Source organism: Bos mutus, chromosome 29, assembly GCF_027580195.1.
Source record: "Bos mutus isolate GX-2022 chromosome 29, NWIPB_WYAK_1.1, whole genome shotgun sequence".
NCBI classification, from domain to species: Eukaryota; Metazoa; Chordata; class Mammalia; order Artiodactyla; family Bovidae; genus Bos; species Bos mutus.
Genome location: NC_091645.1, coordinates 1,607,422 through 1,679,510, shown reverse-complemented (window position 1 = coordinate 1,679,510; position 72,089 = coordinate 1,607,422). Strand labels below are relative to the sequence as shown.

The following is a 72,089-nucleotide window of genomic DNA, read 5'->3' as shown; positions in this document are numbered from 1 at the left end:
GGCGTTTCCCTCCTTCCGCTCAACCTTCCAGCCCTTGAACCAGGGCATCTGCAGGGACAGGAATGCAGTGAAGGGGGAGATGAGGCAGGGGTGTGGCTCCCAGCATGCCCACCCCAGAACCAAGACCCGTCTGCCCCCCGACCCGGCCGCCCATGGACCCCGCCTGCACTCACGTTGGTGCTGGGCTCCAGCATGTTGTCCCCGTGCCAGCCCGAGATGGGCACAAAGGCCATGGTCGCCAGGTTGTAGCCGATCTGCCTGATGTAGGCGCTCACTTCCTTGGTGATCTCCTGGAAGCGCGCAGCGCTGTAGGCAGGCTCGGGCGAGTCCATCTTGTTGACCGCCACGATCAGCTGCTTCACACCCAAGGTGTAGGCGAGCAGCGCGTGCTCGCAAGTCTGCCCGTTCTTAGAGATGCCTGCCTCGAACTCGCCCACACCGCCAGCCACAATGAGCACAGTGTAGTCAGCCTGCGGGAGGCAGACATCGTGGGGGCAAGAGATTGGTTAGGGGAGGGGGCGCCGGATGTGCTGGGAGGCTGGCTAGAGCTTCGGGCGGGCAATGCCTGGCCCCTTGCAAGCTGGACACTCCCCAGAAACTGACAAATGCCTTCATCCCCCGGATGCTGCTGTGCGCAGAGGTCCTGCCTCCCACTTAAACTGTTACTCAGTCCCATGCATGAGCTTTCGGTTCCTTTGTCAGGAGCCCCACAAGGTAATTTATTTGTCTGGGTGTCAGAAAACCTAGTCCCTGCCCCAGCCTGAAAGGAGGATGGTGTCTGGATCGCATTAGAGTCTATCTTCTGATTGGTCAGAACTGAAGGTCAGAGTGGATAAAGAAAACCTTCTAAGGCTTATGATGCACTTCGTCCCCAGGAAACAAAGCCTGAGTTTCCTCCCCTCCCTCTACCAGCCACCTCCCCTACAGTCTGCCTTGGTTCGAAAGGGAGGGACCTGGGAACAAGGGCTGCTTTACCTGGTGCCAGTGATCACGTTCTTGATGAAGTCCCTGTGGCCCGGGGCATCGATGATGGTGACGTAGTACTTGCTGGTCTCAAACTTCCACAAGGAGATGTCGATGGTGATGCCACGCTCTCTCTCTGCCTTCAGTTTGTCCAGCACCCAGGCGTACTTGAAGGAGCCCTTACCCATCTGGGGAGGGGTGAGGAGTGAGGAGCACGTTGATGGCGAGCAGCCGGATCTCTCCCGGGGGATTCAGCTGCCACTCCAAGACCTCACAGTGTGCCCTGCTTCCACACTGTGCCACCAGATCCTGCCAGAGCGGACTGCCATCCCCAGCCCCCGCCACTCCTAGAGCCAACCCCGCGGGTGGGTGCCTCACCTCAGCTGCCTCCTTCTCAAACTTCTCAATGGTCCTCTTGTCAATCCCCCCAACACTTGTAGATGAGGTGCCCGGTGGTGGTAGACTTGCCAGAGTCCACGTGGCCGATGACCACGATATTGATGTGTGTCTTCTCTTTGCCCATTGTGGTGGTTGCTTCCTTCAGTCACTGCTTCACTGGAGCACGGGAGGGGAGGGTGGGGAGAGAGTGAGGCCCAGACATCCTGGCAGGCAGGCTGCCTCTTGCTACTCCTCCTCTCCTCCTGCTCTGCCCCAGCACCCCCTCCCAACATCGTGGCCTAGCTCAAAGCCTGGGACATGGTGGCACCAGCTGAAAAGTAAAGGACTTGCCAGGCTTGCACCCTGGCAAGGGTCACCATCCCAGGGCTATAGCTGGGATTTCCAAGCGGTCCTGGCCCCTCCCTCCTTCCCCAGAACATGTGGGGACTCAGCCATTCCCCCACATATCTCCCATCCTTCCAATTCCCCACCCAACACCCCCCCCCAGCCCACTCCATATACAAGAAACCCTGCCATCCCATAGCCTGAAGGTGGTCCTCTGCCCCTTGCCAGCGCCTGCCTTCAGAGAAGAGGGACCAAAGACGATCCAGCAGGAGCTGCAGCAGCTGTGACAGTAGCGAATGGCTGTCTTACCTGCTGCTTTTATAAGCCCAGCCCTGGGCCTGCCTCTGGTTCCACCCAAATCTGACACCAGAGCTGGGTAGGGCATGCCACTCCCTACCCCCAAACCCAATTTTGCAGACTTTTTCTCTGACTGATTCGATATTCAGATGAAGAAAGCCTGGATAAGTGAGTGTGTGGGTGGAGTCGGGGAAGGGAAGATTTGGGAAATAAGAAAAAAATAAGAAGATAAGAATGAATTCTGCATGGCATCAGACTTTGCATGTGACTTCCCAAGACTAAGGTGCTTTAATAGCTGTGACCTTTCATTCATTCGTGCAATGCACTGGGAAGTATAGTGCTCGATACCGCCAGGGGCTGAGGACTCGGAATCAGGAAGCAGTCATGACGAGACTTTGTTGGGAAGAGCTCTCAGGCTCCCTGAGAGTCAGTGGTCATTCTGGGGCTCCTTCCAGTCAGCAGTCCAGGACTGCTGGGGGGTGGGGGAGGCACTTGCTTCGAGGCTGGACTGTGGCTACTTGGGGTTTTCCCTGAGGCTGAATATGTCCTCCTTCCTCCCCAGGAAGGCTCTTTGCAGCGCTCAGTCATTCAGCCAAGGCTCATGGCCTCCAGTTGCTCTCCACAGCCCTAGCCTGGGCCCAGGAGGCCAATACTCTAGACTTTGAGTTTCCCCATCCCATTGAGGCCCACCTCCTTGAGCGTTGCTTGTTTCTTGTTCTTTTTTTTTTTTTTTTAATATTTATTCTCTTTATTTATTTGGCTGTGCCAGGTCTTAGCTGTGGCATGCAGGATCTTTAGGTGTGTCATGTGGGATCTAGTCCCCCTACCAGGGATCGAACCCAGAACTTGCATTGGGAGTGTGGAGTCTTAGCCACTGGACCACCAAGACAATTCCCCACTTCTTGTTCTTAAATCACCATTTTCACCTTTGTGCCTAAGGAATCAAAAAGCTGGAATGTCAGAGAAGATCAGAAAACATCTGTCTCTTTTCTCTCCTGATTTTATAGAAGAATCAAGGTCTAAGATGGTTAAAGTGAAACTGAAAGGGTTAGTCACTCAGTCATGTCCAACTCTGTGACTCCATGAACTGCAACCCACCAGGATCCTCTGTCCATAGAATTCTCTGGGCAAGAATACTGGAGTGGTGGCCATTCCCTCCTCCAGGAGATCTTCCTGACCCATGGATTAAACCCATGTCTTCTGCATTGCAGGCAGATTCTTTACCATCTGAGCCACGAGGGAAGCCCAAGATGGTCAAAGGATTGTCCCAAGGTTCTGCGGTGTCTTGGTCCCCACAGTTAGTGTATTTCCCTCATCCGGTCACCTTTCAGAAGAGAAGAGGCAGAGCCACTTATTCCGCTAACATCTAGTGGAGCCCTGGGAGCTGTGACTGTTGTGGGAGTGGTGCAGTCCTGGTCTCTGAGGGAGACCAGGAGACTCTGGAAGGGAGACAAAGAAGCCATTTCAAAGTAACAAGTGAGTTGTGAGGGCTGTGAGTGAAGGTCTTTGGGGGGCTTCCCAAGTATGTGGGGAGAGGAGGACTGCTTCATAGAAATGTTTCAGCAAGATCACAGGCGTGGGCATCAGGCAGAGGGGCTTGTCAGGCAGAATAATCCGTTAAGGACAGTTCTGGACTCAGTTTGCCTGGAGGGAATGAGTGGAAGGAAACAATGGCTAAAGAGATAAAAGGGGAAGATCATCATGCATTAATTGCTCAGAGTTTAATTTTCCTAAACTGTAAGTCTAATTATGTAATCCCCTGGCTTGAATCTCTTGATTACTCTTTATTGTCCTCAGGGGGAAAATTACTGTTCCTTCAGTGAGGAAAGGCTCCAAGAGGCTGAGGCTGGAGACAGAAAACCCCTTAGGAGGCCACTGCAGGAGTCCCGGAAGAAGGGGATACGTCTCAGCCAGGGGGTGCAGCTGACGCGTGTTCCACATAAATACAAGGGGATTCAGAAGTGGGGGGAGGGGACCAGAAGTGCCAACAGAAGCACTTGCCATCCAGATGGGGAACACATGCCTTTGTCAGCATCTTCTCTCTCATCCCAAAGTCAAGCTCCTCAGGGCCTGTCGCTCCCTGCCCCTCGCAATGCCGCCCGAACCATCCCCCACGACACCCCCAGTTCCATCCGTAGAAAAACTGCCTTCCACCAGGCCAGTCCCTGGTGCCAAAAAGGTTGGGGACCACTGCAAGGGTCAGAGTCTAGACCCCTTCCTGAGTCTCCAGCCCTTCCATCCAGAGCAATTGAGCTCACTCCCTGATCTGGATCTGAAATTCCCGTCTTACTATCAGTCTTGCTATGAGCCTTACTAGTTATGATGAGATAATCTGTCTTGTTTGAGCCTCTTTGAAATAGCACAAAGGCAAATCAGGCGTGTAACGGAATTTCACCTCAGAATCAGGTAGACCTGAGTCTACATTCTGCCTCCTCTACTTCCTAGCTGTGGGAATTGACTGTCTCTGAGCCTCTGTCTCCTCATCTGTAACATGGGGGTAATTCTTACCTCCCGCTTTCTCGAGCAGTGAACTCAGTCGTCCTGCGCAGTGCCTGGCATGTGGCAAGTGATCCATAACCAGTGTCTCCTCTGGTCCTGTCTTCCTCTCCCTGCCTTGCATTGCCAGACTCCACTCGCTGAGAGCCAAGTGCTGCACAGACCCAACAATTTGCCCAAGGTCACAGAACACATTAGTGAAGAAATAGGAGGATACTCCTCCATCTCCAGGTTTCCAGGCTGCTGCTGAGCCAGACTGTCTCCTCATTAAGAATTATTATTGTTATACTTCTTCCATTTAAGCCCTTTACATAGTATCTCTGTAGTCTTGGCTGACTCCGAACTGAAGGAATAATCAGAATGAAGAGGTTTTCTGACATTGAAATCAGCTGAAGGGTAAGTGCTCCTGATAGACTGACTTTCCCAGCCAGTGTAATTGGCGGTTGCTAGAAAAATATTCCCATTATTTACAAATTTGAAGGGCCCTGGCCATTCATTATCATTTTATTAGAAATAGTATTTACAATGTATAAACATAAAGTCATCAGGGTTTATGGAATGAGATGGTTAAGAATTAGAATGAATCTATAGTGACTGTAATGCAGGCTTCAGATGAGTTAGGATGAAATAAAATCATTTAGAACGACAAGCTCAATGCAACGAGACAAATGAAGTTATATGGTCAAGATGTGCTTGTTGGGCAACTGCATAAATACAAGAAGGGGTGACTTTGTAGTGAAAAGTTACTCCAGGGAGGGTTGATTCCTAAAAAAAGCTAGACTATGTGGCCAGTGTTGGCATATGAACTAAATATGTCTATTAATTAATTTACCTATTAACCAAAACCCCTTGGTCTTTATAGTTAGTGAGCAGAGGTGTAGCTATGAGATCACCCCATTTTATTCAAGTTTCTAGAGACAGACTCCATCTCAAACATAAACTGAGTCTGCACAACAGTACCAGTATATATATATATATATTTTTTTTTCATTTGTTTTAGTGAAATTTAGTACTTTGGACACCTGATGCAAAGAGCCAACTCAATGGAAAGATCCTGATTCTGGGAAAGATTGAAGGCAAAAGGAGAAGGAGTTGGCCGAGGATGAGATGTTTAGATAGCATCACCAACTCAATGGACATGAATTTGAGCAAATTCTGGGAAATAGTGGAGAACAGAGGAGCCTGGCATGTTACAGTCCATGGGATTACAAAGAGTCAGACAGGACTTAGTGACTGAACAACAGCAAAGTTTATTTGCAATGTGTTAATTTCTACTGTACAGCAAAGTGATTCAGAAACGCCTGTAAAAACATTTTTTTCATGCTCTTTTCCATTATAGTTTATCACAGGATATTGAATATAATCCCCTGTGCTATACAGTAGGAACTTTTGTTTATCTGTTCTCTGTTATTATCAGTATACTTTAGAAGAAAGCCACAAAATGAAACGAACTGGAGCTAGTGATGGGGAACTTTGAAGGTAAAGTTTCAACACCTTAAATTTAGTCACACAGAGAAAGATGTGTATGACATCACTTAAATGTGGAGTCTGAGATATGACACAGATGCACTTATCTACAATACAAAAGCAGACACACAGATGGAGAGAACACACTTGAGGTTGCCGAGCTGGAGGAGAAGTGGGACGGGGATGAAGGGGGAGTTTGGGGTTAGCAGATGCAGACTAGCATATATAGAATGGATAAGCTACATGGTCCTTCTCTATAGCACAAGGAGCTATATACAATAGCCTGTGATAAACCACAGTGAAAAGGAAGATAAAAGAGAATGTACACATGTGTATAACTGAATCACTCTGCCATACAGCAGAAATTCACACAACATTGAAAGTCAAACTATACTTTGATTAAAAATTTTAAAAATTGAAAAAAGAATTGTTTTGACTTAGTTTAGTCCCATTTCAAGTGTGTACATGAGAAGCAGAGAAAGCTGAGTTTCCCAGCGTCTGATCACCTGAATAAGGAGATATCTGGTTTGCAGACCTGCAAACATAGGAAGTCAAATCCTAAGTAGGACGGAGTTATTTCTTGTGCAGATGCTTATAGAGCACCTTTTCTGCAGTGGTCTTGAAGCATGTGGCAGACTGGGGTGTCTGCTGTCCCCGCCTCAACAGCACAACGGGGAGGCAACACCAGACTCACCCACCCCACACCCCAGGAGCTGGAGTCCTGGCCTGGAGGAGACAAAGCACCGAATGTTGGAGAGACTCTAAGTTAGTGATTTTCCACTCAAATAATTCTTGCTTAAATGGGGAATGGAGACAAGGGGAGAAGGTCCTTTTATCTTCCAGAGCTTGATAACTTAAGGGGAAACGGACAGTGGAGGAAGCTCTGGTCATGTCTTATTAACATGGAAAGCCTTCCCTCAACTCTGAGCATCATTCATTCAACAAATATTTCTGGAGCATGTTGTGTTACTGCATCTCCACCTCAAAGCTGCTTTTGCCTAACTCCCATTTCACAGATGGCTGAGAGAGGTAAAATGAATTGTCCAAACCACACAACCAACGTGTAGGCAGGAGCAGGGGTGGAATTTTAATCCAGACATGTTCCTTTCTCTTTTTATAGGGCTTATTTCTTTTTATTCATTCAGTTTTCACCGCACTGGGTCTTCGCCGCCGCGGACCTTCTCCAGTTGCAGTAAGCGGCTTCTCCTCGTGGTGGCTCCCCTCGTTCAGAGCACACGTTCCAGCTGCACGGGCTTCAGTAATTGCAGCACACAGGCTCGGAAGTTGTGTCACGTGGGACTGGTTGCCCTGTGGCATGTGGGATCTTTCCAAACCAGGGATCAAACCTGTGTCCTCTACGTTGGCAGACGTACTGGAGCACCAAGGAAGCCCCCAAAATGAGTTCCTTTCTAAAAACAACATACTTAGGATAGCCAGGATATGTTACCTCCTGGAAGTCCCCTGGCTTCATTCTGGTGCTGTTCCTCATCTTAGATGTGGAAACTGAGACTCAGGCAAGTCCTTTTCTGTCTGATTTGAGTCCATAAACATTTACATGTCAGACATGGTTCAAGAAGGACCTGCACATCTAGGAATTCCCAGGCCAGCTGATTTGACACATTCCCGGTCTCAGGTAGCAAGAATGACACGCTCACCCACACACAGTTAGGCTCTCACAATACAGAGATCTGTGCACAAGCATTGGAAGCACAAGCCTTCAGTACACCTTGCTGATTAACTTGATCACAGGGGCCTCTCCTGAACATTTGCCCAACAAAGGAAAACCCCAGTAATATTTACTTATGTAATTGCTTTTCTTTCCCAGTGCTCTAGGGGTGACATCTCTCTGCCAAGACTGGAGTTAATTTGAAGGCTCCCAATCTCTCCTCACTTTGGATCATAAGCCAGATAGCAGTATAAATCCAAACACATGTGAACTCTAAACTTCGAGGCAGGACAGGGCACAGGACTGTTGCTGTTGTTCAGACACTCAGTCGTGTCCAACTCTATGTGACCCCATGGACTGCAGCACACCATGCTTCCCTGTCCACCACCAATGCTCAGAGCTTGCTCAAACTCTTGTACATTGAGTTGGTGATGCCATCCAACCATCTCATCCTCTGGTGCCCCCTTCTCCTCCTGTCTTCAATCTTGCCCAGCATCAGGGTCTTTTCAAATGAGTCAGCTCTTCACAACAGGTGGCCAAAGTATTGGAGCTTCAGCTTCAGCATCAGCCCTTCCAATGAATATTCAGGATTGATTTCTTTTAGGATGGACCGGTTTGATCTCTTTGCAGTCCAAGGGACTCTCAAGGGTCTTCTCTTTTGAACACCACAGTTCAAAAGCATCAATTCTTCAGTGCTCAGCTTTCTTTATACTCCAACTCTTACATCCATACATGACTACTGGAAAAACCATAGCTTTGACTAGACAGACCTTTATCAATGAAGTAACATCTCTGCTTTTTAATATGTTGTCTAGGTTTATCATAACTTTTCTTCCAAGTAGCAAGCATCTTTTAACTTCATGGCTGCAGTCACTGTCTGCAGTGATTTTGGAGCCCAAGAAAATAAAGTCTCTCACTGTTTCCACTGTTTCCCCGTCTATTTGCCATGAAGTCATGGGACTGGATTCCTTGATCTTAGTTTTCTGAATGTTGAGTTTTAAGCCAACTTTTTCACTCTCCTCTTTCACTTTCATCAAGAGGGTCTTTAGTTCTTCCTCACTTTCTGCCATAAGGGTGGTGTCATCTGCATATCTGAGGTTATTGATGTTTCTCCTGGCAATCTTGACTCCAGCTTGTGCTTCCTCCATCCCAGCGTTTCTCATGATGTACTCTGCATAGAAGTTAAATAAGCAGGGTGACAATATACGGCCTTGACGTACTCCTTTCCCAATTTTGAACCAGTCTGTTGCACCATGTTTGGTTCTAACTGTTGCTCTTGACCTGCATGCAGGTTTATCAGGAGGCAGGTCAGGTGGTCTGGTATCCCCATCTCTGTAAGAACTTAAAGAGCACAGGATGGAGAACAGTGTGGAGATTCCTTAAAAATCTGGAAGTGGAACTGCCATACGACCCAGCAATCCCACTGCTGAGCATACACACCAAGGAAACCAGAATTGAAAGAGACACGTGGACCCCAATGTTCATTGCAGCACTGTTTACAATAGCTAGGACATGGAAGCAACCTAGATGTCCATCAGCAGACGAATGGATAAGAAAGCTGTGGTACATACACACAATGGAGTTTTACTCAGCCATTAATAAGAATACATTTGAATAAGTTCTAATGAGGTGGATAAAACTGGAGTCTATTATACAGAGCGAAGTAAGCCAGAAAGAAAAACACCAATACAGTATACTAACACTATACTAACTATACTATATGGAATTTAGAAAGATGGTAACGACGACCCTATATGTGAGACAGCAAAAGAGACACAGATGTAAAGAACAGTCTTTTGGACTCTGTGGGAGAAGGCAAGGGTGGGATGATCTGAGAGAATAGCATTAAAACATGTGTATTATCATATGTATAAGAGATCGCCAGTCCAGGCTCGATGCATGAGACAGGGTACTCAGGGCCAGTGCACTGGGATGACCCTGAGGGATGGGATGGGGAGGGAGGCGGGAGGGAGGGTCAGGATGGGGAACACATGTACATCCATGGCTAATTCATGTCAAGTATGGCAAAACCATTACAATATTGTAAAGTAATTAGCCTCCAATTAAAATTAAAAATAAATAAATAAAAATAAAACCTTTTAAAAATAAAATAAAGAGCACAGGATGGAGACTGAAATTGTCAAGGGTGCTCCTTCTCCAGGCCCACATCCGGCTCAGAGAAGTGTCCCAGAGGAATAACTGGGGCACAGGAGGATTTTTCATCTGTGGTTCATCAGGGAGAGAGAAGGAAATAGGCTAATGTGAAATAGGTGGTGCTGGTGTGGTGGTTGGAAGAAGGATACAAAGGGCACAAAGTTAAATGTCCCAAAGGGTTTCTTTTTGAAGACAGCAAGTCTGAGATGTCAGCGCAGGAATCCAGCATAGAACTGCTAATTCACTCATGCATTCATGTAGCAATGCGAAAGTACGTATTTTCAATGGTCACTTTTTTCACTGTGAGTGTGTGTTGTTGTTATTTAGTCCCTAAATCATGTCTGACTCTTTTGCAGCTTCATGGACCTTCAGCCCACCAGGTTCCTCTGTCCATGGGATTTCCCAGGCAAGAATACTGGAGTGGGTTGCCATTTCCTTCTCCAGGGGATCTTCGCAACCCAGAGATCAAACCGCATCTCTGGAGTTGCAGGCAGGTTCCTTACGCTGAACCACCAGTGAAGCCCGTGAAGCATGTGCTACAGGGGACGCTGTTTTGTGGCTGTCCTGTATTTGTAGCACCCTCCCTCCCTTGATTTTAGAATCTAAGTTCAGGTTCTGTCTCTCATTTATCCCTGTGTGAATTTGCATAAACCACTGACACACTGAATCACAGTTTCTTCACCTGTGGAATAGGACTGATGACCATTCTGTCCTTTCCCTCCACTGGTCCTTAGGAGAATCAGATAATGGGTTGGAAATGAAACTGTAAGCTTCAGAAAGGACCCACAGAGTGACTATGCTCAGAGTGAGTAGAGACTGAGAACTTCAAACTTACTTCTGCACTGCTGGCAAAAATAAATGTTACCTTCAAAGCAGTGGAGGAAAAAAGTGACTATGTAAATATCATCAGGAGCTTCTGGTTTGTTTGGGTTTTTTTTTGGATGGGTGCTCAGGGATCTTGACGAACTTATTCATTGCTGTCTCCAAGATGTCATTCACAGTGACGTGCATTGAGTCCATTAATGAAGGATCCAAGGAAGTGTTCAGATGTCTATTGTATCCATTCATCAGTTATTATTTAAAACACCTTATATATCTGAACTCATGGTGTTAGCCCTTGAATATATACATGTTTTATGACTACCTTGGTTTGCTTTGGAAATCATTTCATGCGGTCCACTGAGGGTTAGTAAGATACAGAAAAAAAAAAAAAATTAGAGGGTAAAAGAAGGTTCTCCTTCCTTTGGGATGCTCCTAAGGCAAGTGCACACTCTTTCTTACTTCTCCAGATACACATCTAGCCTAATCCAGATGTTAATGCTCCAGAGTTGACAGTACATTAGGTGAGCAACTGAAATATTATCCTGAGAAATGTCAGATTCCACTGCATAGTGTTTATAATTTAACTGTTATTTAGCATTTATGGATAACACACATACTTGCAAATTGTTTTACAATCATTTTATAGTTGCTCTGTGAGAGATAATTAAAGCAAAACCACTTTAAGTGGAGCTACTCAGAGGGACAAATTTGTGCCAATAATGTGCTTATATAAATGCAAATTATCAGGAGTCTTAATACAGTGAAAACTGCTTAAATCATTTTTCATGGGACCAATATGTACATATTATAATAGTTCCCTGATTTATGGAGCACTTTTCTTCCTAAAAGATAAATATACCTACCTAGCCATGCATTACTTAACAGAGCTTCCCAAATCCCAGAGGAAATCCATTCATTTACCGATCCTTTCAACCAGATCCTACAACAACGCCCAGCCCATAGTAGGTCCTTAATTTTTAACAACTGAATGAATGAATGAGGAACTATTTTCACAAGGCCATAAGCATCTGTAGCCTTCACGCAGAGAATGAGAGTGTGGAGGGGGATGGTCATTAAAAGGTCAAGTTTACCACCTCTGATGAAGCACTGAAGTAGTCAAGAGACTTGGCAAGAACAGAAGGAATGAAAACTGAAGGAAGGAAGGTAAGGTTTAGGCAGGTGAGTGGAGGCTATTGTCTGAATGTGGAGGAAAGCTATTTTCCTAACCCTCAGAAAATGAAACTGAGAAAGAAGAAACAATGAGAAAATGCATTCGTAAATGGTGAAGTTAATGTCCTGGAGAAGTAGCCCCAGCTGAACAATAATCTGTACACTTTAAGTACCTGAGAAGCCGATAACATTGTAATCTCGGGAGAATGGTGTCCTCATTAGCATAGGATGAGGCAGCAGCCTCATTAAAGGTGAGAACAGAGCAGTCCATGCCTCAGATTCTATGGGAACCCTGTTTCCTATGAGGGCAAAAACTCGAGGCAGAGTTCACTGCAGGTATTTGATTGGGGAACCCTTTTTAAGAGGTACACTATTAACCACTCATGGAACTAATGTACTGAGGAATATAGTTTGGAAAATAATGGTTTAGAGCATAGAAAAATAGGGCAAAAGAGCAGTTCCCATGGAGGTCATATTACTTATAAAGAAACAAATCACATTCTTGTTTATCTTTGGCCCTTAACAATCACAAGAGATGACCCCAAACCTTAAATACTCAGACTTCTGAATACTCCATATAACATATGTACATATAGGACATATGCTTATTATCAAACTATGTACATATGGGATATAATATAGTATGACTATAACTGGGACGTTGAAATGACCCCTTCAAAGTGGTTCTGTGGACTGTAACTCACCAGACTCCTCTGTCCACAGAATTTCCCAGGCAAGAATATTGGAGTGGGTTACTATTTCCCACTCCAAGGGATCTTTCTGACCGAGGCATCAAACTTGCATCTCCTGAGTCTCTGAGCCACCTGGGAAGCCTAAGATCCCACGTTCATTCTGGCCAAAAAAACATAAAAAAAAAAAAATAAAAAGAGAGAGAGAGAGAGAGAGGGAAATGATGGTGATGATGGAAGAAAAAGGAATTCATAAAAGAATATGGAGTGACGTAACAATATAAAAATACCCTAAAGGAAGAAGAGGAGACTTAGCCAAAACTTTATACTGATGGTGGAAAATGATGAAATACACTTATGACTTTAACAATTCTGGGACAAAATTGTTAAAAGGAAGAGGCTCTGGAGTCAGATCACTTGGGCAAAACCTCACTCTCCTACTTCCTAGATAAATGACTTTCAACCAGTTAAACTTTCTTAAGCCTCGGTTTGCTACATAAAATTGAAATAACGATATTATCTGCCCTCTCACATTTGCTTTGATCCTTTCATGGGAGAATTTGTAGAATGGTACCTGGTGTGTGTTAAACTCTCAATAACTGATGGTTTTATTATACCTCCTTTCTCAACAAATCTTTTATGCTTCCAAAGCTGGTTGCTACCAACCTCCCTCGGTTAAACAGGTCTTGAAAGAGAAAGAAGCCCATGTTGGGGATGGAGACATCAATGTTACTTTCAGATCATTTTATAAATGAGGTAGACTTGAAAAGTCCCACAGCGCAGTGCTGACTGAGGACATAGTAACATGCTTCATGCCATGGGGTCCCACACGACTTAGTGACTCAACAACAACAACAAGGTGTTCAATGAACAAAAGGTGTTATAACATAAATCAGTGTAACTGCACAATGAACAAGAAAGGATAGAGGCAAATTCACCCCAATTCTTAACCAAATTGCATGTCCAAAGAATAACCCTTGATCTGCAGATGTGGGCAGAACTCTCATGTGACCCACTGCTGGGAAGATGACCTGTGTACTGAAAACCAGTCCAGGCACCCCAGGAGTAGGAGAGTCATAGATCATTTGAGGGGACAGAGTGAAGGGAAGGCAGCTGTTGAGACCTTCAGGTTGACAAGGCAGCAGGTGACAGGAGGAGCCTCCCTGCTGATGGTGGGGAGACACAGCCTAGTGTCACATACTTGGTGCATCTCAGTATCTATTCACGTGAAAGGAGAGGCACCCGTGGGCAGTCCCAGCATCACCTGTAAAAAAATCATATCTGCTATTGCTTTGGGCTTCCTGGTGGCCCAGGGTTACAGCTGCCTGCAATGCAGGATGCACAGGTTCAATCTCTGGGTCAGGAAGATCCCCTGGAGAAGGAATGGCAACCCACTCTAGTATTTTTGCCTGGGAAATCCCTTGGACAGAGGAGCTTGGCAGGCTGCAGTCCATAGGGTCACAAAGAGTGGGAAATGACTTAGCAACTGAGCACACACCCACTATAGCTTTAGAGCAGAGTCTGGCAAACTAGGGCCTGTGAGCCAAATCTGGCCTGCATCAACTTTCTGTGTGCCCGTGTGCAAAAAATGACTTTTATGTTTTAAAATGATTAATAAAAAATGATAATTCATGGTATGTGAAAATCAGATGACATTCAACTTCAGTGTCCATAATTAAAATTTAATTGGAACACAGCCACATCCATTCATTTACCTGTGTCAATGGCTGCTTTGGGACACACCAGCTGAGTGAGTGGTTGCAGTTCAGTCAGTTCAGTTCAGTCGCCCAGTTGTGTCTGACTCTGCGACCCCATGGACTGCAGCACGCCAGGCTTCCCTGTCCATTACCAACCCCTGGAGTTTACTCAAACTCACGTCCATTGAGTCGGTGATGCCATCCAACCATCTCATCCTCTGTCATCCCCTTCTCCTCCTGCCTTCAATCTTGCCCAGCATCAGGGTCTTTTCCATTGAGTCAGTTCTTTGCATCAGGTAGCCAAAGTATTGGAGTTTCAGCTTCAGCATCGGTCCTTCCAACGAATATTCAGGACTGATTCCCTTTAGGATGGACTGGTTTGATCTCCTTACTGTCCAAGGGACTCTCAAGAGTCTTCTCCAACACCACAGTTCAAAAGCATCAATTCTTTGGCCCTCAGCTTTCTTTATAGTCCAACTCTCACATCCATACATGACCACTGGAAAAACCAAAGCTCTGACTAGATGGACCTTTGTTGGCAAAGTAATGTCTCTGCTTTTTAATATGCTGTCTTTCTTCCAAGGAGCAAGCATCTTTTAATTTCATGGCTCCAGTCACCATCTGCAGTGATTTTGGAGCCCCCCCAAATAAAGTCTCTCACTGTTTCCATTGGACTTCCCTGATGTCTCAGAGGGTAAAGCATCTGCCTGCAATGCAGGAGACCTGGGTTCGATCCCTGGGTCAGGAAGATCCCCTGGAGAAGGAAATGGCAACCCACTGCAGTACTCTTGCCTGGAAAATCCCATGGACAGAGAAGCCTGGTAGACTACAGTCCATGGGATCGCAAAGAGTGAGACACGACTGAGCGACTTCACTTCTTCTGTTTCCACTGTTTCCCCTTCTATTTGCCATGAACTAATGGGACCAGATGCCATGATCTTAGTTTTCTAAATGTTGAGTTTAAAGCCAACTTTTTCACTCTCCTCTTCACTTTCATCAGGAGGCTTTTTAGTTCTTGTGCTTGCAACACGCCCACAGATCTTGAACTATTAACTATCTGGACTTTTATAAATAAGTTTGACTGCTTTCGAGCATCGCACTTTTTACTGTTTTCCCATTCATTCATTCATTCATCAGATATTCTTGAGCATCACTGGTAATAAGAACTGAAATCCAGGGATGCGGGAAGAAAAGATGAAACCAAGACATCCATAGTGCTTTAACAGAGAGATAACACACAACTCGGGTAATTCTAACTGGAGGTGAGGAAATAGGAGGGTTCAGTGAACATTTCAGGAAGGAGATTCTCAAACATAACAACCACACAATGACCAGACTATTACTGGTTTTTTTTTTTTTTGGCAGCACTGTGCAAGGCATGCGGCATGCAGGATCTTACTGCTCTGACCAGGGATCGAACCCATGCCCCATTGCAGTGGAAGAATGGAGTCTTAACCACTGGACGGCCAGGGAAACCCCAGATCCTTACTGTTTTGCAGATAGAGAGAGCACAGAGAGGCCAATGGCTTGCTGAGGGTCAGTTGCATAAGCTGGATAAGGACAAGGCCAGAATCTACTTTCAGGCTTCCCAAATCCAGGCCCATGTGACCTACCTACCAAAGAAGGCTGTGTGAGATCAAAGGAAAAGGCATCTGTGTGGTAGGGTGGGAGGGCAAGCAGAGGGGAAACACGAGGTGACTGTCTCAAGGAGCAGGTGAGATTCAGTCACAGGACAACCAGGGCTTGTGGTGCAGAACAAGGTGCCTTCTGAATGACCATTTGAGAAGGCAGCCAATTTCTGGTCCAGAAGTAACTCTCCTCTGAGAACTGGGTGGGCTTTATTTCAGGAATACTGATGCCAAAGCCTGGGTTTTGTTACCTGCTTTGAAATCACTGGGACTATCCCAAGTTTGCAGTCTGGTTTATCTCCATCACTGATTTGGGACACATCCATAGAAGCCTGGGAAGGGGGAGCATTGTCCTTTCATTTAGCCATGTTCCAACCATTTTTGTTTTGCTTAGCAAATGTGTTAAACTTATACCGTATGTTGGCAACTATTACATTACTTCATTTCAGTAAATCATGGTTACTGGTGAATGGCAGTTGGGTTGAGCAGAGAAGTGTTTATTTCATTTTATTCTAATAAGGACCCTGTGAAATACAGGTTTGTAAGTTTGGAAAGGAAGATCAGGATGAGAATGGAGGAGGAAAAGAGAATTGATATTCATTGAGCACCAGTTACAGAGTTCGAAAGGTATTTTCATTTTTTGCTGTTATGAATAATGCTGCAGAGAATAATACTAAAATAAAAATATTTTTGTCATGCAGAAATATTTTTTAATTGTTGGTTAATATTGACACTACCTGAACCCTTCCTACAGCAAGGGTTTCTGAATGTCTCCTGAGATAGGGCATATAGCAATTTGATACTGAGCATGACCTTAGTAATGGTATCCCTTTCACCCCGCCCACACACAACAGAGAACATGAGCATCTTTTGAAAATACGTAGCTGGGGAGTTAATACCACACTCTGCATCCACCTCCAGGCTTTCCTCCCTTCTGTCCCCCATCCTATTTCTCCCACTCCATCCCTGACGGTTAGACTGCCCCCTGGGGGTCCCTGGAGCTACGACCAGTGAGCCTACTGCCTGAGAACAGGAAAGGACTTCTCTGCTTTCACTTTGGGACTTGGGTTTTTCCATTCTAACAATAAAGCTCTACTCAGGCGGACTAGAGCATTTTCAGGCAGTCAATATATTTGCTAATTGAAGTTTACAGCATGTAAAAAATTCACCTTTAGGGAACTTTGATCCCCCCCCCAGTCTGGGTCCCTTGATGTCATTTATTATTTCTTTTTAAATTATTATTATTATTTTAATTTTTTTATTATTATTATTTTTTACTTTACAAAACTGTATTGGTTTTGCCATACATCAACATGCATCCACCACAGGTGTACACGTGTTCCCCATCCTGAACCCCCCTCCCACTTTCCTCCCCAATACCATCCCCTGGGTCATCCCAGTGCACCAGCCCCAAGCTTCCTGTATCCTGCATCGAACCTGGACTGGAGATTCATTTCTTATATGATATTATACATGTTTTAATGCCATTCTCCCAAATCATCTCCCCTGCCACCGCCCCGGAACAGAGTCCAAAAGACCGATGTCATTTATTATTAAGTGAGAATCCAATAACCTTCATTGTTGAAAATAAATGAGATGTTCTTTATCTTATCTCTGCCTTCCCATAAGGCTGCAGGAAGAGACTGAATGTAAAAATTAGATGGACTACTTCCCAGGGATGGGGGTATTAGTGGTATTAGTCATCTGGCTAACTAAACTCCAAACTTAATCCCCTATTATTTCTCACCCATTGCCAAGGCAACTCAGCATTAGGGAGTATGGCATTCAGACTTAAGACTCCAAGAGCTCCCAGAGATCGCTATTGCGGGGGGTGGTGGGGGGAGCACAGGAGGACTTGGACTTCTGCACAAATCACATTACAAAATATATAACCCAGAATGCTGGGAACTTAATTCTAGCTTTGCTGTTTTCTAGCTGTGTGACCTTAGGCAAGTCACTTAACTTCCCTGAATCTCATTTTTTTTCATCTTTGAAGTGAGGACTATAACAATACCTGTTTCATAGGATTGAGACTATTAAATGAATCAATCTGTGTAAAGGGATTAAAACAGTGCTTGAACATAAGGGCCCAATACATATTAGCTCTTGTGATTAATTGTACCTCTTATTGAATCATGGAAAGGACACATTCAAGTCAGAGCTGCCCTGAGAAAAATAGCTCACCCTCTGTAGGCAGATTACATTTGGCAGCTGGATCTTCCTTTTATTTAAATATTAAATAAATAAATAAAATGCATTTGCTATTAAGGGAATTGATTTGCATGAACCAGACATATATTTTTTTCATCCAATCACTCCATGTGGTAAATGCTGAGATCCAGGGATAAAATCTATTCATTTAACAAATCCTGTCATCAGCCTCTGGGCTAGAGTACAAATTGAGATCCACATTGTTGTTGCTCAGTGCTCAGTCCAATGCCTTGGGACCCCAGGGGCTGCAGCGTGCCAGTCCTCCCTGTCCTCCGCTATCCCCCAGAGTTTGCTCAAATTCATGTTCATTGAGTCAGTGATGCTGTCTAACCATCTCATCCTCTGCCGCCCTCTTCTCCTTTTACCTTCAACCTTTCCCAGCATCAGGGTCTTTTCCAATGGCCTGTGTCCATTTAACGATTATGAATCAAGTAACAAATCATTACATAAAATGGTTTATTTGCTTTCAAGTTAACCTAGAAATCCTGGTTTGAATTTATAATTCTTGGAATTATCAGAGTTCTGTGCCCAAATACGCGGTGACTGCTGAGCTTGACCCTGCCCCCGTGATCTGACCCCTTCTCTCCCCTCCCCGGATCACTTCTGCACCCTGCGCAGAAGCGCTAGCTTGCCTGTCCCAACTGCGTTGAGCAGTGTCACCCAGCCCAGGCCTAGGGGTGCTCACTTTGGCGGCATCATCCACACTCATAGCAGGTCAGCAAACATTAAACAGCTACTTAATGATTCCCTCCAATGAAAAATCCAAGATATTGTGAGGAGGTGGAGAGAGCGGTCTGCCATCACCTAGGGTCTATAGGTTTGTGGGAGGTTTTCCTGGGAAAGCTACACAAGCTGAGACCTAGACGATATATAGAAAGTGGAGGGCGACAGAGAATCTTCCAGGCAAAAGACACATCACATGGAAAGGCCCTGAGGTGGGAAGAATAGAAGAAGGTTAACATGTCTGGAGTGCAGAGAAAGATGGAGAGGGTGTGGGGAAAGACTGGAGATGTAGAAAAGGGTGAGATACTTCAGGGTATGATTGGAATTTTGCTTTGTGAAGATTTTGTTTCCTAAGGATTTATCTAGGAGTCATGGGAAGTCATTAAGGATTCTAAGCAAGGGTATGATCTGATGAGATCTGCATTTTTGAAACTTCTCTTTGCCTCAGCTTAGGGACCAGATGCGGTTGGGGCACACACCTAACGTGTGGACATATAATGGCTGAGCGGCTGCTGACAGCAGTAACGGAGGGCCGGGCATGTGCTTGGTGGAGCCCTGATGAGGACGGCTCTGGTTATGACGTAGATAGAGCACAATAGTCATAGGGGTGTGGGTCAGGGCTCCAAATTCCGCGGGCCTCAGTTTTCTTTTATATTAGGAGAAAACGATCTACCATCTGTTTTTGCTTTTACTTTTTGTAACTCTGTGGAGCCTGGGCAGGTATTAGGTGTCAGAACAGTGATGCTGGCTCCCTATCATAGCGTAAGACAACTGAGAGAAGTGCCTAGTCCCAGGGAGAAGTTCCACTGGACGGGGGCTTCTGTCCTTCCGCCAACCTCTCCAGGAAGCATTATTTCTTGAACCAGAAGTAATTAGCCTGAGAAGCTTTGCTGATTATATTTGGGAATACTGTGTGAGCCCTGATCCCTGTGGGCCCACCCCAGGGACTTGAGGAATTAATATAAAATGCACAGCCCCAATCCCAGGAGACCTTATTGGAGAACAGTGAAAATACAGCTGGATCTGGAATCATAATCCAGACTTAAATCCTGGATATCCCACTTGGGGAAAGGAAGGCAGGGGACCCTCTCTGAGCCTGTTTCCCTGTGGGCCGCCAACCACAAATGCCTGCAGGAAGCCTTCCTGTCCCAAGAATCAGCCACTGCTGTGTGTGCCGTTGTCCTTGTTTAGTCTCTAGGTCGTGTCCGGCTCTTTACGACCCCAGGGACTGTAGCCAGGCTGCTCTGTCAATGGGATTCTCCAGGCGAGAATGCTGGAGTGGGTTGCCGTGCCCTCCTCCAGGGGATCTTCCTGACCCAAGGATGGAACCCGCGTCTCTTCTGTCTCCTGCATTGGCAGGCAGGTTCTTTACCACTAGCACCACCTGGGAATCCCTCATGAAGGGGAGAGGGTAAGTTGCGCTTAGTTATCCCAATCACCTGCAATGTCATTATCCCGGGCCTTTCACTCATTACTTACCCCTTGGGAGCTCTTGGATGCTCTCAGGGCTTAAGTCGCTTGCCTATAAGCACAGAGCCCCTCCAGGCACAAACTGAGGTTTCCAGCTCTCTTCCACATCCAGCGGTCCAAGTTCCCACATAAAGTAACTCACGGGAATGTTTGGCAACTTGTAAAATACAGTGTAGACAATGCTTTCACCATTCTCGACAGGTCTGGCTCTCTCTCCAGAGCTCAGAGCTTCATGTTGCTTTTACAGATAAGAAAACTGGGTTTCAGAGCTGTGAGTTAATCTGCCAGTGTGAGATGGATGGAAAACAGGAGGGTTGGGGTTGGAACCAGAAGAGTCTGGCCCCATAGGTCACCATGACCTCTTTGCCCTTGACACTGGGGACCCTTGGGCCCAAAGGTCATGGGGGATAAGATGCTTTGCATAAAGATGGTGAATCCTTCTACAGAGTTCATTTTATTCAGAGATTTGAGGTAAATATCATTTTTGTGTTAAACACAGTGATATATTAGTGCATTAGAATGTAGCAGTCACATGTGTTTTTATAATAGATTATGAAACTTCAAAAAATTTTCTTTTTGCTACTGCAGCTTAGGACCACTCTCCCCCGGCCACCCCGGCAAGACGCCCCAGAGTTATAGATTAGTCCTCCTGGCCAGTAGGGTAACCGGGAAGTTTGAGACGATCCTCCAGCATTTTATTACAAACTACTGGTGACAAAGATGCAGATACAATAGGAGTGTTTTTTATCTTCTGGCTATTCTTGCACTAACAGAAGTGCTGACCGCTTAGAAGTGAACAAAGCTGTTTAACATGAGTGAGTGTGTACTCAGTCGCTCAGTTGTGTCCGACTCTTTGCACCCCTGGACCATTCCGGCCAGGCTCGTCTGTCCAGGAAACGTTCCAGGCAAGGACACTGGAGCTGGGGGCTATTTCCTTCTCTAGGGGATCTCCCCCACCCAGGGATCGAACCTGAGTCTCTCGCGTCTCTTGCGACAGGCAGGGTGTTTCATTACTGTGTGTGTGTTGCTCTCGTCCTTTGTGGACACCATTTCTCACAGAGTAGGTGTAGGCTCCAGGACATAGTGACAGGTATACGTTCCAATCTCCTAGACGCCACTGCTTGTATTTTTCCTCCTCTACCACCAGGGGGCACAAGAGCCCACAATAATGCTCCATCTCTTTCTAAGAAGGCAAGTTCAGTTCAGTTCAGTTGTTCAGTGATGTCCGACTCTCTGCTACCCCATGGATTGCAGCACACCGGGCTTCCTTGTCCATCACCAACTCTGGAATTTACTCAAACTCATGTCCAGCACGTCGGTGATGCCATCCAACCATCTCATCCTCTGTCGTCTCTTTCTTCTCCCACTTTCAATCTTTCCCGGCATTAGGCTCTTTTCCAATGACTGTTCTTCACACCATGTAGCCAAAGTATTGGAGTTTCAGCTGCAGCATCATGTTTCCAATGAATATTCAGGACTTATTTCCTTTAGGATGGACTGGTTGGATCTCTTTGCGGTCCAAAGGACTCTCAAAAGTCTCTCCAACACCACAGTTCAAAAGCATTAATTCTTTAGATCTCAGCTTTCTCTTTATAGACCAACTCTCACATCCACACATGACTACGGGAAAAACCATAGCTTTGACTAGACAGACCTTTGTTGGCAAAGTCATGTCTCTGATTTTTAATATGCTATCTATGTTGGTCATAGCCTTTCTTCCAAGGAGCAAGAGTCTTTTAATTTCATGGCTGCAGCCACCATTTTGGAGCCCCCCAAAATAAAGTCTGTCACTGTTTCCATTGTTTCCCCATCTATTTGCCATGAAGTGATGGGACCAGATGCCATGATCTTAGTTTTCTGAATGTTGGGCTTTAAGTCAACTTTTTCACTCTTCTCTTTCACTTTCATCAAGAGGTTCTTTAGTTCTTCACTTTCTGCCATAAGGGTGGTGTCATCTGCATATCTGAGGTTATTGATATTTCTCCCAGCAATCTTGATTCCAGCTTGTGCTTCATTCAGCCTGGCATTTCACATGATGTACTCTGCATATAAGTTAAATAAGCAGGGTGACAATATATAACCTTGAAGTACCCCTTTCCCCATTTGGAGCCAGTCTATTGTTCCACGTCCAGTTCTAACTGCTGCTTCTTAATCTGCATACAGGTTTCTCAGAAGGTGGGTCAGGTGGTCTGGTATTCCCATCTCTTTCAGAATTTTCCACAGTTTGATGTGATCTACATAGTCAAAGGTTTTACCATAGTCAATAAAGCATAAGTAGATATTTTTTCTGGAACTCTTGCTTTTTTGATGATCCAACAGATGTTGGCAATTTAATCCCTGGTTCCTCTGCCTCTTCTAAATCCAGCTTGAACATCTGGAAGTTCACGGTTCATGTACTGTTGAAGCCTGGCTTGGAGAATTTTGAGCATTACTTTGCTAGCATGTGAGATAAGTGCAATTGTGCGATAGTTTAAGCATTCTTTGGCATTGCCTTTCTTTGGGATTGGAATAAAAATGGATCCTTTCCAGTCCTGTGGCCTCTATTGAGTTTTCCAAATGTGCTGGGATATTGAGTGCAGCACTTTCACAGCATCATCTTTTAGGATTTGAAATAGCTCAACTGGAATTCCATTACCTCCACTAGCTTTGTTCGTTGTGATGCCTCCTAAGGCCCACTTGACTTTGCATTCCAGGATGTCTGGCTCTAGGTGAGTGATCACACCATGATGATTATGTGGGTCATGAAGATCTTTTTTGTATAGTTCTTCTGTGTATTCTTGCCACCTCTTCTTAACACCCATCTTCTGCTTCTGTTAGGTCCATACCATTTCTGTCCTTTATTGTGTCCATCTTTGCATGAAATGTTCCCTTGGTATTTCTGATTTTCTTGAAGAGATCTCTAAGAGATCTTTTCCCATTCTATTGTTTCCTCTATTTTTTACATTAATCATTAAGGTAGTCTTTCTTATCTCTCCTTGCTATTCTTTGGAACTCTGCATTAAAATGGATATATATTTTCTTTTCTCCTTTGTCTTTCACTTCTCTTCTCAACTATTTATAAGGCGTCCTCAGACAACCATTTTGCCTTTACGCATTTCTTTTTCTTGGGGATGGTCTTGGTCACTGCTTCCTATTCAATGTCATGAACCTACATCCATAGTTCTTCTAGAACTCTGTCTATCAGATCTAATCCCTTGAATCTATTTGTCACTTCCACTGTATAATCATAAGTGATTTGATTTAGGTCATACGTGAATGGTCTAGTGGTTTTCTCTGCTGCTGCTGCTGTTGCTGCTGCTGCTGCTAAGTCGCTTCAGTCATGTCCGACTCTTCAATTTAAGTCTGAATTTGGCAATAAGGAGTTCATGATCTGAGCCACAGTCAGCTCCCGGTCTTGTTTTTGTTGACTGTATAGAGCTTCTACACCTTTGGCTGCAATGAATATAATCAATTTGATTTAGGTATTGACCATCTGGTGATGTCCATGTGTAGAGACTTCTCTTATGTTGTTGGAAGAGGGTGTTTAAGTATGACCAGTGCGTTCTCTTGGCAAAATTCTGTTAGCCTTTGACCTGCTTCATTTTGTACTCCAAGGCTGAGTTTGCCTGTTACTCCAGGTATCTCTTGGCTTCCTACTTTTCTATTCCAGTCCCCTATAATGAAAAGGACATCTTTTTTGGCTGTTAGTTCTAGAACGTCTTGTAGGTCTTCATAGAACCATTCAACTTCAGCTTCTTCAGCATTACTGGTCAGGGCATAGGCTTGGATTACTGTGATATTGAATGGTTTTCCTTGGAAACGAACAGAGATCATTCTGTTGTTTTTGAGGTTGCATCTAAGTACTGCATTTCAGACTCTTTTGTTAACTATGATGGCTACTCCATTTCTTCTATGGGATTCTTGCCCACAGTAGTAGATCTAATGGTCATCTGAGTTAAATTCACCCATTCCAGTCCATTTCAGTTCACTGATTCCTAAAATGTCATTGTTTACTTTTACCATTTCCTGTTTGACCACTTCCAATTTTCCTTGATTCATGGACCTAACATTCCAGGTTCCTATGCAATATTGCTCTTTACAGCATCAGACTTTACTTCCATCACCCATCACATCCACAAGTGGGTGTTGTTTTTGCTTTGGCTCCATCTCTTCATTCTTCCTGGAGTTATTTCTCCACTCTTCTTCAGTAACATATTGGACACCTACTGACCTGGGGAGTTCATCTTTTGGTGTCATATCTTTTTGCCTTTTCATACTGTTCATGGGGTTTTCAAGACAAAAATACTGAAGTGGTTTGCCATTCCCTTCTATAGTGGACCACATTTTGTCAGAACTCTCCACCATGACCCGTCCATCTTGAGTGGCTCTACATGGCATGGGTCATAGTTTCACTGACTTAGACAAGGCCTGTGGTCCATGTGATCAGAGTGGTTAGTTTTATGTGATTGTGGTTTTCAGTGTGTCTTACCTCTGATGGAGGATAAGCAGCTTATGGAAGCTTCTGATGGGAGAGACTGACTGAAGGGGAAACTGGGTCTTGTTCTGATGGGCAGGGCCATGCTTAGTAAATCTTTAACTCAATTTTCTGTTGATGCGTGGGGCTATGTTCCCTCTTTATTGTTTGACTGAGACCAAACTATGGTGGAGGTGATGAAGAAAATGGTGACTTCCTTCAAAAGGTCCCCAGCAGCCACTGCTACACACAGTGCCACCAACCCTGCAGCAGGCCACTGATGACCCACGCCTCCACCAGAGACTCCTGGACACTCACGGGCAAGTCTGGGTCAGTCTCTTGTAGGGTCACTGCCCCTGGATCCCGGGTCCTCATGCACACAAGGTATTCTTTGTGCCCTCCAAGAGTCTGTTTCCCCAATCCTGTGTAAGTTTTGGCGGCTCTATGGTGAGGTTCGGAGAAGGCAATGGCACCCCCCACTCCAGTACTCTTGCCTGGAAAATCCATGGACAGAGGAGCCTGGTAGGCTACAGTCCATGGGGTCACTAAGAGTCAGGAACGACTGAGTGACTTCACTTTCACTTTTCACTTTCCTGTATTGGAGAAGAAAATGGCAACCCACTCCAGTGTTCTTGCCTGGAGAATCCCAGGGACGGGGAAGCCTGGTGGGCTGCCGTCTATAGGGTTGCACAGAGTCGGACACGACTAAAGCGACTTAGCAGCAACAGCAGCAGCATGGTGAGGTTAATGGTGACCTCCTCCAAGAGGGCTTATGCCACACCCAGGTCTACTGCACCCAGAGCCCCTGCCCCTGCAGAAGTCTACTGCTGACCCGTACCTCCACGGGAGACACTCAAACACGGTTCTGGCTCAGTCTCTGTGGGGTTTCTGGGTCCTGGTGCACACAAGGTTTTTTTTTTTTGAGCTCTCTGAGAGCCTCTAGTGTGTATGGGTTTGATTCTAAATGCAATTTTACCCCTCCTGCTGTCTTGCTGGGGCTTCTTCTTTGCCCTTGATGTGGGGTATCTTTTTTTGGTGGGATCCAACATTCTCCTGTTGATGCTTGTTTGACATTATGAAAATATAGATGCTGCTAAGATGCAATACGTGAACCATGAACTTCCTGTTGTTCAAGATGGTTTTAGAAAAGGCAGAGGAAGCAGAGATCAAATGGCCAACATCTGCTGGATCATGGAAAAAGCAAGAGAATTCCAGAAAAACATCTATTTCTGCTTTATTGACTATGCCAAAGCCTTTGACTGTGTGGATCACAATAAACTGTGGACAATTCTGAAAGAGATGGGAATACCAGACCACCTGACCTGCCTCTTGAGAAATCTGTATGCAGGTCAGGAAGCAACAGTTAGAACTGGACATGGAACAACAGACTGGTTCCAAATAGGAAAAGGTGTACTTCAAGGCTGTATATTGTCACCCTGCTTATTTAACTTCTATGCAGAGTACATCATGAGAAACGCTGGGCTGGAAGAAGCACAAGCTGGAATCAAGATTGCTGGGAGAAATATCAATAACCTCAGATATGCAGATGACACCACCCTATGGCAGAAAGTGAAGAGGAACTCAAAAGCCTCTTGATGAAAGTGAAAGTGGAGAGTGAAAAAGTTGGCTTAAAACTCAACATTCAGAAAACAAAGATCATGGCATCTGGTCCCATCACTTCATGGGAAATAGATGGAGAAACAGTGGAAACAGTGTCAGACTTAATTTTGGGGGGCTCCAAAATCACTGCAGATGGTGACTGCAGCCATGAAATTAAAAGATGCTTACTCCTTGGAAGGAAAGTTATGACCAACCTAGATAGCATATTGAAAAGCAGAGACATTACTTTGCCAACAAAGGTCCATCTAGTCAAGGCTATGGTTTTTCCTGTGGTCATGTATGGATGTGAGAGGTGGACTGTGAAGAAGGCTGAGCACCGAAGAATTGATGCTTTTGAACTGTGGTGTTGGAGAAGACTCTTGAGAGTCCCTTGGACTGCAAGGAGATCCAACCAGTTCATTCTGAAGGAGATCAGCCCTGGGATTTCTTTGGAAGGAATGATGCTAAAGCTGAAACTCCAGTACTTTGGCCACCTCATGTGAAGAGTTGACTCATTGGAAAAGACCCTGATGCTGGGAGGGATTGGGGGCAGGAGGAGAAGGGGACGACAGAGGATGAGATGGCTGGATGGCATCACTGACTCGATGGATGTGAGTCTCAGTGAACTCCAGGAGTTGGTGATGGACAGGGAGGCCTGGCGTGCTGCGATTCATGGGGTCGCAAAGAGTCGGACACAACTGAGCGACTGAACTGACTGAACTGAAGTCACTTCAGTTATTTCCAACTCTGTGCAACCCTCATAGACAGCAGCCCACCAGGCTCCCCATTCCTGGAATTCTCCAGGCAAGAACACTGGAGTGGGTTGCCATTTCTTTCTCCAATGCCTGAAAGTGAATTCACTCAGTCGTGTCCAACTCTTCGAAACCCCATGGTCCTTCACAGCCTACAGGGCTCCTTCATCCATGGGATTTTCCAGGCAAGAGTACTGGAGTGGGTTGCCATTGCCTTCTCTGGAAAATATAGATAAGCTTTTACTAATAAGGGGCCAGATTGGGGAACCATTGACTCTTTCCAAGTAGATTTTTCAACTTGCTTCTGAAAAAACTCTCTGGTAACATTTAAAAAGTGTGTTCCACCACAATATTTAAGGCAAATGCTAACAAGTATGAAAGGGGAAATTAACAGTAACACAATAATAGTGGGAGACTTTAATACCCCATTCACATCTATGGATAGATAAACTAAACAGAAAGTTAGCAAGGAAACACAAACTTTAAATGATACAGTGGACCAGTTAGACCTAATTGATATCTATAGGACATTTCACCCCAAAACAATGAATTTCACCTTTTTCTCAAGCACACACAGAACCTTTTTCAGGATAGATCACATCCTGGGCCATAAATATAGCCTTGGTAAATTTTTAAAAAAAAATTGAAATCATTCCAAGCATCTTTCCTGATCACAATGCGGTAAGATTAGATGTCAACTAAAGGGAAAAAAAAATTATTAAGAATACAAGCATATGGAGGATAAACAACACACTTCTGAATAACCAACAAATCACAGAAGAAATCAAAATAGGCATAGGAATGAATGAACATGAAAACAGAACAACCTAAAACTTACAGGACTCAGTAAAAGCAGTGTTAAGGGGAAGGTTCATAATAATACAAGCTTACCTCAAGAAACAAGAGAAAAATCACATAAATAACCTAACTCTACACCTAAAGCAACTAGAAAATGAAGAAATGAAAAACCCCAGGGTTAGTAGAAGGAAAGAAATCATAAAAATTAGGGCAGAAACAAATGCAAAAGAAACAAAGGAGACAATAGCAAAAATCAACAAAACTAAAAGCTGATTCTTTGAGAAGATAAATAAAATAGACAAACCATTAGCCAGACTCATCAAGAAAAAAAAGGAGAAGAACTAAATCAACAAATTAGAAATGAAAATGGAGAAATCACAACAGGTAACAGAAATACAAAGGATCATAAGAGACTACTACCAGCAACTATATGCCAATAAAACGGACAACTTGGAAGAAATGGACAAATTCTTAGAAAAGTATAACTTTTCAAAACTGAACCAGGAAGAAATAGAAAATCTTTACAGACCCATCACGAGCATGGAAATCGAAACTGTAATCAGAAATCTTCCAGCAAACAAAAGCCCAGATCCAGACGGCTTCACAGCTGAATTCTACCAAAAATTTAGAGAAGAGCTAACACCTATCCTACTCAAACTCTTCCAGAAAATTGCAGAGGAAGGTAGACTTCCAAACTCATTCTATGAGGCCACCATCACTTTAAAGCAAAGCCAGACAAAGATGCCACAAAAAAAGAAAACTATAGACCAATATCACCGATGAACATAGATGCAAAAATCCTTAACAAAATTCCAGCAAACAGAATCCAGCAACATATTTAAAAGATCATACATCATGACCAAGTGGGCTTTATCCCAGGGATGCAAGGATTCTTCAATATTCACAAATCAGTCAATGTGATACACCACATTAACAAACTGAAAGATAAAAACCATATGATTATCTCAGTAGATGCAGAGAAAGCCTTTGACAAAATTCAACATACATTTATGATAAAAAAAAAAAAAAACCTCCAGAAAGCAGGAATAGAAGGAACATACCTCAACATAATAAAAGCCATATATGATAAACCCACAGCAAACATTATCCTCAATGGGGAAAAATTGAAAGCATTTCCCCTAAAGTCAGGAACAAGACAAGGGTGCCCACTCTCACCACTACTATTCAACATAGTTTTGGAAGTTTTAGCCACATCAATCAGAGAAGAAAAAGAAATAAAAGGAATCCAGATTGGAAAAGAAAAAGTAAAACTCTCACTGTTTGCAGATGACATGATCCTCTGCATAGAAAACCCTAAAGACACCACCAGAAAACCACTAGAGCTAATCAATGAATACAGTTAAGTTTCAGGATATAAAATTAACACACAGAAATCCCTTGCATTCCTATACACTAGCAATGAGAAAACAGAAAGAGAAATTAAGGAAACAATTTCATTCACCATTGCAACAAAAAGAATAAAATACTTAGGAGTAAATCTACCTAAAGAAACAAAAGACCTATATATAGAAAACTATAAAACACTGATGAAAAAAATGAAAGATGGCACAAATAGATGGAGAAATATACTATGTTCATGGATTGGAAGAATCCATGGACGAATCCATGGAAGAATATAGTGAAAATCATTATACTACCCAAAGCAATCTATAGATTCAATGCAATCCCTATCAAGCTACCAATGGTATTTTTCAGAGAACTAGGACAAATAATTTCACACTTTGTATGGAAATACAAAAAACCTGGAATAGCCAAAGCAATCTTAAGAAAGAAGAATGGAACTGGAGGAATCAACCTGCCTGGCTTAAGACTATACTACAAAGCTACAGTCATCAAGACAGTATGGTATTGGCACAAAGACAGAAATATAGATCAGTGGAATAAAACAGAAAGCCCAGAGATAAATCCACACACCTATGGACACCTTATTTTGACAAAAGAAACAAGAATATATAATGGAGAAAAGACAATCTCTTTAGCAAGTGGTTCTGGGAAAACTGGTCAACCACTTGTAAATAATGAAACTAGAACACTTTCTAACACCATACACAAAAATAAACTCAAAATGGATTAAAGATCTAAACGTAAGACCAGAAACTATAAAACTCCTAGAGGAAAACATAGATAAAACACTCTCTGACATAAATCACAGCAGGATCCTCTATGACCCACCTCCCAGACTAATTGAAATTAAACAAAAATAAACAAATGGGACCTAATTAAACGTAAAAGCTTTTTCACAATGAAAGAAACTATAAGCAAGGTGAAAAGACAGCCTTCAGAATGGGAGAAAATAATAGCAAATGAAGCAACTGGCAAAGAATTAATCTCAAAAGTATATAAGCAGCTCAGGCAGCTCAATTCCAGAAAAATAAATGACCCAATCAAAAAATGGGCCAAAGAACTAAACAGACATTTCTCCAACGAAGACATAGAGATGGCTAACAAACACATTAAAAGATGCTCAACATCACTCATTATCAGAGAAGTGCAAATTAAAACCACAATGAGGTACCATCTCATGCTGGTCAGAATGAAAAAGTCTACAAGCAATAAATGCTGGAGAGGGTGTGGAGAAAAGAGAACCCTCTTACACTGTTGGTGGGAATGCAAACTAGCACAACCACTATGGAGAACAGCGTGGAGATTCCTTAAAAAACTGGAAATAAAACTGCCATACGATCCAGTAATTCCACTGCTGGCATACACACCAAAGCATCCAGAATTGAAAGAGACACATGGACCCCAATGTTCATTGCAGCACTGTTTACAATAGCCGGGACATGGACGCAACCTAGATGTCCATTGGCAGATGAATAGATAAGAAAGCTGTGGTACATATACACAATGGGATATTACTCAGCTATTAAAAAGAATGCATTTGAGTCAGTTCTAATGAGGTGGATGAAACTGGAGCCTATTATACAGAGTGAAGTAAGTCAGAAAGAAAACTACCAATGCAGTATATTAATGCATATATATGGAATTTAGAAAGATGGTAACGATGACCCTATATGTGAGACAGAAACAGAGACACAGATGTAAAGAACAGTCTTTTGGACTCTGTGGGAGAAGGCAAGGGTGGGATGATTTGAGAGAATAACATTGAAGCATGTATATTATCATATGTGAAACAGATCAGCAGTCCAGGCTCAATGCATGAGACAGGGTGCTCAGGGCTGGTGCACTGGGATGACCCTGAGGGATGCGATGGGGAGGGAGGTGGGAGGGGGTTTCAGGATGAGGGGCACATGTACACCCATGGCTGATTCATGTCAATGTATGGCAAAAACCACTACAATATTGTAAAGTAATTAGCCTCCAATTAAAATAAATAAATTAATTTTAAAAGAATAAATAAAGTATGCTCCAGGGAAGAGAAGGGCTAGAATAAAGAAACCAGTTTGTGTTGTTCCAACGGTGGACATGAGCAGTAATAAAGGACACTGACACTGGGAATGGAGTAAAAGGCCCCCTGTGAGAGATGGGGTGTAGAAAAGGAGGGCACTGGTGACCTTGAAGTTGCAGTCTGAGTGACTGGGAAGATAAGGATGACATGATCTGAAATAGGTACTTTATATATTTAATAATGTTTAGTGAGTATGTGTTTTTCCCCGGGAATGGGTCTGGAGGCTTGGAGTACTTTCAGGAGCACCACATAAGTTCTCTGTGCTCATGGCTTTCATCCTGGAAAGGCACTGTGGATCTCTGCCAGCTGCTAAAATGAGATAGGCATAGCCCAATCCAAGGGCGAGCTTGAGTTGGCATGACCTGAAAGGCAGACAGTGTGCCTCTGTCTTAATAAAAGAGATTTTATGTCTAAAACAGGTCTCTGAAAATGTTGTAAGAATTTTTTTCTTTTGCTACCTTTTATTATGAAAAATTCTAAACATACAGAAGAATAGAAAGACTAGTATAATGAATACCCATGCATGCATTATTCATAATTATCAACTTATGCCAAATTCATCACTTGTATGCTGAGCTGTGTCTGACTCTTTGAGGCACCCTGGACTGTAGCCCACCAGGCTCCTATGTCCATGGCATTTTCCAGGTAAGAATACTGGAGTGATGTGCCATTCCCTTCTCCAAGGGATCTGCCCAACACAGGGATCAAACCTGCATCTCTTATGTATTTCTAAAAGATCAAGGCCTTTTAGATATATAACCACAATACCATTGTGATTCATTTAAAAAGTGAGCAATAATTCTTTAATCTTTTTGCTTACTAAAATGAACTATTCTGAGGTTGCTGATTTCATCATTAAAGAGCTTATGGATGTGACTACAGTTTTAGGGATCTTCTCACCAAAGGAAAGACCCAAACAATGTATTTGGAAATCTGTATACTGGAGGCTCAAAGCAGTAAACCTGGGTTCAGTCCCTGGGTTGGGAAGATCCCGTGGAGGAGGGCAGTATTCCTGCCTGGAGAATCCTCATGGACAGAGGAGTTGGGCGGGAATATAGTCCATGGGGTCACAAAGAGTTGGACATAACTGAGCGACTAAGCACACACACATGCTGTTTATATCTTGCCACATGGAGGAAGCAGATAATAAACAAGTAGAGAAATAAGTGAAGTAGATCACTGCAGTTAATCCTAAGTGCCAGGAGGAAAATGAAGCAGGGTGGTATGGTGGTGGGGCTTGGGGTGGGGAGGGGGGCTTCCTTTCTCAGGAAGGAGCCACGAAAGGCAGAGTGAAAGTGGATTGTTTCACAGAGAGAGGCTGCAGACAGAGCAGAGACCAGGAGGCCAGGAAGCTGGGATAAAGGAGAAGGGGACACTGGTAGCAAATGAGATCCAATCTTGCAACCGTAGGAAGGAGCCTGGAGTGTTTATTCCAAGTGTTAAAGGAAATCATTGGAGGGTTCTGAGCTGGGAAATTAATTGCTTTACATTTAAAAAACTAGTCTTGTCTGCTGTATGGGAAAAGTGTCAGAGGCAGGCAAGGTAGGAGCAGACAGGCTGACTCATCGGGGCTCTTGCAGTTGTCATCCTACCCTTGTGTCACCAAGCAGGACCCACCGGGGCTTCCCCTGCACAGACTGCCTCCATGTCCTCTATCTCCCTCTTGCTTACAGAAAGACTTTAGCTTCCTAGGCCTTTCCCAAGTGCCAAAGAATAAATTTAGTCAGAGAAGGGAGAAAATGCAAAAATAAAGGAAAATAGTCAAGCAAGACAAAATAATAATAGTTTAACCATTCAGTAAAGTCAAGGACCTCTGGTTATTCAAGATAATATTCAGAGCCATATCCTTTGAGCTGCTTTGCAGATACTGAAACTCTCACCAAGTGGGAAAAGTTTACCGTATGCTGACCACAAGCCAGCAGAGCCCAGACCAGTTAGAACCGGAGAGCTGATGATGTTGACTCCCAGTTACGTCACCACCAACCAATCAGGAAAAAGTCTATGACCCAATCACATACCCCTCAACCCTCTCCTCAGTAAGTGGTCCTTTTCCCTTTTCTCTACTTTATCTCTGAGCAAAACCTGTAAGTGAGGAGTTGGTTCTTCAGGACATGAGTCTACCTTTCCCCCAAGAGTTGCTCAGTCATGTCTGAGTCTTTGCGACCCCATGGACTATACAGTCCATGGAATTTTCCAGGCCAGAATACTGGAGTGGGTAGCATTTCCCTTCTCCAGAGGATCTACCCAACCCAGGGATCGAACCCAGGTCTCCCACATTGCAGGCAGATTCTTTACCAGCTGAGCCACAAGAGAAGCCCAAGATTGCCAGCTGCCTCAATAAAGCTATCTTTCCTTTTACCCAACACTATCTCTCAGTTCAGTAATACCTTATAGGATGGTGGCAGTGAATGTAAATAATTGGATAAATATGGGACGTCTTTTTACAAGGAGATGAAAGAGAACCAGCAGGTTTGGGGATGGCTGTGGTAACCTCATTTTAAAGCATTAAGGACAAGGTGCCAGTGGACTGGTGTGAGGAAGGTATGGGGATATTTGATGGCATCCATTAAAATAGCTAGTCTTTCCAGGTGGCTCAGAAGTAAAGAATTTGCCTGCAGTGCAGGAGATGAAGGAGACGTGGGCTCAATCCCTGGGTTGGGGAGATCCCCTGGAAGACGAAATGGCAATCCACGCTAGTATTCTTGCCAGGAAAATCCCATGAACAGAAGAGCTTGGCGGGTTACAGTCCATGAGGTTTCAAAGAGTCAGACAGGACTGAGTGACTGAGCATGTGTGTGTGTATACATTAAAACAGCTGGGTTGCTCCTAAACGGTGGACACACGGCAGTGAGGGCCCTGGTGTCCAGCTGGCCACCCCTTCCTGGTAGCCCACACTCCCAGTTCACACCAGCATCACAATCATGGTGGAATCATGCTCATCCACGTCTCACTTTCTTCAAAAGTGGGAAAAACTGGAGGTGGGTTTGGTTCTGGCTTCTTACTCCCAATGTCCACAGCCTACTCAGAGTCTCTCTCCATGTTGAGGAGGGAGCAGTGAAACACAGCCATGAGAGGGGACAGTGATGGAAAGTAGGAGAGTTTCTCAGTTTTTATGCTAAGTATTCTGAAAGTGAAAGAAGAGAGTGGAAAAACTGGCTTAAAGGTCAACATTCAAAAAACTAAGATTATGGCATCTGGTCCCATTACTTCATGGCAAATAGATGGGGAAACAATGGAAACAGTGAGAGACTTTATTTTCTTGGGCTCCAAAAAATCATTGCAGATGGTAACTGTAGCCATGAAATTAAGATGCTTGTTCTTTGGAAGAAAAGTTATGGCAAACCTAGACAATGTATTAAAAAGCAGAGACATTACTTTGCCAACAAAGGTCCATCTAGTCAAAGCTATGGTTTTTCCAGTAGTCATGTATGGATGTGAGAGCTGGAGTATAAAGAAAGCTGAGCACCAAAGAATTGATGCTTTTGAACTGTGGTGTTGGAGAAGACTCTTGAGAGTCCCTTGGACTACAAGGAGATCCAACCAGTCCATCCTAAAGGAGATCAGTCCTGAATATTCATTGGAAGGACTGATGTGGAAGTTGAAGATCCAACACTTTGGCCACCTGATACGAAGAACCAATCCACTGGGAAAGACCCTAATGCTGAGAAAGACTAAAGGCAGGAGGAGAAGGGGACGACAGAGGATGAGATGATTGGATGGCATCACTGACTCAATGCATATGAATTTGAGCAAGCTCCGGTAGATGGTGAAGGACAGGGAAGCCTGGAGTGCTGCAGTCAATGGGGTTGGAAAGAGTTGGACATGATTACATAACTGAACAACAACAAAAAAGTTATTTTCATTCATTCAAGAAGCAATTTTCAGCTTATTGCATGTTGGGTACCATGTGAGGAACTAATGAAGCTAAAAAAGGAAAAAGAAGGTACACTCCCTCCTCAAACTGTTCTGATCTAATGAGGGAGAGGGTGTACATTTATTAGAAACCAGTAGAGAGCCAAATGGGGTATAAAATAAAGGTGAAGTCGACTAGAGAGAGGTAGCACAAGTAAGAAATAAAATTAACATTTTCCCGAGGATACTTGAGGAAGACAAACCTTATTTCCCCAGTCCTAACATCACCCTATCACCTTAGCCTCAGGATTCTTTGGCTTTTCCCAAGAAGTACCAATTTTATTGGGAAAGAAATTATATATTTTAACTATCATAGGGAATTTGGACTGATGGTGTGACAATGAATTTTCTCCCTAATGCTTAAAATTATTTCAATGAAAATTTATAAAGGCATAAGTATTAGATCACATTTGACTATTCAATTAATGTTGCTGTGGTTTAGTCGCCAAGTCGTGTCTGACTCTGTGACCCCATGGACTGCAGTAAACCAGGCTTCTCTGTCCTTTACTACCTCTTGGAGTTTGCCCAAACTCATGTCCATTGAGTCAGGGATGCTATCCAACCATCTCATTTAATTAATAAATTATCATTATTGAAAGTGTACAGTTAGGTGTACTGAAAAATCTAGGGCAAATATCCTATAAAATTATTTGTTGTTTTTTTCAGTGTCTTCTTTGCTCCTCCCTGCCCTCACCCTGCCAGCCAATTCTCCTTGAGAAAGGGGGCTTTTAGCTGAGTGGTTTAAAAGGTTATTAAATGGCTTCTGGACTAAACTGGCTGGCCCACAAAACTGTAAGCTAGCTATAGCTAACTAACATAGACTTGGCTTATAACAACTTAGCAACCGGAAACTCTCTATCATGGTCTACTGATATAGTGCTGCTAAGATATTTTTGAGATATTCTCGTGCTTGCATAGTCATGAGTGTTTCAGAAGATTTTGGTCTAACTGGCTCAAAAGGGCACTCGACATTTTGTTGAAGGGCTGAAAAGGGCCTACCTGTCCTGAGCAGCAGCAGTAAAGGAGGGAGAATGCAGGAGAGCAGACATTAGGCAAGGCTTCCTGCCAGATTTAATCTTGTCATTCAGTTCATTGGGAATTGTGGAATGCCTGCCACACATGGACTTCCCTGGTGGCTCAGACAGGAGAGAATCTGCCTGCAATGCAAGAGACCTGGGTTCAAACCCTGGGTCAGGAAGATTCCCCAGAGAAGGAAATGGCTACCCACTCCAGTATTCTTGCCTGGAGAATCCCATAAACAGAGGAGCTTGGTGGGCTATGGTCCATGGGGTTGCAAAAGAGTTGGATGACATTTAGCAACTAAACCACAGCAAACTTCAGTGCTTATGTGAATTAGGCAGGTGAGATTAGTGAACTAGTGTGTAAGGGCAGGAGCATGCAGCACATAAGGTCTTCTACTTACCTACGTTTGAGTTTAATTCTCTGACCATAAGGAAGTAGTGCAAGCATGATGAAGGATGGTAGCTGATTCGACTTTGCTGTGAAGAATATACAGGGAGTGGTGGGGATGTGGCACCCTACAGAAGTTGTTGCTGTCACTCACTAAGTCGTGTCTGACTCTTTGCAACCCCATGGACTGCAGCATCCAACTCTCCCCTGTCATCTGCTATCTCCCAGAGTTTGCCCAAATTTATGTATTTCTGGAGCTATTAGTCATACCCTCTGCTCTTCCCAGCAGCGTATTGGACACTTTCTGACCTGGAGGGCTCATCGTCAGGTGTCCTATCTTTTTGCCTTTTCATACTGTTCATGGGGTTCTTGCAGCAAGAATACTGGGATGGGGGGCCATCTCCTCCAGTGGACCACGTTTAGTCGAACTCTTCACTCTGACCCATCTGTCCTGGGTGGCCCTGCACAGCACAGCTCATAGCTTCATCGAGTTACAAAAGCCTCTTTGCCACAACGAGGCTGTGATCCACAAAGGGGACATGGTAGAAAGCAGGACCCATTTAGGGCAGGTGAGAGTGCCAGCCCCAATTAAGTTCTGCCTACAGTCAGGCCAGGCAGTACAAGTCCCCAGTCAAGAGAAACCAGATGTCAGTATTTTTGTGTGAGATCTTATTATTTCCAACCGTTGACATCTAATTAAAATATTTACAAAGTACCTTCAGAGCCATAATTCTGTGGCCAAGCCAAACTGGTTTCACTCCCTGAAGAAATGACAGTCTCTCTGGCATATAATGGCTATGAGGTGTATGTTCAGCTTTTTCCTCTCTTTCTCATTATGATGCTATTTTTCCACGTCTTTCCTACTCCTTCCGAAGAAGGATGAATTCCCTTCCTCCAGTTAGAGAATCAAAGTGGGCAGGAAGACAAACACTGAGAGGCTGTTTTGTTAATGAGGGTGACAGGTAAGGTTAGTAGAGGGTTTCATTTCTCTGCTTTAAAATGAACTCATGGCCAGAGGATCTGGAGAGGAGAAGAGAGGCTGGGCCAAGTAGGGAAGCAGCCGCAGAGAGTCAGTCAGTGAAGGAAAACAACTTCAACAAAAGAGAGAGCACAGTTTAAAGTGGCCTTAACGTATTTTGCCACATGGTATAGATATAATCCCCTGCATAACCGAGACAATTAAACAGTAATCCACAGGACTTCCCTGGCAGGCCAGTGGTTAAGAATCTGCTTGCCAATGGCAGGGGGACATGAGTTTGATCCCTGCTCTGGGAAGATTCCACGTCCCAAGGGGCAACTGAGCCGATGCGCCATGACTCCTGAGTCCACATCTCGAGCCCGTGCTCCACGACAGAGAAGCCACCGCGGCGAAAAGCCATGCAGCCCACCTGGAGAGCAGCCCCCGCTCGCCTCAACAAGAGAGAGCCTGCATGCAGTGGCGAAGACCCAGTGCAGACAGAAATTAAAGCATTAATCACTTAAAAAAAGATTTAAAGAGTCTATGGTGCTTTTCACTGTGTTCATAGCTCTACTTGTGTTTTCTTTGAGATGAAGAGACAGCCAGTCCAGGTGACCTCAGACTGTGCCACAATTAGTAATGTCTAAAGGGGACGGAGGCCTGCTGTCTGCATTTTCAACCAAGAACGGGAAGAACCCAAGGTCTGAAAACAGAAAGAAATATCTGACCATGGAGAAATGTCAAGAAGAGTCTAGGTTCTAGGACTGGCTAGTGAGCAAATAAGAAGGCCCATTGAAAAGAGCACATGTGAGGGCAGAGAGCAAAGGAGGTAAAGGATGTCTGGTGCCTCATGAGGATGGAAGGGATGAGCAGAGGCTTCATGCAGAGGTTATGTGTCCATTTTATGTTTGCAATGGGCCTGCAAGGAGATCTAACCAGTCCATCCTAAAGGAGATCAGTCCTGGGTGTTCATCGGAAGGACTGATGAAGCTGAAACTCCAATACTTTGGCCACCTCAAGCGAAGAGTTGACTCACTGGAAAAGACCCTGATGCAGGGAAAGACTGAAGGCAGGAAGAGAAGGGGACAACAGAGGATGAGATGGTTGGATGGCATCACCAACTCAATGGACATGGCTTTGGGTAAACTCCAGGAGTTGGTGATGGACAGGGAGGCCTGGTGTGCTGCAGTTCATGGGGCTACAAAGAGTTGGACGCGACTGAGCGACTGAGTCATCAAAAACAGTGGGTTAGTTTTATTTCAGTCAAGTCTCCAAGCTTGCCCCCTCACCCTCCAGGTGTCAAAGAACTGTAGGTAAGATGCTCCCTATCACCTCCTTAGAGACCAGACGGTCAGATATAATCACTCTAGGGTTTGGAGTTTAGAAACATTTACATGTGTGCAGTGGGCATTTGTAACTTCACTGGTTCTGCTCATTCCTGCCTATAGAATCCGGGTCTGGACATTCAGAGCCAGAGCCAGCCAGTTCCACTAAGTCAGTTATCTGTGTGTGCCTGGCACTCAGGACACTCAGCAGGTTGGATCCTGAGGATGTGGGTGTGGGTCCTCAGTCGTGCCCGACTTTCTACGGCCCCATGGACTGTAGCTCACTAGGCTCTTCTGTCCATGGGGTTCTGCAGGAAAGAATACTGGAGTGGGTTGCCATTTCCTTCTCCAGAGGGGTTCTTCCTGACCCAGAAACTGAACCCAGGTCTCCTGCAGGCAGTGTCCTACATTGCAGTCAGGTTCTTTACCAACTGAGCCTCCTGGGACTCCCAAAGACATTTTCATATCCAGAGTGGACCACCTGCTTCAGCGCATGTACAGAGTGAGAGGGGAGAGGTCTGGAAGTTGCTGCTGGCCTGGCTTCCCCCCTGGCCACTAAGCCCTGGGCAGACAACTGACTTCATTTCTGGGTCTGCGTATTAAGACTTTACATTCTATATACTTTACATTTTTATATTTTATACTCAAGGAAACTGAGGCACAGAGATTAAACAGCTTATCCAGGGTCAGACAGCTAGTGGTCTGGCTCAAGGGTTAGCTTTCCCATCATACATCTCACAGGTATTACCTGACCAGGAAGACAGTCATGGTCAAGAGGCTTTGGAATTAGATACACCTGGACCTGTCAGTTTTTAGCTCTAAGGCCTGGGAAAAAATGAGTTAATGTCTGTGCTTCAGTTTCCTCATCTGTAAAATATGAACAACAAACTTACCTACTTCAGAGAGTTATTGTTTGGCAATGCCTAGGAATGGGGTTGCCAAGAGTCAGACACAACCAAGCAACTAACACTTTCACTTTCAATGCCTGCTGCTGCTGCTGCTGCTGCTGCTAAGTCGCTTCAGTCATGTCCGACTCTGTGTGACCCCATGGACTGCAGCCTACCAGGCTTCTCTGTCCATGGGATTCTCCAGGCAAGAACACTGGAGTGGGTTGCCATTTCCTTCTCCAATGCGTGAAAGTGGAAAGTGAAAGTGAAGTCGCTCAGTCATGTCTGATTCTTAGCGACCCCATGGACTGCAGCCTATCAGGCTCCTCCATCCATGGGATTTTCCAGGCAACAGTACTGGAGTGGGGTGCCATTGCCTTCTCCCTTTCAATGCCTAGGAAGTGGTAAATATGCTCAGTTCAGTTCAGTCGCTCAGTCCTGTCCAACTCTTTGCAACCCCATGAACCACAGCATGCCAGGCCTCCCTGTCCATCCCCAACTCCCAGAGTCCACCCAAACTCATGTCCATTGAATCAGTGATGCCATCCAACCATCTCATCCTCTGTCATCCCTCCTCCTCCTACCCTCAGTCTTTCCCAGCATCAGGGTCTTCCCAATGAGTCAGCTCTTCACATCAGGTGGCCAAAGTACTGGAGTTTCAGCTTCAACATCAGTCCCTCCAAAGAAATCCCAGGGCTGATCTCCTTCAGAATGGACTGGTTGGATCTCTTTGCAGTCCAAGGGACTCTCAAGAGTCTTCTCCAACACCACAGTTCAAAACCATCAATTCTTCAGTGCTCAGCTTTCTTTATAGTCCAACTCCCACATCCATACATGACCACTGGAAAAACCATAGCCTTGACTAGATGGACCTTTGTTGGCAAAGTAATGTCTCTGCTTTTTAATATGCTCTCTAGGTTGGTCATAACTTCCCTTCCAAGGAGTAAGTGTCTTTTAATTTCATGGCTGCAATCACCCTCTGCAGTGATTTTGGAGCCCAGAAAAATAAAGTCAGCTACTGTAAATGACTGTTAACATTAGATACAGCCCTGGCCAGGGGATGCGGGTTCAGAAGAAAAAGAAGAGGTATAAGAATGAACGATGACAGTGAGAAGTCTGTAGATACAGACCCCAAAAGAGGACCAACCTTATTTTGCTAAGCACTGAAGAACTGGTGCTTTCAAATGTGCAGTGCTGGAGAAGACTCTTGAGAGTCCCTTGGACAGCAAGGAGATCCAACCAGTCCATGCTAAAGGAAATCAGTCCTGAATATTCATTGGAAGGACTGATGCTGAGGCTGAAGCTCCAATACTTTGGCCACCTCATGCAAAGAGCCAACTCATTGGAAAAGATCCTCATGCTAGAAAAGATTGAAGGCGGGAGGAGAAGGGGACAAAAGAGGATGAGATGGTTGCATGGCATCACCCCTCAATGGACATGAATCGAGCAAACTGTGGGAGATAGTGAAGGACAGGGAAGCCTGGTATGCTGAAGTCCATGGATTAAAAGAGTCAGACACAACAACAGTGGTGAAAGTACATCCTGCACGCCAGAGGATTCTGTGTATAAGAGCGGAAGTGGGGACCAGCATAGGCATGTGCTGGGTGAAGAGTGGACAGTGGACAGTGAATTCTTAGGAACTTCAATCAAGTGCCCATTTGTTCCCACAATGCTCCTGGGCACTGGCTCAAGAATCCAATCTCCTCTTACAACAGGCCACTTTCCAGATCAAACCATCCCTGCCCTCAACAACAGATCACAGGGAGTCAAGTAAGCAAGTGGTAGCCGGCAGTTCTCTGCCCTCTGACTAATAGTGCAGGTGATGACAGGCCCTTCCAAACAAACCAATTTTCTACGTGTCATCCATGTCTTCTTTAATGACCCACCAGGCTTGTCTGGTATAGGTGACTTTTGGGCCAAAGATACAGTCGCTCCCATGCATTATGAGCTGTTCCTGCAAGGACAAGAGCAGACTCAAATCTCTATAAACTCAAGAAGGCTTCAGCTGCCTGTGGATATTAGTTTGGGGACAGGCCAGGCCTTGGCAAGTTAACTTGGTTGGACAAAAAATAGCTGTCATTAAGCAGTCACAGAGAGAACCTAGAATGAGTCAATGGTGTTTAAAATTCTGTCCCAATGGAACCAACAAAATTGATTGATGAGTGTTAATGGAGAGACAGTAAGAGGTAGAAATTTCCAAAGTAGCATATAGATACCTGAGAAAGTTTGGGGGAGGCATTCATGAGACAGTTGGCATGTGTATTCTGAATATGTTTAAAGGGACTGGGAGGGGATGAAAACTTTTTTCTGAGACTTGTACTTCTACGTACCTGCTGCTACTGCTGCTGCTAAGTCGCTTCAGTCGTGTCTGACTCTGTGCCACCCCATAGACAGCAGCCCGCCAGGCTCCCCTGGCCCTGGGATTCTCCAGGCAAGAACACTGGAGTGGGTTGCCATTTCCTTCTCCAATGAATGAAAGCGGAAAGTGAAAGTGAAGTTGCTCAGTCCTGTCGGACTCTTAGCGACCCCATGGACTGCAGCCCACCAGGCTCCTCCATCCATGGGATTTTCTAGGCAAGAGTACTGGAGTGGGGTGCCATTGCCTTCTCCGTCTATGTACCTAGAAGAATATATTTGAATAAAAATTTATGTAATTTAAAGAGTAATAACAATAAAATTCTGCCCCAGGCTGAGTGTCCCACTCACTGGCCTTGGAGCCAAAGGGTCTGCACTGAGGCCCTTGGGGGCTGACAACAGCCAGCCTCTGGGGAAGATGCCTCGTCTGCCGACAGCACCTCTGCAGAGACACTGGGCGTTCTCCTAAAATAGCCATGCCCCTGAGAGACAGGACGCTGGTCACATACCCCCCAAGCTGAGGCTCCAGCCCTCTGTCCCCAGAGATGGAATCCACATTGGCTCCTGGACCATACTTCCCTCACAGCTTGGGGACCTCAATTCCCTAATAGCTTGTCCCTTAACTGATTTCCCTGTGAATGAGTCCCCTTGTCCCCAGGTTTCACAACCTTTGGGAATTTTTTTGACTGCATCCCATGGCATGAGGAACTTCCCCAACCGGGGATTAAACCTGTGCCCCTTGCACTGAAAGCTTGATGTCTTCACCACTGGATCACCAGGGAAGTCCTTCACCAGATTTTAAACAAAAGCATTAAGATTTCAAAATAAATTTCCTTCCATAGAAATAAAAATCATTCCAACCATAGTGTAACACTTTCACTTGAATCTTTCTGCTTATGATTTTCTGCTTCAATTTGTTTTTACTAGGAAAATATACTGTTCTGGTAAATTGTAAACTATAAAACTTTTTTTTCCAATAAATAAAAAATTAAACAATTTAAATTGTATATATAAATTATGTGTGTGTGTGTGTGTGTGCGTGTGCATGTTAGTTGCTCAGTCATGTCTGATTCTTTGTGATCTCATGGACTGTAACCTACCAGCCTCCTCTGTCCGTGGGATTTCCCAGACAAGAATAAGGGAATGGATAGCCTTTGCCTTTCCCTCCTCCAGGGGATCTTCCAACCCAGGGATTGAACTCAGGTCTCCCATATTGCAGGCAAATTCTTTACCATCTGAGCCACCAGGGAAGCCCAAATAACCCACTAAATAACTCATTCCCCGCACTAAATAACGCATTCCAGATAGGGTAGAATCATAGAGAAACACTGACCTGGAGTTCACTGGACTCCGAGGCAAGGGTGAGCCCCTTCTGCTTGAACATTGAGCTGTTAATTTGATTCAAATCTGAAATAACCAGGACAATAAGTCTCATGCGGATGTTTCCCCTGAGGGGAAGAAAAAGTCAGAGAAGGTAAAGATCACGCAACCAGCAGTGGAGAGGATTCACCTTCTGGCGGCCCTGGCCCAGCTGGGTCCCCGGGTCACTGTGCTGGTCTCAGTGCCCCGGGCCAGTGCTGGGTAACAGGAGGAAGACTATCCAGATGTGAGTTTTCTGTTGCCTTGTTGTTTTGTCTTGTTTTCGCTCTTCTGTTGTAAAATATTCCTCTTTTCTGACTATTCTTCACTTCAGAAAAAGATTAGGGCAGCTTCACAATGCTAAGGTGTGGTATACCCTCTAAGCATCTTTATAAAAACCATCTTTTTCAAAACCCACACAACCTTCTTCTTCCAGGGTTCAACATGCCCAACATTGTCAATCTCGCGTTTTCTTGAGGTGGTAAGTGTCCAGAGGCTTTATTTTATTTTATTTTTAAAGATTTAAAAATTTATTTGTTGGGCTTCCCTGGTGGCTCAGAGAAGGCAATGGCAACCCACTCCAGTACTCTTGCCTCAAAAATCCCAGGGACGGGGGAGCCTGGTGGGCTGCCGTCTATGGGGTCGCACAGAGTTGGACACGACTGAATCAACTTAGCAGCAGGTGGCTCAGTGGTAAAGAACCGGGCTGCCAGTGCAAGAGACTCAAGTTCAAGCCCTGGGTCAGGAAGATCCTCTGAAGAAGGAAACAGCAACCCACTCCAGTATTCTTGCCTGGGAAATCCCTTGGACAGAGGATCCTGGCAGGCTACAGTCCATGGGGTCCCAAAAGAGTTGGACACAACTTAGCAACTAAACAACAACAAGCATTTATTTACTTACACTCTACTGGGTCTTCCTTGCTGCATGCGGCTTTCTCCAGTTGCAGTGAGCAGGGGCTACTCTCTAGACGCAGCGCGTGGGTTTCTCATTGCAGTGGGTTCTCTTGCTGCAGAGCAAGGCTCTAGGGCCCGCAGGGTCTACAGTGCTGGCTCTGTAGTAGTTGTGGCGCATGGGTTTACTTGCTTCTAGGCGTGTAGAATCTTCCTGGACCAGGGATCGAACCTGTGTCCCCTGCATTGGCAGGCGAACTCTTTACCACTGGACCACCAGAGAAGAACCAGAGCTTTTAACATTCCCTGACGCAAGAGCCAAACTGTCAGAGTTTGGAATCATCCTAGCTCCGAGATCCACTAGACGAATCTCAGTTTCTTCAAAGTACGCAGTAACCGTATCCATCTCATAGAGATGTGAGGATTAAATGAAATGTCTCCTAGCACATAAAAAAGCACTCACTATTAGTTGTGGCTGCTACAATTATTTCTTGCACTATCAGTAAATGGGCAAGCGGCTCTTTCAACCATGTTGCAAACTGTTTACCTGAAGAAATTTTGATGATATGCTCTACATATTTCATACTAGGGAAGACTCTGTGGGAGAGGGAGAGGGTGGGATGATTTGGGAGAATGGCATTGAAACATGTATAATATCATATATGAAACGAGTCACCAGTCCAGGTTCGATGCACGATACTGGATGCTTGGGGCTGGTGCACTGGGATGACCCAGAGGGATGGTATAGGGAGGGAGGAGGGAGGAGGGTTCAGGATGGGGAACACATGTATACCTGTGGCGGATTCATTTTGATATATGGCAAAACCAACACAATATTATAAAGTTAAAAAATAAAATAAAATAAAAAAGAATTGAATTTTGTTAGACAGCTGGTTACAGACTCATCTTGGCCATTAATCAGCCACAAACCTTGGTGTATTATTTGTCTCTGAGAGTCTGTTCCTTTCTTTTCCAGCTGGACCAGTCGCACCTGCCTCCCAGGCCTCACAGAGCTGATGAAAGGAAATACGAGATGGCCTGGGTAAAAGCGATTTGGAAAGGCTTCAAGTATTATCCAGAGTGTAAGGTATTATTGTTGGGATGTGGGAAGATGACCTTCTGTGAGCACACTTTTATCTGCATTTGGACTTGGGGGCTGGTGTAAAGAATGCCAGTTCCACTCCCTTTTGGAACCCTAGGATCCTCCACAGGTATTCAAAATGTCGATTTACCTTTTAAAGAAATCAGCCAAGAATGTTGGACTCTCTCCTCTGTGTCTCTCCCTTCCCATTGCCGAGGTTTGAGTTTCCCTCACCGTGGGCAGCCACTATCAGTTTCACTTCTTGGGGAAGAAACTCTTCTGTTAAAAGCCCTTGGCCTGGGGCAGCAGTCCCCGCGGTTCCTCACTTGGTCGTCAACGCGGGGACTGCTCTCCAGGCAGGCATCCTTTCTGCAAGGGAAGGGAAGTCTGCAAAAGCGGGGCGGGATGCAGATGTCTGCACACCCCTCAGCAGAGTCCACAATGCACGGCATCAAGTCCACAGTCGAGATGACTCTAAAGCCCAGTTCCTGCCACTTCTCTTGCCCAGTATCTCAGCCTGAGCTTACTTCTTCTAGAATGTCTTCTCCATTCTTTGAATGTGATACTCTCTGAAATCCCCATCACCTTGGATGTCATAACTCCAACCTCCCCGTCATCATAACTTTCCCCCTAGGTTTGCTTTAGTTTGCCTTGTTGATAGTAGGGTGGATTCTGTTTCGCTTGAAGATGTATGAATCACCCAAAGTCCATCGTTTACATTAGAGCTTGCTCTCGGTATTATACGTTCCACGGGTTTGAACAAATGTAATGACATGTGCCCACCATTATCCCACACAGAGCAGACTCGCTGCCCTAAAAGTCCTCTGTACTCTGCCTAGTCATCTCTTTCTCCCCTAACCCCTGGCAACCTCTGCTCTTTTTACTGTCTCCATAGTTTTGCCTTTTCTAGAATATAATATACTTGGAATCATGTATAGCCTTATCAGATTGGCTTCTTTCATCTAGCAACATGCATTTAAGTTTCTTCCATGTCTTTTCGTGACTTAATGCCTCAGTTCTCTTTAGTGCTAAACAGTGTTTCATTGTGTGAATGTACCACCCTTTACCCATTTACCTATTGAAGGACATCTTGGTAGTTTCCAACTTCTGAAAATTATGAGTAAAGTTTCTATAAACATCCATGTTCAAATTTTTGTGTGGAGATAAGTTTTCAACTTTGGAGAAATACTAAGGAGTGCAATTGATGGATCATGTGGTAAGAATGTGTTTAGTTTTGTAAGAAATAGCCAAACTGTCTTTCCAAGTGGCTATAACATTTTTCTGACCTTTTAAGGCATGGTCTGGGCAGTTTTGCCAGGAGACAGCATGACCATCTTAGGCTGCAAGCTCCCCCATTGGGAAGATCCCTAGAGGAGGGCATGGCAACCCACTCTAGTATTCTCGCCTGGAGAATCCCATGGACAGAGGAGCCTGGTGGGCTACAGTCCAGAGGATTGCAAAGAGTAGGACATGACTGAAGCAATTTTGCACGCATGCATGCACCCCAATTCTTAATGTCCAAAGGTCTTGAGATATCTGTTGTGGATATGTGCATGATCCCAGTCCAGGGCAGCCCTGGGCAAATACCGTGTGTTTCATACACAGTCAACCAATTGTGTGTTAGTGTTTCTGAGCTGGAGCAACCTATGTTACACTGAACTGACTAATTGCTCTGGGGGCCACTGACAGTCAGAGAAATGTCACTTTTGGTTTGTTACATGTGCACTTGCAAGAACAGGGAAAGCATGGCTGTCCCTTCTATGAAAATGCCTTTGGGGACTTCCTGGCCGTCCAGTGGCTAAGACTGCAACTCCCAATGCAGGGAGTTCCCTTGGTCAGGAAACAGATCCTGCATGCTACAACTTAAAGAGTTTGCATACTGCCACGAAGATCAAAGATCCCGTGTGTTGAAACTAAGACCTGGAACACCCAAATAAGCAATTAAAAAAAAGAGAGAGAACTTAGTTTATTTCATGCCCCTGGACACTTTTGCCATCCGCTGTGTCTTCCCCTCATCCCTGTCACTCACTACTCCTCATTTACTGGGGATTCACACCAAAATCTTGGGTTTCCTTTTCTCTCATCGCCATAATACTCAGCCTGTAACTTCTCAAGTCCTTGACCGTCTCAGTTTCAACAAGCTTCCTCCAGTGACCCACCCCCATCATCACTCTCAGAGCCCTCACATCGATAGAATCCACAATTCTCAGAAACCTCAGTGTCAAGGAAGTCACTTTCCCAATATCACAAACTATTTTTTTTCAAATTCACCACTGCAACTCGTTAAATCCAAACCCTCCCATCCCTGACTCCCGCCTCTTTCCGATGACTACCAGCCCCCTTTCTTTTTTCAGCCTCTCCCATTTAAAGTCTTCCTGGGGTCCATCTTCCCACCATGCCCCCCAACTTCCTTCTGTGAGCTGCTCCTCACTGGCAAATCGACATTCTGGGTGAGCTTCACTCTGCCTTCTCTTCATCAACCCCAAGCAGCTCCCAGTTGCTGTTACAGAGCCGCCAACAAGGCTGACGAGCTTCATTTTGAGCCGTCATCTTAAGCTGCACCGGGACGTTTCCGTCTCCTGACACACCTGCTGTGTTTTCTTAAAGTTCCTGTTTTCTGCAATGACATTTCAGGCCTCCTGTCTTCGTCTCCCACACTCTTTCCCCCTGAATCCCAGCTAATGAGGTAGCCCGGAGCTCCCTGAGAAGACGGCAGCCAGAGGGGAACTTCCCCATCTCATGCTGATTTAGAAACACATCCAAATTTGCACTGGCTTATGCTTCATTTCCCCTGTAGGGGGGAAAGCCTCTCTCTCCTAACAATAATCTGCCTTCCTTGGGCTCAGATGTGCTCACCTCTCAAGGCATTTATTGCTTTAACTATCATCTTCTCCTGCAACATCACACCGTTAGAGTCCCTCTCTCCGTTCTTTTGTTTCTGTTTTGTGTGTGTGTGTGCAGAGTGGGAGAGTAAAATGTACATTAATTACACATATACCAATAATATCCCAGAAATTTATTCCATGATCTGTTCCAGTCAATCTTCACCTCGCATTGGGCAACCATTGTTCTGATAACTTTCACCATAGATGAATTTCCCTGTTTTTGGACATCATACAATTGGAATCACAAAGAATGTATGCTTTTATACCTTGCTTCTTTTGCTCGACATAATACTGTTGAGATTAACCCATGTTGTTGTGTATCAGTAACTTTTACTGACGAGTCATATTGACAGTTAACAATCGTTTTATCCTTTCCTCTCTTGAGGGAACTTTGGGCTGTCTGGGCTACTATAACGAACCCTGCTCTGGACAATTCTTGCACAAATCTTTTTGTGGACATACGTTTCATCTTCATTTCATTGCTGGTCAAAAAATGGAATATGTTTAATTGTATAAGAAACTACCAAACAGCAGTGACTGTACCATTTTTCATTCTCATCAAAGCAGGTATTTTACTTCTTTGCCAAATAGATCATCAGTCATTTTGATTCTAGTGATGCAAAAAGTGGGTAAGACAGTACTTGGCATAAAATTACCCTGGAGAGGGATGAGCAATTGTTATTATAAGATTAAGTGCTCAAACACTTTAAATAAAGGGCATCTGCGTTTCTTCTTTCCTATAACCATACTGCACTCCTCTTTTTGTTCTAATCCCTTCAAAAAACACCTTATAATAACCCCCACTATTGACCATACATCTCTTTAAGTATTATTATGTTTAAAAACATGTTCATAAGTATTGTCGCGGTTTTATAAAGAGGACAGGGCTGAGGCATCGCCAATACTTCTCAGGTAAACAGCAAATAAACAGCACAGGGTCTTCTTTCTCCTGCAGCTGCCTGCCTGATCTCTCCTCAGCGCCTGGAGTTATGTATTCGCTTTAGAGGGGCAGTGCCCTTCTGACAGCCAATCAGCAGGTCCTGACGAGCAGCACCTTTTCCAGTCTGAAAATCTGGGTGTTTCTGGACACCCAGCTTCTTGGGCGGTGCGCTCAGGCGCTGAGGCCGGAACCGGGCCAGGCACGTGCTGGGCTCCGGGCGGCGCGCCGTCGCACCTGCTCCTGAGCGAGCCAAGCAGAGACGCGCTTCTTTCAGCAGCGCCTGCACCCCAAATGCTCCTGTCAGTCCTACGTTTTTCTCCGCCCCCTGCCCACGCTTAATTAATCATCTCGTCCAGGTGCCTCCGCACTGGCCTCCTCGCTGGTGCGCCGGGCTGGGCAGGGAAAGGGGCGCCCTGCCTGCGGAGAGACGGGGTGCGCCGTGGCTGGCGCGGGGCCGGAGCGTCCGGGATGCCGGAGAACGGCTCCTTCGCCAACTGCTGCGAGGCGGGCGGCCGGGCCGAGAGCCCCCGCTGGACTGGCGCGGGCGGCGCGCGGCCCTCCGGGGCGCCCCGGCCTCCCTGGGTGGCGCCCGCGCTGTCCGCGGTGCTCGTCGTCACCACCGCCGTGGACATCGTGGGCAACCTCCTGGTCATCCTCTCGGTGCTCGGCAACCGCAAGCTCCGGAACGCAGGTGAGCGCCGAGCCCGCCGCCGCGTCGGCCGCTCCCGGGGGCCGGGTCTCCGGTCTGACCCTGACCGCGCAGTTGGCCGCCTGGTCTGTCCTCCGCTCCCCGCGCCGCCTTCCCTCCTCTCAACAAGTCCCCAGGTTTGGTCTTGAACTCAAAATTAGGTTGAGTTTGCTGCCTTTCCCCGACGTGTGGCTCTTGCAAACGCACCGGGAAGCACTTGGCGCATCAGTGCCGGCGTGAATCCGGTAAAGTTTTTCTCGAGCACTTCTTGGCAGAGCAGGGAGCTGTGAAAATAGGAGCGTCTGAAAGTCAAAGCTCTCCAAGGCGCTCCAATTTTTGCGGATTTGGATGGTGCCCCTCCGTGGCCACAGGAATCTCATCTTCAACACCTCCCTCCCCTGCCAAGCACTGTGGTTCACGCAGCACGTGCTTAGAAATTATTTACTGAGACAACGAGTAAATTAGTGGAAACGCTTTAGAGGGTTTTGGTCCCATATTTAGCTCCTCATCTTGGTTCCAAACAAGAGTGCAAAGACAGCCGTCGACAGCATCTACTTGGTCAGAACTGCATTGTTTTCAAATAACCCCCGTCTTTAATGAAGACAGGGAATTCGTAGGACTAAACGAAGATTAAAATAATAATTTGGCAAAATAGTGTTGCAATCCTGACTATTTCTCCCTTTCGATACACTCATTTCAACTTTCTCATACGTAGGTGTGCTAGGGAACAAAACCAGAGGGAGGGAGTCTGAACTCTGACCCCGAGGTCATCAGAGCATGCTGACCATTCTAGCTTTCGGAGAAGCTCAGTGACCCGTTCGTCCATTTGTCGTTTCCCTGTTTGGGCCTTAGGGGCAACTCAAATGTTAGAGTGAATTAAAATGAAAAGATAGCAGAAAACCAATCAGATAACTTAATCATGCTTTTCTAAGGAGGCAGACCATTCAGAAAGGCTATTTCTAGTACATTGTTATAAACACTTTATGTGACCCAGTGACTCCCAAGATTTTTTATCTAAAGAACAAACAAAAATGCGAGCTTCTATGTGTAATATTGGAAACCACATTTGAAGTAATTGTATGGTGACAGATGGTAACTAGATTTATAGGGATCATTTTGAGATGTATAGAAGTATTGAATCCCTGTGCTGTGCACTAGGAACTAACATATTGTTATAGGTTAGTTATACTGCAAAAACAAACTCAGAAAAAGAAATCAGATTTGTAGAGCCAGAGGCAAGAGTTGAGGGCAGAGGAAACTGAATTAAGGCAATCTAAAGGCACAGACGACCACTTCTAAGATAAGTAAGTACTCAGGATGCAATGTACAGCATGGTAAATATAACACTGCTGTATGTCATATGAAAATTGTTGAGAGTAAATCCTAAGAGTTCTCATCACAAGGAAATTTTTTTTTCTGTTTCTTTTTGCATCTGAGATGATGGATCTTCACTAAACCTATTGTGGTAATCTTTTCATGGTGTATGTAAATCAAATCATCTTGCTTTGCTCCTTAAATATACAGTGCTGGGTCTCAATTACATCTCAGTTAAACTGGAAGGAAAGGAAAAGTTAAACTTTCTAACTCAGTCATTTCAGTAGTGGTGACTTTTATTATCTGCAATAACTTTTTCAAGATAGTGTTGTGTTCTTGGACTAGAGGCTTATCTATTAGGAAAGAGCAGGTTAAAATCATTTTGATCATATTGTCTTTTGTAGCAGCCACAAGGATTCATTTCCTGCCCGGGGAAGCAGGGCTTCTCTCCCAGATTAACCAGGTGTTTAAAGGAGCCTTTGTGGGCTTCCTCCCTTGGGTGGGGTGGCTGGAGCAGGGTGCTGTTTCCTTTGCCTGAAGGAGGCAAGCTGCTTCTCCCCTCCTCCATCCACAGGCGGGCTGGCCTCTTCCTCTCTCCTAGCCAAGTTCACAGAGACCTTATTGATTTGAGAGTATGGCTGGGGTGGGTAATGAGCGTGTTAAAACACTGGCACTCGCTGTGTTCATCCTTCCCGTGTCTTGGCGAGTCTGCTACAGCCCAGCACCAGAAAAAAAGAATTTAATACCATATCTGTGCATCAAAGTGACAGTAGCTCAGTCGTGTCCGACTCTTTGCGCCCCACAGACTACGCAGTCCATGGAATTCTCCAGGCCAGAATACTGGAGTGGGTAGCCGTTCCCTTCAGGGGATCTTCCTATTTCGGACATTTTCCTGCCCCAGTCACGCAACTTAACCAGTTTTTATTTGACCCTTGGCTTTATTGATGATGGTCATGAAAAATCATTTGACAGACTGAGATTTCACAAGATGCCTGAACACCTACAGCACTTTGAATAGTTAGCACTGCTTCTACTATCCATTGGCTTCCCTGGTAACTCAGCTGGTAAAGAATTCACCTACAATGTGGGAGACCTGGGTTTGATCCCTGGCTTGGGAACATCCCCTGGAGAAGGGAATGGCCACCCATGCCAGTATTCTTGCCTGCAGAATTCCATAGACAGAGGAGCCTGGCAGGTTAGAGTCCATGGGATCACAAAGAGTCAGACGTCATGCACACACACATATATATAATTTATATATACAATTTAAAAGAGTCGACACAACTGAGCAACTTTCACTACTATTTGTCAGTTTTTCCTCTTACTGAAGAGTTTGGAGTTACTTTAAGAAACATCTTGGACCTTTCTGTAATTGAGTCTAGTTCTTTAATTCATCCGTCTTAAGAAAATAGGGCTGTCATAATGAGAACATGTATATTTACAATAACTCAGGCACACAGCGCACATTAAAGTCACAGGCACATACTTAGCAGGTGTCATTATCCTCTACTACTGCTAAGTCACTTCAGTCGTGTCTGACTCTATGCGACCCCATAGATAGCAGCCCACTAGGGTCCTCTGTCCCTGGGATGCTCCGGGCAAGAACACTGGAGTGGGTTGCCATTTCCTTCTCCAATGCATGAAAGTGAAAAGTGAAAGTGAAGTTGCTACTTGACTATTATAAACTCAGTTTCTCTGTTTGGCAGATTCTTATTGTTAATAACAGGGATGTTCCATAGCAGTGTAGATGGTTAGATTGACTGTCCTTTTGTGGGCACAGGGGACTCCCCTGTCTGCAACTTCTGTGCTCACGCCTTGGGCTAACTTTCTCAGAGATGGCCCTAGAGCAAGGCAGACAGGAAGGGAGGGAGGGTGGGAGACAGATGCAGAGCACTGCGCCACTTAGACGGTAAGGCCAGGAGTGTGTTTCGCTCCCTGCCACGTTTCCGGAGCCTTACTCCTTGAGTGGCGCGGGCGGCGTCTCCGCCTCCCCATGCCTGCTCCCTGGGGACCCTCCACACCCCAGACTCTCCTGGAGCGTCTGGGGACTTCTCCCTGTGCCCGCCCCTGCTCTCTGTCCCCTGTCCAGGCCGCGCCAACATCCACCCCTGTATTTTGTCTTTTCCTCTCCTGCTTTTACAGAACCTTCCTCCATCACGTTCCTTCTCTCTCACTGTATTTTCAATTTCTCTTTCCCTTTAGCCCCTCTCCCCACCCCCACACACTGGGGATCCTTTGATTAAAAGAAAAAGTAATCTTTCCTTGGTCTTATGTGTCCTTCTAACTTCGTGACTCCTTTCTCCTTTTCAGCAGACATCTGACTAACGGTTTATATCCATTAATCACTCACTGCTCCCCATTTCCCCCGAGCCCCCTAGGTCTGCCCTCCTGGGAGGTGCCCTGTGCTTTGTGCCACTGGGGGCCACTCCCTCCCGGGACCTTCCATTCCCTCGGCTCACCGGATGCTAGCTCTTGAACCTCCTTCCTCTCTTCATCTTTGAGACACCCGATCCCTGAGAGTCATCACTGGTCCCTTTGTTCCCCAGGTCCTCCTGATTTTGGTCTCAGAGTATCTCTACATGCCCCAATTCACACTCTTATCCTCCCCTAAACAAGCCATGTTCCTGGTCCCCAGACAGCTTTCCCCGCCCCTCCACCCTCCCTGTCACCATGGCCAGACGCACCCCTGCGTCCAGGGACCACTTCCTGCATCTATAGAATGGGGCCCAGCCCCAGCGCCCCTGGCACAAGCCTGTGGGGCTGGCGGGACTCCCCAGGGTCACAGCCCCAGCTCTCTGCTCCCGCTTATGGAGATAGGAGCTGCTGCCACCCGCTCCCGGCCTGTGTTCTCTGATGCTCTCTCTTCATCTCGGGAAGCTCCTCTGCCTCTTTTTGGCTAGAGAATATCTCCCTCAAATCCCTTACTACCCTGGTGGTAAGTGGTTAAAACCCTGAGCTCGGGTTTGATCCCTGTTCAGGGAAGATCCCATATGCTGTAAGGCTCAGGCAAAAAATGGAGGCTCCTTTAGGCTCTAAGAATTGCACACCAGCTGCAGACCTCAAGGGCTTCCCTGGTCGCTCAGTTGGTAAAGAATCTGCCTGTAATGCAGGAGACCCAGGTTCAATTCCTGGGTCGGGAAGCTCGCTGGAGAAGGGAGAGGCTACCCATTCCAGTATTCTTGAGCTTCCCTGGTGGCTCAGCTGGTAAAGAATCTGCCTGCAATGAGGGAGACCTGGGTTTGATCCCTCGGTTGGGAAGATGCCCTGGAGAAGGGAAAGGCTACCCACTCCAGGATTCTGGCCTGGAGAATCCCATGGACTGTATAGTCCCTGGGGTCAAAAAGAGTTGGACACAACTGAGCCACTTTCACTTTCTTTTTGCAGACCTCGAAATCAAATTCGACTAGGAAAAGAAGTAGCCAACATAGAGGTTGACTGTCTTCTCCCAAGACACTAGCTCAACCCCCTTCCTCAGCCCTCCTGCTGGTTGTTGGCTTTATAGTTAATATCATAAAAGGTGTGGTTACTGTCTCCCCCCACGACCCCGCCCAGTCCACACAGCACTTCCCTTGCAGTATCGCTCTGAGTTTTTTCTCTCCCCACGGGACTGTGAAATCATTGAGAGCAGAGACTTTTATTCCATTTCTGAAACTTAATCTAGGTCTGCTGGAACAAATTGAAATGGACAAAATATCAAGAAAGCAGTGAGATAGAAGGTATTAATTTTGCGTTGTGAGGTGAGGTATACTCAGCACCACTCACGCCATCAGTACGAATCTCAGGGAACGGAACTGCCATGAGCACTAAAAGCCCAAAGTATATCTCATTCTTGTCCTCAAAAGCTGACTGGCACCTTCTCTAGAGTGTACTGACCCCTGTTGTTCCTGTGTGGACAGCAGGCTCCCTAAAATTGCACCCCAGTGACTCCTTAGGGAGTTTGTTTTTTAAATTTTTATTGGTGTATGTTGTTGTTCAGTCACTAAGGTATGTCCGGCTCTTTGTGACCCCATGGACTGCAACACTCCAGGCTTCTCTGTCCTTCCCTATCTCCCACAGTGTGCTCAAACCCATGTCCATTGTGTTGGTGATACCTTCCAACCATCTCATCCTCTGTCATCCCCTTCTCCTCCCGCCTTCAATCTTTCCCAGCATCAGGGTCTTCTCGAAAGTTGGATCTTCCCCAAAGTTAGCTCTTCACATCAGGTGGCCGAAGTATTGGAGTTTCAGCTTCACCATCAGTCCTTCCAATGAATATTCAGGACTGATTTCTTTTGGAATGGACTGGTTTGATCTCCTTGCAGTCAAGGGACTCTCAAGAGTCTTCTCCAACTATTTGAGTGTAGTTAATTTACAACATTGTGTTAGTTTCAGGGATAGAGCAAAGTGAGTCAGTTATACATACATATACATGCATTCACTCTTTTTGAGATTCTTTCCCATCTACGCCATTACAGAGTACAGAGAAGAGTCCCCTGTGCTCTACAGCAGGTTCTTACCAGTTATCTGTTTTATATATAGTAATGTGTATGTGCCTCTTGCCCATTCTGGCTTGAGGCTACTCACTGTAAACCACCTATAAAATGGAGCCTCCTGTTGTTACCCTGCACCATCCAGACTGTCAGCCACACACACAAAAGAGCTGAGAGAAACGTGTCCTTACTGTAATGCAGAGATAGTCTCCATCAGCTAGCGGAAGGCACCACGGCACCCATGGTTCCTGGCCCACCGGCACAGGGACCCTGGTTTCCCAGGTGATGATCAGGAGCCACTGCCTGACAATGGATTCTTGTTCTGCAGGTGGATTAAGAGGCTGTCGGGGAGGTGTTGTTAGTGAGTGGAGGTATGGCCATATCTAGGGCATTCCTGTGATTTCTAAGGAAGAAGGACGTGGAATATCTGACGTTGGGATTACCCAGAAAGACACGGAGCGCTTGCTGAACACCCAGGTCCTTGTCTGGAACCCACTCTGTCGCTTGGACGCCCAGCAGTGCACAGAGTCTGCATCATCTCTCACCCAGAACCACTGGCTGTGCTGCGGACTTCCTGGGGGTGGATTTCAGCCTGGCCCTGTTGGCATCCCCAGTTAGCTTAGAGCAGATCCTGAATCGAGGAGGTAAATGGTGATTTATTTACACGTCACAGGCTGACCCTGAGCCAAAGCTTCTGAAGGGCCTGGAGGAAATGTTACTGGGCCCACAGCCCCCGCCCTCCAGGCATTACCAGGTAAGTGGCCCCACCTCAGCCAGGCTTTATCCACCATCAAGCACTCCTGGAGACATCCCTTGGTGGCAAGCATCTTCTGAGCTGCTGAGCCTTCAGGCTTTGGAGGGCTTTTCATCAGCTGAAAACCAAACTGCGCTGCATTAGACTCCTTCTCTGATGTTGCCTGAGCCTTCCAACTTCACATTTTAGCTCTAAGTATTTTCTCTTTACTGAGCAAAAATAGAAGCATTTTAAATCTCTTAATTATGTCTTTTAGCCAAATAGCCAGAAAGCTCATAATCCTTGTTAATTGCCCCCTTGGAGTCCTCAGTATCCCTGAGTGTGAACATTTTCATGTTTGACTGCCTTTTTTTCCTCACCACAAGGTTCAGAGTCTGTATTTAGCATGATATGCTGCAAAACTCAGAAAACTGATGACCCATTAGGTCTTACAGTTTAAGATACTGAAGGCTGAAAGAGGAAAACTTAAGAGTGTTAAGTCCCGAATCTGAGGGAGTTTACACTTCAGGAGCAGTGTCCTAACTTCACCTTTCTCATCCTATAGGAATTCTTACATCTTATCTCCCAGGGAGCCTAGTCCAACATTATGAGCCTCTTTCTTGTTCTTTGTAATAATACTATCAGGTTGTCATAATTTTATGTAATTATAATAATATAAGACTGATATAATGCAGGTGATAATAATATAAAAATCCCAATAATAGGTAATAGCTAAGATTGTTATACGTAGGCTTAGCAGATGCAAACTATTATGTATAGAATGGATAAACAACAAGGCCTTCCTGTGTAACACAGAGAACTATGTTCAATGTCGCACGATTAAACCATAATGAAAAGGAGTATAAGAAAAGTAGTGTATGCATGTATAACTGAATCACTTTGCTGTGCAGCAGAAGTCAACACAACGTTGCAAATGAGCACATCATTGTAAATTAAAAAAAAAAGACTGCTATGTGCTTATTATGTGTCAGGTAGAAGCCTCTCTCATTTAAAAGAGAAGAAAAAAATCTTCCACAGTCTCTCTATCAGAGGATAGCCCTTTCCAAGCACCAGTTCATTTCCCTCCTTCTCTTGAAGGCAAAGCAGATTAGGAGGGTGGCCTCCAGTGCAGAAGTGTGTCCTCCAGCACTCACCGGGCTCGCCCTTGCTCACATCCCTGCTGGTCTCCTAGCTGGCAGCCTAGAGGGCACTTTCTCACTCTTGTGATGACCAAAAACTCTACACCCTCAATCCCTTTGACATTTCTTTTTCCTGATTTCCTCTTGTTTCTCTTCTTGTTTTTTTTTTCCTCCCCTCTTTCTCTGTTCACATATTCTGGGTGCTAATGTCTTGATCTGTAAAATGGAATCAGCTGATCCATCATAAAATCAGCCTTAAAGGATTCCTGTGAAAAACAATTGAGTCAGTTAGTGTGAATGCATATTATAAACATTAAGGTGCTATACCAATTGTTTTCTTGTTATGTGTGTTAGTGGCTCAGTCACATCCGACTGTTTGTGACCCCATGGACTGTAGCCCACCAGACTCCTCTGTCCATGGGATTCTCCAGGCAAGAATACTGAAGTGGGTTGCCATTCCCTTCTCCAGGGGATCTTCCTGACTCAGTGGTTGAACCCAGGTCTCCTACATTGTAGGCAGATTCTTTACCATCCGAGCCACCAGGGAAGCCTTTTTGTTATAACTAAGTGTAATTAAAGTAATAAAATGCTTCCATAAGAGTTTCCAAGCAATGCTTTGATGGTTATGGTATAAGATTTTGTGGTAAGCATCTTATAGAGCTTCCCGGCTGGCCGAGGGGTAAAGAATCCACCTGCCAAGCAGGAGACGCAGGTTTGATCCTGATCCCTGGGTTAGGAAGATCCCCTGAAGAAGGAAATGGCAACCCACTCCAGTATTCTTGCCTGGAGAATTCCATGGACAGAGGAGGCTGGTGGGCTACAGTCCATGGGGTCACAAAGAGTCAGACACGACTGTGCCACTGAGCACAGCAAAGCAATAAGCATTTTAGTTACTTATTTAAGTTGATGCTTGTGCTCTTAAATATATTCTTTTAAGTGGTTAAAATATCTCCATCTTATTTTTGCATACGCTATTTGCTTGCTAAGTGTAAGTTAAAATTATGTTAGATTTCAACTGAGCCCTTGTATGATTTACCCACACGATCCAGGGTTTTCATAAATATTGTGATTTGGGAAGAAAACAATATCCACCCTCAAAGAATCTGGGGATTAATTAGGAAATCTCTTTGTTGTTCAGTCTCTAAGTTGTGTCTGACTTTTTTTTCGACCCCATGGACTGTAGCCTGCCAGGCTCCTCTGTCCATGGGATTTTCCCAGGCAAGAATACTAGAGTGGGTTGCCATGCCCTCTTTGAGGGAATCTTCCCAGCCCAGGGATCGAACCTGGGAGGCCTGCACTGCTAGGCAGATTCTGCAACACTGAGCCACCAGGGAAGCCTAATTAGGAGCTTATGTTAATATGAAAGGACATTGTTTTAGTATTTTTGAAGTAGTCACATTTTTAATAAATTACCTGTTCAGTTGTTTCAAATGCCTATCCCTGAATATAACTAATAAGAATACCTCACATTTGTTTGAAGATTATTATTATTTCTTAAATCCTTTCCCATGCAAGATCCCATTTGAGGTAAATAGCCATCCTGAGATGGAGGCAGGCCCAGAAGAAGGGCCTTTGTGATTTGTGGCTGATCCCTTGGCTGGTCGTGCTTGATCAGCCTCATCCCCACCCCACCGCCCACTGCCCTCAGCCCCAGGATAACTCAACTCTTGCCCAGTGTTCTCACCCCCTCATGCTGGTCTCCCACCCAGCTCTCCCTACACGAAAACGCAGTTTCTGTGTCTCTTTCCCCAACAGCACTGTGGGCATCTCAGTGGCAGGGGCATGTCTTTCAGCCATCACTGTGCCCTACCCAAGCATGATAGGTGCTCAGTGGACAGAGCACACGTTTTTGAGTAAGTGGAAGATGGAGGAAGACCTCAAGGCATGGGAAGTTTAACCTTGTTGGAAAGGATTACAGAGAGGATAGTGTTAACTTCCCCATCATAACACTCACAGCATCTCACTAAAAACTGTATTTCATTAATATACGTGGCTCCAATGGGTCTTAGTTGCAGCATGCCTGATCTCCTTGTCTTCGTTGAGGCATGTGGGTTCATTAGTTGCTGCATGCAGGATTTTTTACATTTACAGTATGCAAGATCTAGTTCCCTGACTAGGATCAAACCTGGCCGCTCTGCATGGTAACCACTAGATCACCTTCACATCTCACTTTCATTTCATTGTCCCCTGTATGAGACCATGAGGTCTGTAAGAGAAGATGCATCGTTCTTGCTTACCACACTACCCTCAGCCCCAGCATAGTCAGAGCATCTGGCTGAGCCACCAGGGAAGCCCACAGTCAGAGCCGGTATCCAGTAAATACTCAGCAGTATTTGTTGAGCAAATGAGTCCATTACTATCTATTTCTGCATTGCTACTTTTAGCTCAAAGAGCAGATACAATTTAAAACCAACACATTCTTCTTAGAAAATAGAGTGGGCACAGGAAAGAGGGATGCAGAATTCTGATGAAGACCAGATAGCTCAACATCTGCTGGCTCTCTTCCAGATTAACACATCCCCACTGAGGACTAGATTTCCTGAAAAAGGGAAAGTAGGCCGAGAGGGAGGGGACCGTGGTGGCTGTGTATGTGGAGGAATGTGCTTTGTGTATGAATAATGGCAGTTCCACCCATATTAATACAAAACCCTGTTGTGAAGGTCTGTCTCCACTAACATGCCCTGTCTGATGGAGGCTGATGGAAATAAGTAACGCCAAGGCTTGTGAGATAAATGCTCGTTAGAGGCCTGTGCCCGGGTGATGGCCAGCACTGCGTGTCCTGCTCAATTTCTCACCTGTCTGTAGAAAATGGGACTGGAGAACTCAGCCTCCCCTTGACTCTCATCTAGACAGGGCCTGGCTTCTTAGAGATGGGAAACACGGCAAGAATTTTATTCCTCTAATTTGGAATAGTCTGGAGACGATAGGACATCTGGGCAGATGGATCTGCAGCAGGAACTGGTTGATTTCAGCCTTTTAGGAACAGCCAGAGTAATGGGGAAGAGTAATTGAATCACTTTCCACGTGGAGCCGAATGTGTTCTACCTACTGCTTACAAGCTGTTTGCCGCCTCTGGGGCGTTATTCCAGGCTGGGCCACGTTAACACCGCAGAGCTTGACTTGCTTCCTGAGAAACAGTGGGCTGAGCCGCACCTGCTCCCAGCCGCTCGTGCCTTTGTCTGCCCGTGCTTGCAAGGGCAGGAAGCTCCTTTGCCACCCCGCCAGGAGGCTGTGGGCACTGCGGAGGCCAGCATCCCCACGTTGGAAAGAAGGGATTTTTGTCACAGAAATAGCCATGCCACGTGTGTCTGAGGAGGGGGAAAGAAGGCTCCAAAAATAAAGAACAGAACCGACAAAGCAATCATCACAGAGAAAAGAAGTTCAGGGACTTGGTCAAGTTAAAAAGTGACAGCACTGAGATTACCCCAGGTCACCTCAACTTCCAGCACCTACTTCCAAATGTCAAAATGTCAAAACAGTTAATTTCTTTTTTTTTTTTTTTTTGAGGAGTCTCTATACTGTGTTCCACAGTGGCGGCGTCAGTTTACATTCCCACCTACAGTGTTTTAAGGTTCTGTTCCCTTTTCGCTACATCCTCACCAACATTTGTTATTTGTGTTCTTTTTGGTCATAGCCATTCTGATCAGTGTCAGGTGCTATCTTCCTGTGGTTTTGATCTGCATTTCTCTGATTATTAGTGATGCTGAGCATCTTTTCATAAGCCTGTTGGCCATCTGTGTGTCTTCCTTGAAAAAACATCTATATAGGTCTTCTGCTCATTTTTTGATCAGGTTATTTGGGTTTTTTGATATTGAGTTTATGAGCTATTTGCATTTTGGATATTAACCCCTTATCGGACATACCATTTGCAAATATTTTCTCACATTCAATAGACTGTCCATATGATCCATCAATTCCACTGCTGGTTATATGTCTGAAAGAAAAAGAAAATACTAATTCAAAAAAATACATATGCACCCCAGTGTTCATAGCAGCATTATTTACAGTTATCAAGGTATGGAGGCAATCAACAGATGACTGGATAAAGAAGATGTGGTGTATACACATACATGATGGAATATTACTCAGCCATAACAATGAGTGAAATTTTGCCACGTGCAACCACTTGGATGGAACTGGATGCCATTCTACTTGGTAGAATAAGTCAGACAGAGAATGGGCACGGCGTGTTTCCATTTCTATGTGGAATCTAAAAATAGAACAAATCGTGACTATAACAAAAAAGAAGCAGGGTCGCACAGAGACAAACTCGTGGTTATCCGTGGGGTGAGGGTATGGGGGAAGGGCAGCATAGCAATAAGGGATTCAGAGAGAAAAATACTAGGTGCAAAATAAACTGTAAGAATTGCACAGGGAATACAGACAATACTGTATAATAGCCTTAAATGGAGTATAATCTATAAAAATCCTGAATCACTATGTTGTACGCCTGAAACTAATACAATATTATAAATCAACTATAATGATTCCTGAGTCATCTGACAGCAAATTTGAAAGAGGTAACCCCTCACTCTCTGAGACCAAGTAAGGTCTAAGTAGTAGAGTCAGAAGGGCTTCTCAAGCACTGCTAGATGTAAAGAACCTGCCTGCCAGTGCAGCAGACATGAGACACTGGTTCAATCCCCGAGTCAGGAAGATCCCCTGGGGAGGGCATGCAACCCATTCCAGAATTCTTGCCTGGAGAATCCCATGGACAAAGGAGCCTGGTGGGATACAGTCCATGGGGTCACACAGAGTCAGACACGACTGGGGCGACTTAGCATGCATATATGCACAGTGGAATCAGAAACTGAAATCTACCAGTGGAGATAGAGAACAAGACTGAGAAATGAAAAAGCAGGAGATTCCCCCACATCCCAGGCAGGTCCTGAGATGTGCATTTCTTGCCTGTAGTACCAGCATGAAATAATTTGAGGGGGATTTTCTCCCACTAACTAAACAGATTCCTGAGACAGTAGAATAGGAAGGAATCTCACAGTTTACCCTATGACAGGGTTCTCCTCCACCATCCAACCTGTATTTGAAAGTCGCAAGAGACAGGGAAGCTCACTGCTTGGAAAGCACTTCCAAAATGTCCAAATGGGCTCCTTTCTATTCAGTTACTCCCTGTTTCCTTCAGACCCTTCTCTGGTGGCTCAGATGGTAAAGAGTCTGCCTGTAATGCAGGAGACCTGGGTGTGATTCCTGGGTCAGGAAAATCCCCTGGAGCCAGGCTTGGCAACCCACTCCAGTATCCTTGCCTGGAGAATTCCATGGACGGAGGAGCCTGGAAGGCTACTAGTCCGTGGGGTCGCAGAGAGTCGGACACAACCGAGTGACTAACACTTTTCCCTCAGATCCTAACTTAGCTCTTGACTCAGGAACAGTTGGGTCCTGGGAACTCCCAGGGAACTAACAAATGTCTTTTCAGTCGTTTCTGAGTGAGGTGACCTCAAGCATCTGAGGCTAAAACAGGCATTTTAAGAAGCCTGCTTGTGGGTCTTACAGCTTCCCCAGGAGTCTTCTCTGAGGTGGGGTGACAATGTGTGTCTGGACACGGAGGACTTTCTCTACCTTGTAGGTCTGTTTGTAGCTACAGGTGTAGAATCTGCTTTACCTGAGGGTCTGACTTGAGGGCACTCCCAACTGAGTGGCTCTGAGCCCCCTTTTCCCAAACCCCCTTGGGATCAGACCTGGCTTTTCTGATTGCTGTGCCTTTTGGGTCCTTTCCATCAGCCAGGTGCTTTGGACCCCTGAGGTGGTCACTGCAGCCTCTGCAGGGGCCCCCCAGATGCACGGTGACAGTGGCACATCGGTGTCCTGGGAGAGTCCCTCCTGGGAGGGACAGAGGCTAGAATATTCTAGCATACTCTAGAGGATGAAGATCACACGGTCTCAGCCTGACTCTCTCTGCCCGTTTCTTGCTCCAGGTAACCTGTTCTTGGTGAGTCTGGCGTTCGCTGACCTGGCCGTAGCCTTGTACCCCTACCCGCTGAGCCTTGTGGCCATCTTCCACGACGGCTGGGCCCTGGGGGAGGTGCACTGCAAGGCCAGCGCCTTCGTGATGGGTCTGAGCGTGGTCGGCTCCGTCTTCAACATCACCGCCATCGCCGTCGACCGCTACTGCTACGTCTGCCGCAGCGTGACCTACCACCGCCTCTGCCGCCGCCGGCACGCCGCCGTCTACGTTGGCCTCGTCTGGCTGCTCACCCTGCTGGTCCTTCTGCCCAACTTCTTCGTGGGGTCCCTGGAGTACGACCCGCGCGTCTACTCGTGCACCTTCGCGCAGACGGCCAGCGCCGGATACACGGCGGCCGTGGTGCTCGTGCACTTCCTGCTGCCCGTGGCTGTTGTGTGTTTCTGCTACCTGCACATCTGGGTGCTGGTGCTGCGTGCCCGAAGGAAGGTCAAGGCGGAGAGCAAGCCACGCCCATGGTCTGGTCGCGTGCGGAGCTTTCTGAGCATGTTTGTGGTCTTTGTGATCTTCGCCATCTGCTGGGCGCCGCTGAACTGCATCGGCCTCGCCGTGGCCATTGACCCCGAAGAAGTGGCTCCCCGGGTGCCAGAGGGGCTGTTCGTCTCTAGCTACTTCCTGGCCTATTTCAACAGCTGCCTGAACGCCATCGTCTATGGGCTCCTGAACCAGAACTTCCGCAGGGAATACAAGAGGATCATCTCTGCCCTCTGGAACCCACGGCGCTGCCTGCAGAACTCTTCCAAGGGCAGCCAGGCTGAGGGCCCGGGCAGCCAGCCTACCCCCGCTGATAGTGCCCGGGCCCCTGTGCAGGCAGATAATCTCCCACCTGATGCCCAGCCGGGCAACGCACTCAGGAAATGATGGGAGAGAATGCACTCCTCGGGGGAGGTCAGCCGCCCGGGCTGTGCCAGCCAGTCAGAGGACAGTGCGCAGCTGGGGGCCCTTCACCCTGTGGACGAGAAGCCCCTCAGCACGCTGGGGTCAGGCAGTCAGGGACCCCTGCAGGTCCTGGAGGCCGCGTCCCAGCGAGCACATCCGGCCCAGCCCGCCCACAGTCTGGGTGCGCCGGGGCCCGGTCCCACACGGGCGAGGAAGGAGCAGAAGGCACAGGGGCCTGGGGTGCAAGAGGCAGCCTCCTGCCCACTGCTCCCCTCCTGGTTGGGCTTCCTGCTGCTTTCGCCCCTTCCCCTGAGGGGCTGCAGGAGGCCAGGGCTCCTCTGTGAGCGAGGCTGGAAGGAGAAGCTCTGCAGGGCAGGACGAGGGGTGCTCTGCAGGTGCCGCTCCGAGGACAGCGTCCTGCACCCCAACCCTGCCAGGATCTTCCCTACACATATGTGTGCACACGTGTGCAAACCCACACACACCATATCACACACACACATCCTTGTATACACTGTGCCCACCACTCACATCACACTACAGACACATTACACACACACCCCATCACACACACACCCCCATATACACTGTACACCCCACTCACCACACTACAGACATACTACACACACACACAGAGCCCTATATACACTGTATACACCACTCAGAGCACACTAAAGACATACACACACACACACCCCCTATATACACTGTGCACACCACTCACACCACACACATACTACAGACACGCAGAGCCCTATATACACTGTATATACCACTCACTTCAAACAACAGGTATACCATACGCACAGCCCTATATAAACTGTATACACCACTCATACCACACTATAGACACACTACACACCACATCACAAAGACACCCCTATATACACTGTACACCCCACTCACACCACACTACAGACATACCACACATACACATCCTATATACACTGTACACACCACTCACACCACACTACAGGCATACCACACACACACCACATCAGATACACACACACCCTTGTATAAGCTGTGCACACCACTCACACCACACTACAGGCATACCACACACACAGCACATCAGATACACACACACCCTTGTATATGCTGTGCACACCACTCACACCACACTACAGGCATACCACACACACAGCACATCAGATACACACACACCCTTGTATATGCTGTGCACACCACTCACACCACACTACAGGCATACCACACACACAGCACATCAGATACACACACACCCTTGTATATGCTGTGCACACCACTCACACCACACTACAGGCATACCACACACACAGCACATCAGATACACACACACCCTTGTATATGCTGTGCACACCACTCACACCACACTACAGGCATACCACACACACAGCACATCAGATACACACACACCCTTGTATATGCTGTGCACACCACTCACATCACACTACAGACATATTGCACACGCACACGCACACACACCCCTATATACACAGTATACACCACTCACACCACACTACAGGCATACTGCGCACACACACACACACACACCCACCCCCCTCAGGCGTCTGGACTAGAGCCTACCCAGCTTCCTTTCCTGGTCCCACCCTGTTCAAGCTGTGTGACTTGCTTGTGTGCTTGGCAGACCCCTACCCTCTGTCTTCCTCAGTTGCTCCGCTTTAAACAGAGACCGTGCCACCGCCTGCCCCCTCAGGGCTGTGTGAGGAGTTGCTGCGATGGCACGGCCTGAGAGTGAGGGCATGGCTGGCACTCGTCATCATTCCCTCGTCATTATTCTACCTACAGAGCGTGAAAGGTGACCCGGAAGGAGAGAAGCAGGGACCCGAGAAGACTGGGGTGGACGGAAGGGGACGGGAAGGTGTGTGTGGCAGGGGGGCCACCTCTGCCCCAGGGCCTTCCTCAGCCTCAGGGTTTTTCCCCCGAAACTTAGTTGCATTGGAATTTTATTACTGAACATTTGCTAATCATATTTAAACATCAGACATTTCTAATGTTTAGGGACCTTTAGTCGTCACTGTCGCTGCTAGAGGGCTTCTCAGGTGGTGCTGGTGGTAAAGAACCGGCTGCCAACACAGGAGACACAGGAGATGTGGGTTTGATCCCTGGGTCGGAAAGATCCGTTGGAGGAGGGCATGGCAACCCACTCCAGGATTCTTGTCTGGAGAATCCCGTGGACAGAGGAGCCTGGCTACAGTCCATGGGGTCACAAAGAGTCGGACACGACTGCGCAACCGACACACTGCCCAGTCACTGGGTCACCTGGAAGCTTGGGGGCTCCAAGTGCTGGGTGTGTGTTATCTTATTTAATTGTTAAAACTCCTTGAAAAGGTATTACCCATGCTTGTACAAAGAAACTTAAAGAAGGTGTGGAGCCTGGGGCTCCTGTTTGTTTGTTTGTGTGTGTGTGTGTGTGTGACCTGGGAGGTTGTCAAACAGGAGATTTTGACTGTGCAGATATTGGGAAGGGTTCTGGGAATCTGATTCTGACCCTGGTGGTCTTTAACCAGACTGCTCAGAAAGTAGATGTTCCAGGTTTAGTGACTGAAAGGTTGGGATTCAACTGCCCAGTGTGGAAAGTCCCGCCCAGGGAGGCCTCCCAGTCCAGACCTCAGACAGAGACACACAGGAATTCTAAGGCCTCTCCCGGGGCTGCAGCCGCTTTTCCCAGCTCTGGGCAGAGCCTGTGCTGACCAGGCCTGGCCTGTGCTTGCCTTCTGCTCCCCTTGCCTCCTGCCCCCAGGCACCAACTACAGGGGTTGGCTAGCCACTCCTGAAGTGAAGACAATGGAGTGTTCCCCACCTTCTCCTCTTATCCTGTATTTTTTTGCTCTGGGTTGAGTGTGTGACACAGCTCTGGCTCAGTAAATACGGTTGAAGGAATAAAAGCTCGCTTCAGTTCGCTGGGCCCACAGATGTCACCTGGCTTGCCAGGGTTCAGTGCTAACAGTTCACTAACTGGGACCTTTTTTTTCCCCACAGGTTTTGGTGATGGTCCAGAAGCTGAAAGAATGGAGGGATATGGGGAAACCCAGGGCATCAGGCATGTACATACTCATGTGGGATGGCTTCTCGCTGTGGACTCTGATTTTAAATAAAGATCATTATGATTTTGCTGCAATAGTGTGGGAACTTTGTTCACCCTCTGCCTTTTTGATGCTGGACAACCTGGTCAAAGATACCACTTTGATACCTTCATTCCTATCTGTGTTAGTTTGCTGGGGCTGGCATGAGAAGGTACCGTGGAGCAGGTGTCTTAATACCAAGAAAACCCTGGACCTACCTTCAAAATGTTTGAGGCTAGTGTTGAACAGAATCTAAAGAAAGATGCAAGACTAGACTTGGGTAACTAGAAGTTCGACTGAGGCAGGACCACTCCCACGCCCACCACCCCCACACATGCGCATGTGTGCTAGAAGCCTGACAGAGCAGATGGGCCCTTTTCTGAGCATCAGTGGTTTTTATCTCTAGCATGCCAAAAAATAAAAACATATGAGACACTCAAAAAGGAAAGGAGTTTCAACCCCTGGACAAAAACAGAGTCATCACAGAAGGAGAACTAGAGATAGTGCAAATGTTGGAACTAGAAAGGACTTTAAAATAGCTGAAAAAATACAGGTGTTATGTAGAGTTAAGTAAGTCAGAAAGAGAAAAACAAAAAAAAAAATATATATATATATTAATGCAGAGATGTGGAATCTAGAAAAGTGGTAAAGATGAATTTATTTGCAGAGCAAGAATAGAGACACAGACAAATGTATGGATACCATGTGGGGAAGTGAGGTGTGATGAATTGGGAGATTGGGATCGGCATATATACACCATGTGCGCACGTGTGTGCTAAGTCGCTTCAGTGGTGTCTGACTCTTTGTGATCCTATGAACTGTAGCCCTCCAGGCTCCTCTGTCCATGGGGATTCTCTAGGCGAGAATGCTGGAGTGGGTTGCCATGTCCTCCTCCAGGGAATCTTCCTGACCCAGGGATCGAACCTGTGTCTCTTATGTCTCCTGAACTGGCAGGCAGGTTCTTTACCACTAGCGCTACCTGGGAAGCCTATATACACTATAGGTTATGTATAAAATAGAAACTATACATACTATGTAAAAATAGAAGGCTAAAGAGCACTGACTGTATAGGACGGGGAACTCTACTTAATGCTCTGTGGTGACCTAAATGGGAAGGAAATCCAAGGAAGAGGAGATTTATGTATATGTGTGGCTGATTCACTTTGTTGTACAGCAGAAATTAACATGACATTGTAAAGCAACTATATCCCAATAAAAAATAAAATAACTGAAAAACATGGATCAGGATGTGATAGAAAAGGTGGACAATGCATGTGAAAAGGGAATTTTAGCACATAAATTAAAATTGTGTTTAAAAATGGGAATGTTGAAATAAAAATGTGATAACAGAGATGAAAAGTTTATTTGAAAGGCTTAACAGGTACCTGGACAGAGTGGAGTAAAGGAACCAGAACAAAATTGTCACAGGAAAGGGGAGTGTGGAGGAAATCTGGAGAAAGACAATTCCCATCTTCGAAGGGTCCTCTTCTAGTGGAGCCACACAGGAAGCAATCGCTCCAGCAGCAAATGATTATGAGACTCGTGAAACGCTGTCTCCCAGGGAACTTTGCCTGAACCTAGGTGTTCGGGGTTTTTACTGGAGCTCAGGCATATGGGTACCCTGTGCTTGGCATGGGTCAAAGCTCTGGATTCCCCAAAGGGAAGCTGGTGTTCATCACGAGAAACACTATTTGTATAAATAATTTCAGTACAATGAGTCCCCCTTTCTGTTATCAAGTGGTGAGAAAAATCCAAGTGTCCAGATGAGAGCCAAGGACCAACCTCACAGACCTTTCAAAGGATGGCAATCTCAGACCCCCGTATATTAACCTTTTTTTACACATTCCTTAATGGCGAATTAGCTACATATGTCTTAAAATCCATGGGTCAAAGAAAAATCACAAAGGAAATAAAATAATTTATACTGAATAATTTATGTATAAGTAAAGCATCAGAATTTGATTTAGTGCTGTTTTCGGTGCCATTTATATTTCAGTTGAAGACGTCAGCACTGGGCCCTGCCCGTGACCAGGGCAAAACAACCTCATTCTAAAAGTGCTTTTAAAGATGTCCAAAAGTTTTAAGGAGAACAAGTCAAAGGGAATATAAAATCCTTTTTTTTTTTTTTTCACTTTAGGCAAAAGTCTAAAAGTCAGATCTCTGTCAAAGTTCCGAATTGCATTTGGCTTTACAAAATCGACTTTTTCTGGTTCTTTTCAAAGTCACTGATTCTTTTGTAGTCTCTTTTGTAATCTTTACACACAAATACACACTCAAGGTCCACACATCAAAACGTATCAGCTTAGGTGTTCTGGGGTTGTTCTTTCCTGTTGTTAAGCGGTCCTTCTTATCTCTGTCTTTAGTACCCTTTGTTTGGTGTGTTGAGATATTCATCTATCTCTTCCCCTTATTATGGCTGAGATGGTCAAGAATCTGCCTGCAATGCAGGGGACCTAGTTTCAGTCCCTGGGTCAGGAAGGTCCGCTGGAGAAGGGCATGGCAACCCACTCCAGTATTCTTACCTGGAGAATCCCCATGGACAGAGGAGCCTGGCGGGCTACAGTCCATGGGGTCACCAAGAGTCGGACGTGACTCAGGGACTAACGGTTTCACTTTCACTTTTCACTCCCCCTATTATAAATCACCTAGAAATGTGGCCCGGCACTTGGGTGCCTATGGATGGGGCGGGGATCCTACCTGAGCAGAACTCAGGCTGGGATGAGCTGCTGGAGGAAAACAGCACAGCAGGAACTGGACCCCGGCCTCTAGACATGGTCCTTGCTGTGCGTAGCTCCCTTGTATCCAAGGAAAAATTGGGCTAAACAGACGAGGATGGATGGAGCTGACACAGTCGTGATGGAAACAAGATAGCATAGGAGGGTGTCTAAACCCTGAGAGAAAATCACCAGAAGTGCGTGGGAGGAGTCCGACACCTGGGGCCCGCATGCTGGGACGGGGACACAAAGAAGCCACTGCCGGGCCTTCTTGGCCTTGTCGTGTCCTCAGCAGGCTGTGGGCATCTCAGGACTTGAGCCAGGTTAGAGGCATAGAAGCAGACATTTCACTGCTGTCTGAGGGTGCCCTCTACTCCTTCTCCTCCTCTCTATGCTGTCACCATAACAACCACATCCTATGACAAGGGGCAGCACTGGCATGGGAGAGAGAGAAGAAGCAAACCGTCCCAGTGACTCCCATCTGGCTTAGCCTCAGATTCCCAGGCTAATTCTCTTCCTGTCAGCTTTCAGTCTCTTGAGATGATATCTACTTGTGAGTTACCGAACTCTCCAGCTAGAGATAAGGACCAGTTCAGGGGTGTTTATTTCATTCTCTCCAAATATTAACTGATGAATTGATATTAAATGAATATGAAATACAAATTTGGGTAAAGACAAAGGTGAACATTCCTAAGACAAAAGGAAATGGTTTGTTCTTTCTCAGTCCGTAAGAAAATGCAGACAGACAGTGGGTTGTACCCTGGAGGCCAAGTGGAAACGAACAATTTTCTAAGCATATTTGCTTCCAGATCCTTGTTAATTAAGTGGGGACCACCTCCTATGCCCATCTGATTGGAGTCCTTTTCAACAGCCCTTGATGGGTACTGCCTACCCCACTAATTATTCCTGTACCATAGCCAAGGTAATTGTTTAGAACTGGCTGGGCCTAAAGTTGTATTTTAGACCTCAAAAAGGTGACATCTCTCAGAATTTCAGCCAGGTCTCCCAGATTAGGTTATTGAAATTTAAAATGTAGCCTGGGATTAAATCTCCTTTATTTGGGTGACTCAGAAAAATCTTTACAATTTATTTGTAGGCAACTTTTATTGCCCAGTTTCCTTTTTATGTGCATACTCTGTTGACTGCTTTATTTCATTACCAACAAAAATCAATATGCTAGCAGTGTCTATGTGAGTAATTCTGCCTTTTTTTAAAGTTTATTTTTGGCTGTGCTGGATCTTCGTTGTTGCAAGGACTTTTCTCTGGTTTTGGGGAGTGGGGTCCATTCTCCAGTTGGGGTATGTGGGCTTCTCATTGTGGTGGCCCCTTTTGTTGCAGAACAGGGGCTGTGGGGAACTCGAGCTTCAGTAGTTGCAACAGGAGGGCTCAGTATCTGTGGCTCCCAGGCTCCAGAGCACAGGCGCAACACTTGTGGTGCCGGGGTTCAGTAGTACACAGCTTGTGGGATCTTCCTGAATCTGGGATGGAACCTGTGTCTCCTGCATTGGCAGGCAGATTCTTTACCACTGAGCCACTAGGAAAGCCCTAGTCTGTGTTTTAAAATGATGAATCTTTTATATTAATGTAGCTTGTATGTAACCTATCGCGTGGTATGAACAACCCCTCCCCCGTGTATACACTTACCACAATAGCCTGGATGTTAACAACCTTCTAAATACTGCTGTGGCTCTAATCTTGCTCTCTTCTCATCTCTCTTCCATAATCCAACCAGAGTGATTTTCCGAAATGTACAACGGTTGTTTGATTCTTCTATGGAAATCACTCTTGGCCTCTCCACGGTTATGAAGATCACAAGCTCTACATGATTCTTTCCCTCGCCCTTCTCTCCAACTGCCTCACCAGCTGCTCCATCGACTCTTTCTCGCTTAAATGTACAC

The 72,089-nt window shown here is 45.8% G+C and overlaps 1 protein-coding gene and 1 pseudogene across 1 annotated transcript; one reads left to right on the top strand and one right to left on the bottom strand.

Moving 5' to 3' along the window:
* Positions 1-1,486, bottom strand: part of LOC102276904 (elongation factor 1-alpha, oocyte form-like) — a 2,797-nt pseudogene extending 1,311 nt beyond the window's left edge.
* A 48,192-nt stretch (positions 1,487-49,678) lies between these two features.
* On the top strand, positions 49,679-64,391 carry MTNR1B (melatonin receptor 1B). The gene is made up of 2 exons (XM_070364989.1): positions 49,679-49,901; positions 63,484-64,391. Exons 1-2 carry the CDS (start codon positions 49,679-49,681, stop codon positions 64,389-64,391), a joined length of 1,131 nt encoding a protein of 376 aa, XP_070221090.1.
* Positions 64,392-72,089: the final 7,698 nt, after the last annotated feature.

Bases quoted from the DNA above. Each gene is read 5' to 3' on its own strand.
- MTNR1B (XM_070364989.1), top strand. From the start codon at position 49,679: ATGCCGGAGAACGGCTCCTTCGCCAACTGCTGCGAGGCGGGCGGCCGG. The intron at 49,902-63,483 runs GTGAGCGCCGAG...TTCTTGCTCCAG, and splicing joins CCGCAAGCTCCGGAACGCAG to GTAACCTGTTCTTGGTGAGT.